The 72,089-nt window shown below is 37.6% G+C and overlaps 3 protein-coding genes across 5 annotated transcripts; 2 read left to right on the plus strand and 1 right to left on the minus strand.

Annotated features, from left to right (window-relative positions):
* The first annotated feature begins 1,306 nt into the window (after window positions 1-1,306).
* LOC145778950 (FRAS1-related extracellular matrix protein 1-like) lies at window positions 1,307-30,357 on the plus strand. Its single transcript, XM_082590538.1, has 44 exons — window positions 1,307-1,546; window positions 2,192-2,311; window positions 2,589-2,681; window positions 4,054-4,205; window positions 4,412-4,549; window positions 4,754-4,865; window positions 5,508-5,672; window positions 5,916-6,035; window positions 10,811-10,948; window positions 11,542-11,714; window positions 11,833-11,926; window positions 12,145-12,315; window positions 12,486-12,655; window positions 12,734-12,940; window positions 13,109-13,280; window positions 14,260-14,471; window positions 14,560-14,696; window positions 15,263-15,417; window positions 15,878-16,001; window positions 16,124-16,315; window positions 16,437-16,654; window positions 17,064-17,198; window positions 18,157-18,248; window positions 18,785-18,965; window positions 19,724-19,807; window positions 20,016-20,121; window positions 20,455-20,573; window positions 20,778-20,912; window positions 22,586-22,750; window positions 23,150-23,411; window positions 23,638-23,844; window positions 23,921-24,028; window positions 24,123-24,256; window positions 24,398-24,555; window positions 25,111-25,313; window positions 25,926-26,090; window positions 26,368-26,520; window positions 27,037-27,128; window positions 27,594-27,687; window positions 27,761-27,828; window positions 28,000-28,098; window positions 28,193-28,410; window positions 28,577-28,734; window positions 28,845-30,357. The coding sequence occupies exons 1-44, from the start codon at window positions 1,307-1,309 to the stop codon at window positions 29,039-29,041; spliced, it is 6,636 nt and encodes a 2,211-aa protein (XP_082446664.1). The 3' UTR covers window positions 29,042-30,357.
* Window positions 30,278-48,504, minus strand: LOC145778873 (F-BAR domain only protein 2-like). Of its 3 annotated transcripts, XM_082590464.1 has the most exons (24): window positions 48,321-48,504; window positions 46,681-46,772; window positions 45,689-45,763; window positions 45,264-45,405; window positions 44,995-45,147; window positions 44,623-44,727; window positions 42,999-43,097; window positions 42,599-42,695; window positions 41,893-42,121; window positions 41,524-41,551; window positions 40,845-40,889; window positions 39,907-40,011; window positions 39,503-39,586; window positions 38,979-38,997; window positions 37,727-38,404; window positions 37,134-37,170; window positions 34,468-34,670; window positions 33,461-33,590; window positions 33,122-33,277; window positions 32,271-32,397; window positions 31,939-32,033; window positions 31,113-31,214; window positions 30,486-30,706; window positions 30,278-30,415 (listed from the first exon to the last, which is right to left on the minus strand). In XM_082590464.1, exons 1-24 carry the CDS (start codon window positions 48,402-48,404, stop codon window positions 30,390-30,392), a joined length of 3,132 nt encoding a protein of 1,043 aa, XP_082446590.1. In that variant the 5' UTR covers window positions 48,405-48,504; the 3' UTR covers window positions 30,278-30,389. The 3 variants fall into 3 exon arrangements, with proteins under 3 accessions (XP_082446590.1, XP_082446592.1, XP_082446591.1); XM_082590466.1 differs by lacking the exon at window positions 37,727-38,404; XM_082590465.1 differs by lacking the exons at window positions 31,939-32,033; window positions 32,271-32,397.
* A 15,609-nt stretch (window positions 48,505-64,113) lies between these two features.
* On the plus strand, window positions 64,114-69,878 carry LOC145778951 (uncharacterized). Its single transcript, XM_082590539.1, has 7 exons — window positions 64,114-64,247; window positions 64,611-64,705; window positions 65,911-66,013; window positions 66,798-66,880; window positions 67,275-67,495; window positions 68,276-68,735; window positions 69,340-69,878. The coding sequence occupies exons 1-7, from the start codon at window positions 64,174-64,176 to the stop codon at window positions 69,876-69,878; spliced, it is 1,575 nt and encodes a 524-aa protein (XP_082446665.1). The 5' UTR covers window positions 64,114-64,173.
* The last annotated feature ends 2,211 nt before the right edge of the window (window positions 69,879-72,089 follow it).

Here is a 72,089-nt window from a genome sequence, read left to right on the forward strand (position 1 = left end):
ATAGGAAACATCAAGATTGTTGCTGTACTACAAAAAGCTTCATTGAAAACGTTCATACTATGCAGATCCAGCAAAAAGTCGAAAAACGCCACCAATGTGCTTACTGCTGTGTCTGGTGCAACTTGTTTTCTTTTCTTGATCAGCAGTCTGCGTCAGTCAATCGTAAAGTCATGAAAACCAGACAGATTCGGAAAATGATTCGACAAAGCCACTTTGTTTTTCTCTTGTCAAAGTCTGATGCACAAGTTGAGAATGTGTAAACTGAAGAAAGGAAATTACGGAATTTAAGCAGTTAAATTTGTCTTTTCATTTGCAAAGCATTGATTTCGAAGCAAACCAGACAACAAAGAATTGACATAGACGGAATTTACGATATTGTGATGGTCATTCAGTTAAGCAAAGGGACAGTAAATTCAACCAGACTAGTTCAGATAAAGGACTGTTCTCGCTATTTGACGAGTAACAAAGAAAATTGACAGAAAATCAGGTAGAAAATTTTGAAAATTGCAGTGTAGGTCTAGAGTTGAAAAATACCTTTAAAAATCGGAAAATGTTTTTACGTAGGGTGATATACAGAACGTGCGTTCAACAAAGCTGTACTTTAGCACACAACATTTCGTGGTAAGCAATTCAGCAAAGTTTCAGTACCGATCAGTGAGGCTATGACGTCACTTTACAAATTTACGCTAAACTATTCGGTTACGTCATACCTTGTTGGACATTATGAAAAAGATTTTGTGCTGAAATTCTATCTGTTTTAAAACAGTTGCCACGGGCCTATGAAGAGGGTACATACTCACAAACAGGAAAGTTAAGAAAGTAATTTGGGCCCGGTACAATGCTTATAAGGCCCCAAAACACTTTTTAAAACAATATAAAAATCACAATAGCATACCGTGCACCTCTAGTTCCTCAAGGGAAAAATAACTGTAAAGTATTCGAGAACAACAGCAGTTCTTGAAAAGCGCAGTCATCTCTGGAAAGGTTACTTATGGGCCCCTAAAATCATCCGGGCTCGGGACAAAACGTAACCTTTGGACCCCTATGCCTACTGGGTAGAAGTCTTGACTGCAGGTCACAGTCTTCGTTTAGTGTAGCCTACTGGATCGTAAGGCTTTAGTTTGACAAGTTCGTTTGTTAGCTTTTTAGTGATAATATTGTAGCCTAGCCTACTGGGTTGGCCTAGTTTGGATGTTCATGTTGCAGATTTGCTTCTAGCCTATAACTTAAACAAAGCGACATTCTAGTTACAGCAGAACTTAACGTACGGTAATTTGTTTTATGCAGGTAGAAAAATGCTGTAAATATGCTTTTTGATCACAAACACACGACGCATGCCTTTTTAATTATTTTGTTTTCTGCTTTTGCGTCGAGAGCTGATTCGCAGATAGTTCGGAACAATGATGAGGTTGAAGTGCGGAACGGAAGAACTGTTTACATGCGGAAAGAATTGCTATCTTTTATTGCTGAGCCCGGGCAAAGATGTAAAGTTGAGGTTGTTACAAACGAACCCATGTACCAAAGAGTCGGAATCTTTACACCTGAAGTATGGGTTGAATTGCGATCTTTATGTTTATATTATAGTATTTTTTTTGTCTCGAACGCGTTAATGACGAAAAATAAAATGATTGATTGATTGATTGAAGTATGAAATTCAACCAACAAGCTTGTGCTTGCAAGCAAATCACTTTGATTTCATGCCAATTGAAGCACAATCTGGAACATCCAATTGCGTGACTTGACGGTTTTTTCTTGGATCCAGCAGTGGGCTCAAATAATTAAATGACCGTAATGACTATTAACTTGTGACATATTTGACTAGAAAGGCAAAATCGGGCAGATAAAATGAAGTTGAATAACTCTGGATCGGTAACTGACCAAAACTCCCAAAGTCTTGTTTTTAGAAATTAATCACTAACCCAGTTGAAAACCTACAACCATCTAGGCTACTATTCTTCCAAGGAAAGGAAATACAGACTGACATAAGAAAAATTATTTCAATTGCTTATTGCTTTTGACGATATTTCGCGATAAGTTGATAACAAATGTAGGCCGCTGTCTTCTCAAGCAAGAAATTTGCTCTTTCTTTGTTATGATCCTGCTTGCGTGCAATTGGTTGATTAAGCTTAATAAGACCTAGATTGTGTTATTGTCGGCTGATTAACACTACCAGCTTTGCTCTTTATTGAAGATATTTGACTGCGATTATCTGCCAAAATCGGTGAGGTATGAACATAATGGATCGCCACTTTTGAGCAAGGATACTGTCAAGATGAAAGTATATCTATTACTTAATGACACAACTCTTCAAGTAAGACGGATTTTCAGTTTTTGCAACTACAATAAGACTACTTCTTTTCAAAAGTTATTCACAATAAAGGTGTATGCCGTATGCGCCACATCTACTTGTGCCACGAAAAAAAGGCAGTGAGCCACCAGCGAAGGCATTTTTTCAACCTTGAAATATATTTTTTGTCTTTCCGTTTGTAGTGCCGCATATCAAAGCTCTGCCTAAGCGACAGTGGCACAAATTCTTTACAAAATATCAATGATTTTTTGATGATATCTTGACAAACTATTTGTACTAGGAAACTACCTATCTTCGTGTCAGCATATTGGATTCTCGCTGTGACGTCATTCAAGTGAACCATCTTCCGATGAGAGTTCCCAGAATGACAAAAGTAAAGTGAATTTGCATGACGATATTGTCAAGATCAAACTGTTAAAATTTTCAGCTTTTGTTTCCGAAGTTGGGTTACATATTTCCGCTTAGGCCTACATTTTATTCGAAGTAGTTTTTCTGTTTAAGCCATGAGTTTACTTTGTATGATTTTATTACCAAAAGATGAGTTCTTTCTTCATCCGTTCAGTCGTTTACGACTCTCGGTCACTCTATATGTCATCTTTCTCCACATCTCTCGATCCCAAGCAGCCTCCTTCAATTCATGCACTCCCATTCCACTGTCATTTACGATTGTGTCAAGCCATCTTGTTTTTGGGTGCCCCCTTCCTCTTCCTCCGCTGACCAAACCAAGCATGATGTCTTTTTCCATTGATTTGCTTCTCATTATGTGATCAAAATATGAAAGTTTCTGCCTGACGATTCTAGCTTTTAGGGATATGTCCGGTTTAATTTGTTCGAGAATTTTCTCATTTGTTACTTTGGCTATCCAAGGAACACGCAGTAACCTTCTCCAACACCACAATTCAAATGCGTCAATCTTTCTTCTGTCTGTTTTGTTCATTGTCCATGTTTCGCATCCGTAAGTTGCAATTGGCAATATAATAGTTTTGATCAGCTTCTTTTTTGTTTCTAATTTTACATCCTTGCTCTTCCAAATGCTATGCATTCCAACGAATGCATTTCTTCCCAGCGCTATTCTTCTCCTCATCTCTGGTGAGTTATTAGAGTCCCAGCTTATTTTTGAGCCTAGAAATATGAATTCCTTCACTGTTTCAATTTCTTGATTATATCGATCTTGATATTTATGTTATCTGCTTTACCAGTTGTTATAATTTTTGTTTTTTTGATGTTGAGTTTCAATCCAGCCCTTTCACTTTCCTTTTTCACTTTGATGATTAAGTCTTCAAGATCTTGTGCGTTCTCGGCCAAAAGGGTAGTGTCATCTGCAGATTTCAAGTTGTTTATAATTCTGCCACCGATTTTCACTCCTATATTGGAATTATTCAACCCTGCTCTCTTCATGACCATTTCTGTGTACATATTAAATAGAGAAGGGGATAAAATGCACCCTTGGCGTGTTTCTTTTTCAATTTTAAACCAGGCTGTATTTCCGTATGCTGTTCGAACTGTAGCTTCTTGATTTTGATACAATGACCTCATGGGTTCCAGCAGGTGCATTGGCGTTCCCATGTCTCTCAGACAACTCTAAAGAATGTTATGTTGGATAACATCAAAAGCATTCGAATAATCAATAAAACACATGTACAGATCTTTTTTGTACTCCTTGATGGTTTGCATGATCCAAAAGATGAGTATCAAACGAAAAAAAATTTTTTTTAAGATAAACATCCTAATATGTGTTGTTTTAGATGTCTAACCCAATCACCCGAGATGTTGTTGACTTTGATTATGACAGACAGTTCGACAATCTCTGCCATGTTAAAATTTCTGAAGATGGTTTCCCAGCTTATGGTCGCTTGGTGGTAGTGGAGAGCAACAGAACTATGGAAAACGTTCATGAGTCAGTATTTTCACGACTGGTAGAAATAATCCACAGTTTAGTTTCTTTCGATTAGAATTTTTATTTTTTTAATTTATTCAAAAACCAAAACAATTCAATTTATTTGAGCGTCATACTAAAGGGCTTCTATTAATGAAGAGATTTAAAAAAAATATCATTAATAATTTACCTCAATGTTTTAAAGAATTTTGACCTGTCGTTTCTAGAGATGTACGATACAGACCATCAGGTGCTGTTTTTGTGAGCTGTGAAGAGTTTGTGTTAATGGGATTAATATACGAGCATCTTTCACCTCCAACCCCTAACGTCGATTACGTACCTCTTCATGTTGTGGTCACTGACAGGTAGTTCCAATACGTTGCGTCCTTGTTAAATTAGCTTAAAACTATCTAGCCTATGGTGTGCAATGTATAATCTTAAACTAAACGTAAATTAATTGAGTAAAGTGGTCTTTTTTATATCATCATCAATAAAGAATGCAATTCCAGTGGAATATGCTAAGTTGCGTGACAAAATCGTTTAAACTCAAATTGTTTGCATTGTTTCAGGCGTTCAGGCTCAACTTTATTGCAGGAAAGACATTGGCTGCCTGTCACTATCACTGACGCGTTTCCCAATCAGCCTCCAAAACCAAGTTTTTCCAATATGTATATTTTAGAAGTAAGTTGTACGATAGCTTCAACAAGTTTTCTTCTCCTAAAATGCACAAACACATTGTATTGATCGTGGGAATCTTTATCCTTCGACTGAGAAAGCTTCTTGCAAACCTAATCTTAGCAGTTTCGTAGTCTTGTAGAAAGTAGAGGCTTTGAAACACTGACGCAGGCCTAGTCATCGACGAATGACGTTTCCGCTTGTTGAAATGTTATTGTCTGTGAATTATTCCATCTGTTAGATATGGAGGGCTGTCCTTGACGTGCGTTGCTAAGCCGAGAGTCGAACCAGCACCGCTTGGTCTTGCTGTTTCTTCGTGTTAAAATCGGGTGCTTAGCCAACTGAGATAAAAGGATTTAAAATATTTGTATGATTCATAATCCACAAACGCCGTATATTTTTATCTGAAGGTATATCTTTATAATTAATGGAGAGAGCATGTATGTTTGCGAACGTTGCAACTACGGAGAAACGTATTCTTTTATTCGAGTGTATCACATGGTCACCGTATGAAGTGCACCATGCTATGCAGTAGTGCCAGTAGCCTATGCATTAATCCACTCGTTTCTAAATTCTTCAGTTATCAAGATTTTAGATCTTTTGTGATGGTAGTTAAACACAATGGTGCATCAAAAATAAATTTTGCAGGTAGACCAGTTTGTCACAACCAATTTATTGCCAATGACCATTTCGGCTGTTGATGGGGAAACCCGAAACGAAAACCTCGTCTTCAACGTCACCAAACCACCATTCCAGGGTTTCATTACCCACCTGAACGATGAAAGCAAACCCATTTTTTCGTTTACCCAGCAGGTTGTGATTTACGCTCTTTCTGAAAAAGTGGTTTGATGGAGTTATATCGTGGTTAAATTAGCGTCTAATCATGGTTAAATTAGAGTAACTTCAAGTGTAGTAAATTATTTTTATATTTTTGTCTTTTTAGCGACCAGTTTTGTTACCAATTGTTGTCTTGCGAGGCAAAACATTGTTGATTTTGTTATGTTCACTGCTCAATGCTTTTTACTGTTCGTTTGTAACTTATAACGTTTTCTTCAGGACTTAGAAAGCTTGCAAATCGCTTATCAACCTCCCAATGTGAGCTTCTCAGAACGCCAGACTTTCAATGTGGAGTTTGTTGTCTATGATGAATATTTTGCCGAAAGTACTCCACTTAAAGTAGGGCCTACGTGGTGTAACCTTGATAGGTTTCATTGGTTTTGTCTAAGTTAACTTGTTTATACATTTCTTTCCTCAAGCAGTATCATCACAAAAACAATAAATTTTTAATGTAGTTCAATTCATTCAAACTGCGTTTTGAGCAGAATCCTGGACTCTTTGACTTTGCAATGAGCTGCAAAAATTAACCAAACAGTTTTAATAAAATAAATGTAGCTTCCCAAATATGACTATGAATTAGGACATCTTCGATGAAAGCTATTGCAAACACTTAATTAGTTGTAATGTAGTTTTGAACTAACACCGTTGCAGTGCCGGTCTTAGGGTATTGCGGGCCCTGTGCGGAATATGTTTTGCGGGCCCCAAGGACAATGATCCAATTCAGTAACGTATTTAGAAACGGGAGGGGGGTGTTGACGACCGGCAGGCGAAGCTTGACGGCGTGCTCGCCGAAGGCGACACCCAGCGGCTGGGGGGCCTCCCCCAGAAAAATTTTGAAAAATCACTTTGAATTTGGTGCATTCTGAGAGCATGTTCAACAAAAATTTGGGTATGAATATTACTGTAAAATGGTGCTGTCCGGTGGCATAGCAAAAGGATAAGATCATGTTTTCTTGGGCATTTTTCGGAAATAAAGTTAAGTCTCTATGTTTTCTTGTTGCAAATTCCTGGCTGAGATATTTGAATGTTTGGTATTGGCAAAACTAGCTCTTTTAATGTAGTTTCGTTTAAAATTAGGCAAACTTTGTTTTAGAGACATAGGTTGATCGCTTTTTTGCCAGATTATTACAGTTTTATTATTGATTAATTTTGTCCTTGGTTGATCAAAAATGATCGTATTCCGGTAAGCCACTAACTTTTATGCTTTAAAGTTAACCCAAAGTTTAGAAAATGTAAATAGACGTCATACATCTCGATGAGTATCAGACAAAAAGCTTTAAGACAGTGAACTTACTTCATTTCTGATTTATTCAAGTTTTGTATAACGAACCACTGTAATCAGCTATATATAAAAGGTCAGTGCAATTTTTCACAGCTGTGGATATTGCAGTGTTTACATGGACTGTACGAGTTAACTGCAGACTACTATGGACACTAAACAGTTGTAGAGCATTATAGATCCTATATATACCATACTAATTTAGTGTTGATTAGAAAGCACAAAACACTGAAAGCATAATTTTCAATATCGTGACATCACACGCGTTCCAAGGGGAGGGGGGGGGGGTAAATCCCCACCCTCACTTGGCTACGCTACTGATCCAATTGGATTTAAGAAAATCGGTTTACTTTTACTTGGTTGCATAAATATGCATACAAAGCATGAATGAAAATACATCAAAAGCACAATGCTCAACTTTCAAGAAATGTGTGCATATTGTTTTATGGGAATATTTAAGCATGAAATATAACAATGCAAAAGAAACAAACCCAACCAAATGTACCTGTGCAGCAACCAGCAAGGACTCCTTATTATGCTTAAATTGGTCAGAATCCATCTGAACTCAGAAGTAGGTACCTAGATTGAAGTTGTTTGAAATGCTTGCAAAATGTCCAGCAGGTTTACTTCAGAAAAAGTTTTTGCTAAAACTGCTGGCTGCCAAACTCAAAGTAACCCTGCAACTGAAGATGGGCAATATTCTCTGTCAGAGTCAGTTTCTACACAGTGGCAGAGCAGCATTTGAATAAATTGTTTGCCTCATTCCTGCAAATGCAAGTTAAAACATAATCAAGCAGGCTAGAAATGGATTCGTACATGAAACTAAGCCACAACAGGCAAGGCAACAAGGGGAAATTTTGAAGACGAGTGAAGGTGTTATTATTGAAGACATCATGCATCAAGTACGTAAACCATGCAATCATGCATCTTAATACTTTGCGGTGAAATACCTCATGTTATACAAACATATTGAAAAATAAATACAGCTACTCAATCCAAGGAAAAAAGCACATTGAGATGTATATCTCAATCAGTTAAAAATGAAGTATATATATAAAATAATAAAAACCACTGCACTTGCTATTTGCATGCCACATCTAGTAGCTCAGAGTAAAGACATGTTGTAAAACAATTTTAAGGTTATGGTATAGCGCACATTAAGCATGCCATGTAGTTCATTAGGGCTATATAGTGAATGATGCAAAATACATGCAAAAATGCTAATGGCCAGGGCCGTTTGAGAAAATAGTTATCTGGGATTTCTTATCATCAACACCAAATTTAACTGAATAGACATTTTGTACGCACACTAGCTCTTCGAGCAAAGACTTGGCGTTTAGGTCATTTGGGTAAAAATTAGCCAGCACATCACATTTAGAGGAAATCGAGCATTTCTGCTATTGATCTAACATCATTGCAAGCAGCTGGAGTTTGAATAAGGCAAAGCTGACCTCAGAATTTAGTGGAATTAATCTGTTACCACCAGTAGTGACATCATTTAAGATGTTGTCAAAGAAGTAGATTCACTGGTGTCATTACTGCATTTACTGCAACTAGTAAGTTATATTTTAAAAACTTAGAAATTGAAGAATGCTTTGTATAATTGCTCAACAACTCTTTTTTTAAATCCTTTTTTTTCTTTGCTCCACATTTACAATGATTAGGTATAGCTAATGGATAAATCACTAATGGTACTCTATTATTGAGTTCAACAATCTTTGCTGGTACAAAAATTACATTGGTATTTATTTATTTATTATTTATTTGCGTCAAACAAAGTTGTCCATATCCAAAACAAAAGCAACGAAATAATACACAAACTGAAAATGCACAAAGATCACAGAGAGCCACCTTGGATGCCGTCGGTTTAAAAGCTCACTAAATGGGCTATCTACTGTTACAAATTTATATACAATGAGCGTTGGAAGAATTGAAAGTATTCAGAACGATAAAAACAATCAGATGACATCAGGTCTGATATAAAGCGATTGGAGGAGTGAATGCAACGGTTGATAAACGAAAACATGTTTTTTCTCAATAAAGCATCAAACGTTGTTATATTATACATTACTTGATATTCACGGGCACTGACATAACGAGGCAAGTTGTGCAATATTCTAAAAGAATCATTGTAAGCAACACGTAATCGTTTTATACTAGAAGATCTAAACTTGTTCCACAACTGGGATGCGTAAAAGGACATACAATAAGAGCGAAATACAATGTTTTTTTTACAGAGGGTGAGCATTTAGCGGAATGAGATTTTGCATTGTTTGCAGCACAGTACTGAGAGCGTACCTGCCTTGAAATATCATTTTCATCTGAGAGAGAACTCTCAATAAATACACCCAGATATTTTACAGAGTCTGTGAACACAATTTCAGATTTACCTAGATATAGCAGAGGAGCACGTGAAAGATAAAAGTTTTTTGGGGAAAATAACATACCAAATGACTTTTTAGAATTGAAAGTAATTTCATGTAGCCTACTGCACAAACTGCATCTAAATACAATAACAAGTAGACTATATTAAGATTTAAAAATTGTTTAGATTGGGTACTACAGAGTAATCAACTTGAAACAATTTGAAAAGATCCGGGCCCCTTAAATGTTATTTTTCAACCCATGGAATAACAATGACATTTTAGTACTGTACTGGAAGTAACATGTATCTAAACACAGTCGCCACAAGATTGAAAATTTTGGTTTCTGTTGTCACTGAGCAATGTTAAACATTTGGTAGCCTACAAGGCGTTTTGAAAAAATCTGGGCCCCTCAATATTAGATTTTAAAAATTACATGCATAGGGCATAATAATGATAGTTTAATATTGGAAGTCAGGCGCGGATTTATGGGGGGGCCCGGGCCCCCCCCGAAATTTTGTGAAAAATTGTATGTTTCCGCATCAAATGGTTTGATATGCTTCTAAACAGCTGATATTAGTCCCTCAGCATCACAATTGATGAAAATGGTTGTTTTAATGTCTATTTTCTAGCATATCGTATATGTCGTAGTATCATTGTTCATATTCTGTTTAGCTTAAATTTCTTTCTTTTTAATTGATTTTCAAATTTTCTGCCCCCCCCCCCCCCCCCCCGAAAAAAAACTCTTAGATTCGCGCCTGCTGGAAGTAACATGCATTTAAATTTTCACAAGAGTGAAGTTTCCTGAATTCATAGAATATTAAGTGATTTGATACATGGCGTTTTAAAAATCCGGGCCCTTTAAATGATTAGTTTTAAAATTACACATCATATACATGGCATAATAACAATGGTTTTGTATAGAAAGTAACATGACTGTATTCTATTTAAATGCAATTGCCACAAAACAAAATTCTGTTGTCACACTGCAATGTTAGGCTAACTATTTGGCACATGGTGAAATGTCGTGGGGGCCTAAAAGCATGTAAAGGTGGCCCGACGCGACAATCTCAGCACTTGCCTCACCCTAAAGCCGCAACTGACTTCAAGGATACCGGTACTTGCTTAGGAATTGAATTGAATTTTTTCCATTGGACATGACAAAAATTACTGCATTTTCTGAGTAAATTGCGGGCCCCCTAATTTGCGGGCCCTGTGCGATCGCACGGTTCGCACACCCCAAAGACCGGCACTGACCGTTGTCTACTCGGATTGAGAAAACTTGAAAATAGCCTGAACTTAACTTTGTTGCTTCAAATCAGCACGTGCCAGTAAAGTGTTACCGAACTGTAAAAAGAACAGCATAAAACAAATCGTGCAAATTTTTATGTATCATTCATTAAACTTATGTCCGATTTGCAAATAATTCAAATTTTATGAAGTGAAGTTGAATCAGTTTTATGTCATTTCAGTGCTTATTCTCCATACGAGTGTCATACACAAACGCACCAAGAGTATCGTGGAATGAAGGACTTACAATGCTTGAAGGCCAGTCCCGACCAATTGACAACGCATGCTTACAAGTCGTTGATAAAGATAACTTGGATCAGGTTTCGTGTTGGCTGTGAAATAGAAGAATTGTTTTCATGCTATGAGTCGACGTACTTTTCTTGAGATGAAGATCAGCGTTTGTTTACAATTCAGTTTTGGACTGTCGAATTTAAGTTTTTGTATCCAAGCTTACGCCTGGTGGTTGAAAATTTAGATTTAGTGGACCGGAAGGCAAGGAAGCCAATTTCCGTATCCAGTTTCAGGCATGTCTTTGAGTGTCAGCCACATGCTCTTGAGCGGTGTCGAGCCGGCGTCTTTTGGAGTGCTGGACTAGGGCTCTCACCACTTGGCTCTGTAGCAGAATATTTGAATAAAAAGTTGGTTTTTAATTACACTGCAGTTGGTGGTTGTTGAAGCTACATAAGTCCTGTGGTATGATGAATGGTATTAATACTACAAAAGAGTCCTCAATGCCAAGCGCAATGGTAAGCAAAGCTAATTCAAGTAGATTGAATCATTATTATCAAAGTAACTTTTACAGCTTGTTTCACCCTTTGCGGGATTATCAGAAAGTTCTGACGATCCCGCAAAGGAGGAAACAAGCTGTAATGGTTACTTTAATAATAGTGATTCAAATCTTGTATTGTTGTAGGTACGATTTACTTTGGCCGGAGGATTACGTCATGGGAGACTTTACGTCAACAACCGGCCTGGTTTTTCGTTTCGCTGGAACGAGATCGAAAATGGTCTTGTTTCATACCGCCATGACGACACTGATACCAGGAAGGATTTCGTTGTGTTTCGAGTAACTGATGGATTTCACAGGTGCACCAACCTTCATTTATCATTCTCTTTGAAAAGTTGTTAATTGCTGTTTTTGCATTTGCTGATGCTTCGTTTAGTCTTTTGCGCTGTTACTCGAGCTTCTCATTCTTTCTTCTAGTACTCGCTTTAAACTTCCCATCAGCATCATACCAAAGGACGATGCCCCACCTTTTCTTATCAACAACATCGCTTTTAAAGTACAGGAGGGGCAGGTGAATGCGTTGGCTGTAAAAAAAGTTACATGCGTCATTCTCAAAGCATAACCATAATCGCATGTATGCTAATATTTTACAAAAATGGTTGAGAAATTTAGAAGAGCACAGTATGGCAAACCAAAGTTACCAATCCTCACAGAGAAAATCATAAGCTGTCCTTTTTTTGGTTGAATCGATGCGACTTTGATGTGTGTAAAAAGCTGGTTTATTTGCAGACTATCTTAGTGCATCGTTTTATGCTGGAGGCTTCAGATGCTGATTCTAGTTCAGACTATATCCAATTCAACATCACTGTTCCTCCAAAAGCTGGAGAAGTCCAGAAACGGCGCAAGTGGGAAAGAGCAGGCTGGTCGATATCTAAGTTTCAACAATCAGACTTATACCAGGTGATGGTTTACGACCAACTCAAACCCATCCAGCAAATCAATCTATTGCTTTAATGTCTGCGGACGTTAAAGCAATAGAAAAAAGAACTGGTTTGCTGACTGGGAGCACTGCTATTCTGCTAAGACGGAGTATGAACATTTCTGTAACTGACGTACACTTTTTGCTCCAGGGATTGATCTACTACAAACATCTTGGTGGAGAGTTGTTTGAGGACTCATTTGAGTTTACACTTATGGACAGCACGCAACCTGTACCCAATGTCTCACCACCTCACAAAGTCGCAATAAAGATCACACCGATTGATGATTTGCCTCCACAACCAGCAACTGGAAACAAGCTGTAAGCGAGTGAATAATCAAAACAAGTCGCTGGCTTCCTGAAAATAAAAAGTAATTTTAACTTTGTCATTTTTCGTAGAGTTCTTGTTGTTAACGAAACTGATGTAACTTACGTCACCAATCGTGAAATGACGTACATCGACGCGGAAGATGAAGATGCTGACGTAACGTTCACCATTACCACAGAGGCGTACCGCGTGGATGGTTTTGGGTTCGATGCTGGGAGACTGGTGTTTACCGATGACATGGTCATGTTAATGAAAGACCCAACTGTTCCAACTCTCAGGTAAAATAAAGTCGGTAAAGTTTTCTGTGAATGGAAATTAAGTTGTTATGTTTAAGCTTGTTAATAAGTAGAGGTATCCTTTACACAAAAAAACATTTAGCTTATTTTTCTCTACAATGCGTGATCTATTTTTGATTTAATCTTTTGTTTTGATTATTTTCTTTCAAGGACTTTCACACAAAGAGCGGTTGATCACCACAAAGTAGCCTACATGCCTCCCATGGAAGATATCGGTCTTCATCCTGTGGATGTGCAATTTCTATTTTCCGTCACTGACGAGAGCGGCAAATCGCTCACAGGGCAAAGATTCACCATCACTGTGCTACCCGTAGATAATCTCGTATGTAGTGTTTTTTATCAAATGTTACTTTACAGTAGGCCTATAGTCTTTCCAAGTGTTCCATTTTCTTTGCAATGATTTTTCAATCGACAAGCAAGCTGCTCCGCCCTGGTTTCCCTTGTAGTTGGTAATAAGCATGGGCGCCGATCCCTATAGGACAGCGGGGACATGTCCCCACCATCTTTTTACATGTCCTCACCATCTTTTTACATTATTTTTATAACGTAAAAAGGAAATTATTAACCGAATGTCACGATTTTATTAGTCAGACGTTGTTTAAAATCTATTGAAAGGAGGGGACAACATTTTGTTTTATGCGAGGAAACCCCGACCGTAGTAGAAATGTTTTATTATGCGGGGAAATTGCTCATTTCACCAGCCAGCTCGTGTTCAGCTGAACGGTCATTTTCAACTTCGCGACTTGTCAAAACTTGGTTATGATCTACCATGACACAGGAACGGCTAAATCATGCAATGGTCTGCCATGTGCACAACAAAGTTTTGAATTCGCTCAACCTCCATGACTTCTCCAAGGACTTCGTTTTTAATTAGCCGGAGACTCGTTGCCAAGTGTTTGGACGTCTGTTGTCCAATGTTGACACTGACAATTAAATATATAGGCTATACATCGCATTAGATCCTAGCCTACCTACTGTAAGCTTATTTGTTTGTCAGAACAGACCCCCGATTTTTCTAGCTCGTTTTGCTCGACGCCCCTTTCTACCTTTGCTAATAAATGTCCCCACCAATTTTAGAGAGCGATCGGCGCCCATGGTAATAAGTGTAAATTAGCAAGAACTTTAGCTATTACACTATAAGCCATAAAGTTCCCTAATCGATGAATTGCTTTGGTTATCAGAATGTAGTTATTTTTGGCGAAATGAACTGGAGTAACTATTGCATTACTTTTTTTCTAATAAACTCATTTCAGTAGTTTATTAGTGATTGCAAGAATGGCAACAGTCGTTATTGTTTTCAGGCGCCAACAATACGAGCTACTGAGCTGAACCTAAACGAGGGAGGTTCGGCTCAGATTGTGAAAGATTCTATTGAAATCCACGACAACGATACAGAAATTTATGATCTGAAGATCATCCTCTCTCAATCTCCTCTCACTGGAAGCGTGAGGCGAGATAACATTCCTCTTCACGAAGGAGATGGTTTTACAACTAACGATATGGATTTGTTCAGGTTTGATGTATTTGGATACACAATACCATTGTCAGTCAGTGATTGATCGCATTAAATGTTGTTTGTTACATTACGTTTTTCTTGTCAGAATGACCTACGTGCATAACGGATCAGAGATGCACGAAGATAAATTCGAACTTACTGTGAGCGATGGAAAACAAAATTCCTCCATTGTGATGCAAGTGCACGCACAACCAGTTGATGACGAGCTTCCTACCATTTTAGGTACGAAGTTAACTTTGTAGTAAATATATGTTTGATTGATACACAGTAATGAGGTCGTAATTATTCGTTCACGAAAGTAACTCGTTTTCTTCGTAAAGTTAATGTGTGTTTGGGATAATTTTAACTGAATTTTACCGATAAAGCACTATTGGGATATTGTAGTAAACAATTTGTTGATATGTGATTGATTGATTGATTGAATCTTTATCCTCGGACTGGGAAAGCTTCTTGCAGAGCTTAATCCTGGCAGTTTGGCATACTTGTAGAGGCTTTGAATCACTGACGCAGGCCCGGTCACCGAGATTGACAGAGTGAAGTTTCCGATTGTTGAAGTCTTGTTGCCAGGGAACTATCCCATCCATTAGATGCCGCTGAATGGAGAGCAGTCCTTAACGTGCGTTGCTCAAGGGCACATCCCGAGAGTCGAACCAGCGCCGCTTGATCTTGAAGTTTCTTCGTTCCAGAAGTGACGCGCTAACCAATTGAGTTATCGGGGCGGTTACATATATATAAACAATAATGCACGGTACAAAGTAGGCCTACATCGAAAATATTATAATTTTAAGGAGGAAGTGAAGCTCTTCGTGTACCCGAGGGTGGATCGAGCGCTTTAACTTCATCGTTTGTTTCTGCCAGTGATGTAGATACAGATGATGACAGTCTTATTTTTGAAGTCTTAACACCTCCTCATCACGGATCAATAACAATGGATGGAGAGGTGGTGCGTTGATGAAACATCATATCTAAACTTTTGCGTAGTGTCCGTATTACTAAACTAATTTTATGAACAAGCTCCTAGACTCAACCGCTTACCAAATCTTCTAAAACCAGTTTAAGTACACCTGTCTTCAAAATTGAATCCTGTCACTGGTGTTTCACTACTTTTCTTACGTCCTATCCAGGATTGCGTTCGGCAGTTCAAGATTTAAATTAAGTTGACCGGAAGATATGGAAGCCAACCTTCGTATCCACCTTCAAGCATATGTTTAAGTGTTTTGCCAACCACACAGCCAGAGCCTGCATGCTTTTGAGTGGTATCGAACCGCTACCCTTTCAAGCGTCAGGCCAAGGCTGTTACCAAGGCACTCATCTATAGCCGTTTTTTTATTACAAAATGTGGTTGCATAGATCTTTAAATATGTTAATTAAAAAGCTAACTTTAGAACATTACTGTATTTCAGGAAGTGATAACGTTCCTACAAAGAGACATCAGAGATGGAAATGTTTATTATTCGCACGATGGAAGCGAGGTGGGCAAGACATCACTGGATGATCTGGCGACTATTATGGTTTCCGATAGGCGAGGTAGATCAGATCAATCTTGCTTCACTCGGTTTAAGCTGTGATAAGGTATCGCGGTGACCATTGGAAACTTTTTTGACGTGTCAAGTTTTTCAAAGCAATGGTGAAAATTCTATATCTTTCAGGTCAACCAATCGATACAGACAATGCCAACATGATGATGAAAGATTTATGTTTTACAATCCTCCCTGTAAATAATCAACCACCAAGACTGGCAATTGGCCACAGAGTATTTCGTTGCAATGAGGGAGATGTGGAAGATCTTACCCACAATTTCATAATGGCGGAGGATAAAGATACTCCCGTCAACGACTTAAGTAAATATTCAAGTTTTTCAAACAATTTTTAAAAATATGACCTTTTTAATAATGCAACTTCACTTTTTAATATGCGCTTTGCTATATTTAGAAAAAGTTCCTTTTCTGTTACTTTTTACAGTTTACGTGATTGAATCTTCCCCTACGTTCGGTTACGTGGAAGACGTCACTCCACGGCCAGGCTATGAGAAAATCATTGGAAAGCCAACGAACTCGTTCACTCATGAGCAACTCTTGTCTGGCTTCATTCGGTACAAACAATCTGAACACGAAGGGATAGAGCCAACGTCTGACGAATTCACCATAACCGTCACAGACGGAAAATACAAATCCGTTGTGGTAATGTAATCATCTAATCATATGTCTTGTCATGGCTTTTCTTCGTGTTTGAGGGCACTGGCTTTCGCATTGAAACGTCTTGCGAAAAAAGCGCACCTAAACGTGACAAGCCACCAGTTTTATCCAATGACAAGCCAAAACGTTTGCAGTTGGTGGCATGTTGTAGGCTTCATCCGCTTGCTCTGTCTTTGGGGACTGTTTGTTTGGTCTTGGTCACTATCATTTGACCAAACTGACATGGGTGGCATGTTGAGAGCAGTGTTCTCTGCCAGCCTAAATCGTCACAGAGGCACGGAAACTTCTTGATCACGTCAAGGACGGCATGTGCAGACTGACTCAACGTAAACGATTTTTTTTTAGCTGGGATAACTGCGTTAAAAGCTATTGTTTTGAGGTTCTTCTTTCTCAGGTTCCGTTTTTAATCTCAATAACTCCCACCAACGACGAAGAGCCGATTGTATTCGTGACTAACGTGACGTGTGAGGAAGGAAATGTCCAAACGTTAAATCTAGACATTGATGATCTTGATGTTCCGTACGATGAAGTATGTAGTCTACGGTTGAAATAACGCTTTAACATTTTATTGTCATAAACTTCACGCCAAACTCAGAAACTTTTTTGACCTGTTTAACATTAAATATTTTTAAATTGCAATAACATCAACAATGGTAAAAAAAGCATTGGGTCTACACCAAGTTTTTAAATTTTGTTGATACTGAAAAAAATTGTGCATGGAATATTTTTACTTTTACTCAGCGAGTTTCGTAGACATCAATTAATAAATCGCTCTAAATTAAATAAACTTGAAAATTAAAACCCGGACATTGAAATACTTGTCAACTCGAATGAAAATCAACCGAGTTCGCAGTTTCTATGAATATCAACAAAACGACTTGCTGAAATCAGGGATATCTAGAGAAGGAAGGGGATATGAAGGCTCGCAGCGATTGCCTTATTCTCATGACACTACCAGGGCGGTAGTTTGTAGTGCTTTAATCATGTGGTTCTTTTTAAAATCGTAGAAAGTTTTGTAGTGCAGCTGGTACAATGAGCTACAGAAGACAGTTAGCAAATGTTACCTAGAGTATATTTAAAGAATACTTGTTTACAAAGACAGTCGAAAAGTTACCAGTAAGCTATTTTTTATAACAAAGCCTTTGCAGGAGGCTAGATGTAAAGCAAGTATATGGGTAGTCGAATTAACAAGCAACTATGAGCATGCTGTGAATATCCAGGCCTGATTCTAATAGCGCAATGCAAGTTATCATAACAAGATTTATTAAACTACTATCGGTGCCAATTGTCATTTTACGATAAACACAGATTATTTACGATAAACAAAAGCCCACGTAATAAAAGCCTTCGTATCCCCTTCTTTAGATATCCCTGGCTGAAATAGGCTACCGAAATCTTGGGGCGATGTGTATAGCTCTTTTAGTTAGTACATTTTAATTGAAGTTTGAACCGTCCTGATTGCTTAAGGGTTTTACGCTCTTTGACAGGTGATGATTTCAGTGATTGAACCACCAAACTATGGCATGGTGATGGACGAGAAGAAGATGTTGTCCCGGTATCGTCGTTCTGCTGGCGGGAGGTAACCTTGACGCTTTTCCAGAGAGCAGAATCCGTCAATTTACATTGATTTGTCTGCATACGTTGAATCAATGTAAAATTGACAGATTTTGCTGTCTGGGTCATGAACATTTGTAGTTTCAAAACTTCAAGTCAACATCGACGATTTCTCGGATACGTCTTTGGCTCCAGCATTTGAACCAAATGCAGTTGCTACCCTTCTAAAAGCCTTGATTTAAAACAGTCTGTTTCACTTTTGGTGGAATCTGTTGAAAGTTGTCTTTTAAACTTTGAAGTTGATTTAACATACAGTAATTACTGATAAAATTCTGTTTGAGATGATTCTATCATGACATACAGGCATATTTTATTTACAGTAGTATTTATTTCTGTTTTTATTCCATTTTACTTGTTCCTACTGTATCTTATTCTATTTGAATAACACCAGCTGACAAACGTTTCAAGAAACCACGCTGTTGACGTACATACTTTTTGTGATTATTTAATATTTATGCAGTTACTGAATAGCTGACATTGGAATATTCGTTGTATGTCAAGGCACAGTTTCCACTCCACCAGTCACGTGATGCATCATATGAAACCGATGAACGAATTCTCACTACGTCACATGAAAGAGAACAGGGTGATTCCCGCGTACATGCACGATGGAAGCGAAAATATGGCTGACAATTTTTTACTGAAAATCACAGATGGCAAACACACCAGTCGAAAACTCTTGGTGAGGTTGGCATGAAAAATCATTTTTTTAAATAACGTAATTTTAGAAAAACCGTATGAAATAGCTAACCAACTGCTTAAATATTAAATTGAACTAGAACATTAAGTACCGGTAATGTAAGACTATAACAACAGGCCTTAATCTCAAAACCTAAAAATTAGTTCGTTTCGTGTACAGGCCACAAAAGCCACACACGTTTGCCAAAAGTTGGTTTTATATACACTGTGTTTCTGAAATTGTATTTGGAAACTGTTTATGATGACAGAACGACATTTGTTTTATTTCAGCAAATACCTTATTTTATTTTTCTGACCGAGTGTTGGAAGTTGGTAGTCGGTAACATACCAGTAAATCAGCTCTCTTTTACATTAATCCAACGTTTGCAGACGTTTAATCAAAACAAAAAAAAGACTGATTTACTGGCTGTTGCTTAAGTTAGCCTACTGGTTTACTAGTTTGCACGCACAGTTACTTTTAAAAAAACGCTTGGTTCTTCCATATGTAGCAACCATTGACTTTTCGACTCCTACGTTGAAAGATCTTGATTTATGCCACAGTACATGGCAGCTTCATGCGATGCTATGCCATTGTTGCAGATGTTCGTTGGTCATAGAGCGACGATCGTCTGATATCCAGAGACAAAAAATTAATAAAACCACAGTTTGGATGTTCGTTTCTCACGATCAAAAAATAGGTTTCGCGCTTTTGATATACTGCAGCACACTAAGATTATACTTAATGTTTGGTTTATGCAACAGGCGGTGAAGGTGATGCCAGTCAATGATGAACGGCCAGCTGTCGCAATCAACAAAGGAATAACGTTGGAGCTTGGTGGCACTCAAGTAAGTTGTGCTCATATGGTGGAAATTTGAAGAGGGAGCCACTTCTATAATGTTTTTCTGCGAGGCTGGTTTCTCTAACTGTAACTTTCTCAACGGAAAGTAGAAACAATTTCTAGGATGCACAACTGGCAACACTACATGTTGTAATTGTCAGCTCCCAGTAGGCTACATCGGTTATGTGAGGATCCTGCGTTTTGTTCTTTTCCAGGTGATCAGTAATGTCGCCTTGCAATCCACCGACTCGGACACACCGAACTCCGAAATTGTCTACGAGCTTCATTCTGCTCCGAAGCGTGGAAGCCTTCAGATTAAAAGTAACAAAACAGCAAAGCATTTTGATCATTTCTTTTAAATTGAAGTTGATGCAATCGATGTTTTTACCTTGATAAAAATGTGACGTAAAGCATGCCGGCTATTTTACTTTTTTTTGGGCGCAAAGTACAGTAGGTCACATCGACCTTTTCGCCTTGTCGCTTGTATAGGCATTGGTTGATTTCACCATGCCTAAGTAATAGGCTAACGTTTGAATACATCGGTTTGCGTATTTCAATTTGTCATGTGGTTAAGAGATTCCACAAGATGATAATACACAGATCAGAAACTTTTAATAATTGCAAATCATATAAGTAGATTGTGCAACATTTCAGTTGACGATGGAGCAGGTGATTGGGTGGACTTGCAATACGCGGACACCTTCACCGAGTGGGATGTGGAAATGAACAGACTACGATACAAGCATGCAAGTGTTTTAGGCTCGAAAGGAAAAGTGAGTTTACGATGAAGCTATGTTCTAGTCGTTCGATTTTGCTGTTTTGCAACGTAGCCTCGACCATAACAAAGACAGAAGGAAAATATGTTTCATTTTTATCCAATAAATTACAGTAATTATCGGTATTTTGTCCAAGATTTTATGGACAAACATTTCTATATAAAAGTATGAAGTTGATTTTGCTGTCTTTGTTTCGGACAGGATTCTTTCAGGTTTTCCGTAACAGATGGCGACCACACGTCCGGACGCCAGAATTTCATCATCAACATTGAACATACGAAGAAAAGTGCCGTTCACATCGTAACCCATCCATTGCACGTTAATGAAAGCGAACAGGTCAGCAAAGTTTTACTCATGAACTTGTTTATAGCAGTGGCGTACCGTGACCACTTTGACAGGGTGTTCACGTTCAGTGACGGCAAAGCAACAGCGGGGGGTCTGAGGGCCCTCCCCCAGAAAATTTTTAAAATTAACATTGACTTTGGTGCGTTCAGAGAGCATTTTCAGCACAAATTCTGAACATGAACAGAACTGACAAAAATAATGTTGTCGGAATGGAGAAGAATACAAAATAGATATTTATTTGACAGCGCATTGAATGAAAGACTTAATAATATCAAACATTAAGTTGCATTTCTAAAGTCACATACTTCAGTTCACTTTTTATTTCCGACCATCAAAACGAACAATATTACTTGCCATAACACAGCAGGAGTCTGAAAAAACGCGAAAGTTAAAGCGTGCTCGAGATGGAAATGATTTACTTCATGCAAGGATTAGGCACGGTCGCAACACCTTGAGAAATGTACAAGCGAATTAAAAACAAACAGGTGAAAGTTAAAACAATAGCAAAGCAACTCGATAATAAACAAGAAAAGAAAGTCGATTGCTATCTTGGTCGGCTGTACTTTTATCCGCCGTACTACTTAGTAAAAACGAAAATGTTTAACATCTCGACTACAGAAGGAAAATTCATCTATAGCATAATTCGATTCTTCTTGTTTGTGCAATAAATTTTTGAATTACATCGTCGTAGAAAGCTCGCTTTTGCTTCAGTTCTAGCAAAAGTTGTTTCCAACGCTGATCACCTCAAACTCTAATCCAACAAGCTAAAACTTGCTATTGCCTGGGATTCCCCCAATGACGCGCCAAGGTGTGCAGATCAGCGAGTGCACAGCCTGGCTGACCTAAAACCATTGCTGTTTTCGCTGCCTTGTGACGTCATTTTTCTTAATTGTTTATTTTAAATAGCACTCGCCAAGCTGTCAGTGCACACCCAGCTTAAAGGTAATGACCGAAAAATATTAAAGGCAATGACCTCAAACGTAGGAATATTAAAATTAGAAGGGGACAAGTTTTGCAATTGAAAAGAAAGCAATCAGCATGCAGCAAGATGTTAGAATATTATGAAAGTAAAGAACATCGACAACCGATGGAAATTTTATTTTTTTCTGGATTTCTTGGGGTGTGCAGTGCACACCTTGAACATCCTGAATATACGCCACTGGTTTGTAGTGATACTTCAGGTAAATTCGTTAGGCCTAATGGTGAGTTAGTGGCCACAAAGGAATAGAATTTGGCAGTGGGGTAATATATGCTACTGTCACGCAAAATTATGAGTAACCAAAACCTTTTCTAACTGGAGTTAGGGCCTTCTTCTTTTGGCTTTATTCCCCTGAACCTGAAGTTTCAATATTTATAATTGGAATGTCTGGTGTTGTTGAATGTTATTCGATCCTCCAGTTCCGGTACCATGAATGTTGATGTTATTTTGTAATTAAAGACGTTAATCTAGCATTATAGCATGTTATGTTTTTGAGTGGAAAAGAGTCTAGATCTGATAGATAAAAACTTGACTAAAATGTCTTGAATCAACGACAGACTAGCCGTCCCCTCTGACGATATGAATTCAAAAATCAAGCACTAGCCTACAAGTGAGACGTTTAAAATTCTTTTTGCAAGAAGTACTCACTGTGTGTGATAGTAAATTTTGGTGTACATTATTGCAGGCATTCCTTTCAACCAACGTATTGGTTGCTCGTGACGACTCGGGAAGTCCCCAGGACATTACCTACGATGTCATCAGGACTCCAGTATTTGGTCAACTTGAATACGTCGCCTTTCCCAACGTTTCTATTGAAATGTTCACCCAACTAGACTTGCTAGCAAGAAATGTATGTTGAAAACCAATAAGTAACATTTATAAATTAAAACGTTTCATTTCTAAAGGTTCGCTGAAGAGGACCGGTTTTGTTTCTTCAAAACACAACAAAGAGAATCGTTTGCTAAACCCAAAGAAAACAGGAAATTTAACATTTCTCAAAGAGGTGGTCATTTAAACTTGCATGACTTTCTTTATACCAACACGAAGTACGTCTAAACACACGAAGGGAAAAAGACAACTAGTCAACGCACTGAACGTGAGTTTGCGTAGGACCTTTACTTTGATGTGCTAAAAGACATGGACCCTTGGTTCCAGATCACATCACATGAAGAAGCACGGGTTGAGGAAATCTTATCAGACTGAGAAGCATTAATAAAATAAACGCCAACAAGAGGATATTGTTTTTCAGGTTTTATACGTTCACATCAGCAAGGAAGACACTCCAGTTGATACTTTTCGAGTCTTGGCCAGCAACGGATTAAAGTCCAGAGAAGCAGAAGTGACTGTGCTCATCACTTCAGTCGATTCGCAAATCCCGACTTTGACGATCGGTGCTGGCGATGTTGCATCGCTTTCTTCAAACGAACAGGCAGATTTGTCTTTGTTCAGTGGCACATCAGTTGCCGTCAGTAATAGGATTATAAATATACAGGATCAGGACACATCACAGAGTAAGGACAAACTACAAATGAGACACACTAACTGTATATCCCATTTAGAAACACTTTTGATTTAGACCTACTCAAAAGAAGTATTAATTTTTGCAGTATGTCTATTATTGCCTAAGCAACGAGTAGCATTTGTGTTTTAGTGAATATGGTTTTATGGTATATTTTATTATTGCACAACGCGAAGGACATACGCTTTGTGGTCTTAAAGCTTTTTTGTTCTGTGCAGAAAACTTGAAGCTTGTTGTGCTTGATCTTCCACGGCATGGCACCTTATCGTTGAAAGGGCGGCAGATCCATCAGTCGAACACTTTAGTATCGGCGGTGGATTTGCAGAATGGTGACTTTTTATATCAACACAGTGGTGACGAATCACACATTGATAGATTCACTTTCACTGTGACGGATGGAATCCACACCGGATACATGTATAGAGGTGAGTGTGGTTTTCGTTGAAGTGTCAATAATCGCGTCGGTTTTAAGCAACTTCTTGCTGACTGTTGTTCGTGCAGGTGAAGAAACAACAGAGCCAACTGTTTTCAATTTGAGAATCGAGAGGCTTGACGAGACGCCCCCTGTCGTGACAGTTAACCAACAATCCACATCAATTGAGCAGCTCGGTGAGTAGCCTATTTCATATTTAGTTTGCGTTTGTTTAAAGCCATCATATACAATTTTTGGTTCTGACTTTATAACGCCGACAATCTTTTGCAGGTAGGGGCCGAGCTCCGGATTATGGAGTTTATATTGACAATCATGTGCTGAAGGCGGTGGATGGTGAATCACGTGATCCAAGCGAGATCACATACTCAGTGACAGAGCCGCCTTCTTATGGAGTTATTAGAATGGTAGGTTTAGGAAAAGTGAGTAGTATTTGACATAGCACGTGTTAAAGTATTTGAAAGCTTCATTTATTTCCACAACAAGTTTTTTTTCCAAAGCACGTATGACTTGAAACAAAATACAAATATTATATACTCCTTCCTCAGACATCAAATGAGTTTCCAGACCCCGTGCAGCAGTTTACACAACTTGATCTGAACAAGCGAATTGTGGTTTATGTTGTGTCGAGCAAGCTTAAAGTGACAAATGATAGTTTCGTCTTTGATCTAGAAGACTCTTGGGGCAACTCTGTTCACGGAAACAGGTACGCGTTACGAAATAGTTACGTTATCAGGCCCGGATTTGGGGGGACAGAGGGTGTAGGTGCCCCGGGCCCCCCGACTTTGCCAAACTTATTGCCAGAATTTTACTCGCTTTTTTCTTCAAATGTTATATTTTGTTTAAAAAATGAAAAACCCAAAGACATCATCCATTTTACGTCAAAGAAAATAGAATATAAAATAATGTAGAAAATAGGTAAATATATAGAAAATAAAATTAAAATCCCAAGTTTCAATAGCACTGAAGATGAACAGTTTTTAAAAGGTTTGCTTTACATAAGTTAGTTTCTAACTTACATGTTGGGCTCTTTATTTTTTGATCAGACCTTTCAACCTTTTTTGTTACATTTTCATGGCTGAAAAGGATTCGACAATTTGCTTGTTTGGAAACTTTTGTTAATGAAACCCAAATTGGCTTTACTTATAATTTTGGCTCATATAGGCTATGCACTTTTATTGTTGAGTTTTTAAAATCTCAAAACTTAAGCGAGCACTAGTGAAGTCCACATGAATGGCTCTGTCTTTGCTGATGCGTTTAGGTTCAATATGGCGTGGTCACGAATTGAAATGATGAAGAAAAAATTGAAGGTTTGTGAAGACGTTGGTTCAATATCCCTGCAGATCCAACGATCTGGAAACTTGCTGACGTCATCATTTGTCGGGATAATGGTCACACCCATGTCAGCTAACATTGGCTCCGACTTTGAACCGAGCTCGGCATCTCAAGTGCAGTTCGACCCAAGTAATTTTTTTTACGAAATGCACGTCGGAAAATTAAACATTTTCTAATGTTTCACAGTTCAGCACGTTTTTTTTATAAATGTTGTGGCTGATTGTGATTTCCTAGTTAAGTTAGGTTGTTTATTAAGTTCGGCTCTCGGGGTGTGCTCTTGTGCAACGCATTTTAATGGTCTGCTCTCCATTGAGCCAGCGGCACCGAGCGGATTAAATAGCTTACAGTCGATAATTGTAACAATTACTAGACAATTGTAAACTTTACTTTGTCAATCTCGGTAACTGGGCCTGTGTCAGTGGTTCAAAGCCTCTAAAAGTATGCGAAGCTGCCAGGAATAATTTTGTAGAGGTCTTTTCAGCCTGAGAATAAAGATTCCAACTAATCAACCAAAGTAATAATACGATAACTCAGCGATCCTCCAACCAACTTTCACACGCTAAGCTAGGTTTTGTTTGAATCTTGTCATCCTACTTGGTGGCGCATCTTTTGAACAGGGGTAAGCTGTCTGAATGTTAGCATGTTGACTTAATATAATGCTTCTCCACTTAATCAATGTATCCACAAACTGGGTTGACTTGAACTTTTGGCTTTATATATTTTGACATTGTTTGTTTCAAGATGTGAACATGCGAATCTGGACGGCAACAATAGCAAATGATGGGTTGGAAGAGAGGAAAGAAAAATTTGCAGTGAAGTTGCACACTCCAGTCAATACGGTCCTTTCACCAAAGCAACGGTCGTCAATGGTGATCATATTTGATGCAAGACATAAAAGTTGCGGAGGTATTCGTGGTAACGTAGGCTAGCGATATAGGCTATCTGCAAAACACAGCTGTGTTTTTTCACCCAATGACGAAAATTTTAAAGGCTTTACCCATTACCCACGTTTCACGATTTATGTTGCTTCAGGAAAAGACTAGCATAGAACAGAAGTTGGCAAATTTGTGCTACGCACAACTTTTTGTATGTAGCTTAGGCCTACTACACTATTAGGCTAGGCTTGTGAAAAGCTGTTCCAAATAAGGTAGTTTCAACCTAAATTTTCTCATATTGAGTTCAGGAAAAAAACGTTTAAAAGCTGTGAAAAAGCAAAAGACGAAAGCAAGGAAACGAAACAAAAAAACAAAAGCAAAGAAACGAAACAAGAAAACGAAAGGAAAGAAACGAAACAAGAAAACGAAAACAAACGTTGTTCAGGACCAGCCTGCAGCAGGTAGGCCAAATTTTTGGTTTAAAAAGGATTGTTTTAATTTATTTTAAGATTGAAACTTTCTCAATAGACTGCTTCGTTTTCATGGAAAATCCTTTACATGGGTTTTGTTTCATTTTGAAATAAAGTTGAAGAGTGAAGAATTTTGATTTGTTTTGAAACTAAAACAATTGTTTTGCTGTCACTTCGAAACGAAAAGCAACGAAAATTAGAAACTGCAATTCAATTTAAAGTAGGCAGTGTAGGATTTATTACGTTTATTATTTGCAATAAATTTTACAGTGACTTTGTCAGAGCCATGTTCTTCGAAGGATTACCAATCATTCGGGTTTTACAAGTGTTCAAGCAAAAACTTCGTTTTGTTGCTAGTTTTCTTGGACCTTTCAAATCATTATCTATGTAAACAATTTATGTTTCATTCCGATCATCAAAAATCTTTTCACAGCCCAATCACTCTGAAGTTAAAATGTGATTAAATTGGTTTCATGTAGAATAGCCTACACACGTTGTTTTGTGCAGGTTTGAAGAAAGTAAGGTATGGAAAATTGGGCCATGGAACTACGGTATCTCCATCCACTTACTTCAGAAATAAAACTGTTAGAATTTGGACTGTGAGTAAAACGTATTTGCTATGTTTCTTTTAAACCGCTGCCTTTTGTGCATTAACTCAACAGTCGACTAACAAATGCAGGTAAATGCACGACACAGGCCAAAAACTAAATTGATTAATTAAATACTAGACTGGAATATATGCCAAATACTGCTGGGAGACTATAATAGCGGATCAACTAGAGTAGAATTTGCTTAATTTGTCACCTCAAAGGGATTAGAAAAAAAGTGACGAATTAGGCGAACTGCGAATTATGCAAACAGGTCAAAACTACTGCACACCATAACGAGACCGCCGAAAGTGTGACGAATAAGGCAAACTGACGAATTAGACGAGTTCTACTGTATAATTTGTGCCGCTGAGTAACACAACAGTGTTTAGTCCCTTCCACACAAGTAACTACTGTTCGTGTCACTGATCATGGTGCAAACGTTGTTGACTTGATTAATACAAAATGTATCCACAGTTTCATGGATTGCTTCCCATCTCAACGGGTGAAACAGAAGATCACGACCTTCGTTTACCAAGTAGCCCACCTCTGTGGTCCTCTAACTTACAAGGTAATCCCAATATTTGTTTGCAAAAGTAGCCCAACTTCTCAATTGGTTTCGAGACAAATGATTTTTTTTTCAGAGAGATTGCCTATAAAACATCCAGATCAAGAGGAACTTAATGATGAACCACAAGTAGTTCGAAATCTGGTGAGGAAGTTTGAAATTGTAGGTGTTACAGAAGGCCTCCAGGCTTAGGCTACTCTGAAGTGATGTAAAACTCTGTTAATTGCAGTTCGGCGCTTTCAGGGGGCATCAGAACCGTCATACAGTACTATATTTGTTTACCTCTACAAATGTTTGTACTTTTTTTTTAAACAGTACAAAGGGAAATTCAAGGTGAAAAACAGCAACACATCAGCAACGATCACTGTAAACGGAGGGAACGTTCAAACCCTAGCCAACAGCGCCACCCGCGTAGTAAGCTAAACTTAAAAGTATTTCATAACTTGAATGTAAAAACGTGCAACGACTTTCACCTTGTTTTGATTCATTTTTACCTTTCTCTTGAAAGATTCCTTTGGAACGGTCTCTGCCCAGTTCGATAACGCAGCAGTGTGTTCTGTCAAAAAGAGACGCTTTATACTTTGAAGCGATCACCAAAGTTCTATATCGCTGCAACGGAGCTCAATGGGAACCGTGGAAGCCAGGACGGAGACAAAGCAATCGTCAATCATCATATGACGTGTCTTCGCCTCGTTGCGAGGAAGGCTGGAAGCTTTACGAAGATAGGTAGGTTTTCCAACCAGCAAAAATAGGCTTTTTATCTCGTTGAAACAGTGCAAAAGGGCAACTTTTTATGCCCATGGTGTGCAGATAAGAATTTTTTCATTGATTCGGTGCTTATAACCCAAGTTGTTACATAGGATAGTCTTCAACACTTGGTATTGATTTGAAGGTGTTTCTTGATCGGTATTGCTGATGAGTCGCACATAAGCTGGAATTCGGGGCAACGTATTTGCAGAGAAAGTCATTCCGCCAACTTGGTTTCTGTGCACAACAGAAAGCAACTGAATTGGCTTTGGAAGACGACGAGAAAATCCAAATTTCTCATCGGTGAGTTTATCAACAACTGCCTGTGTTGTTTTGTATTCATTTATTCGCCATAACATTTCGCAAACCAACATGCCACATTGCACTGTTTGTTAGCAGCAACACTTTTACAGGTTTGAATCGCAAGCTCAGCCCTGCTTCGTGGGAATGGGTTAGTGGAGAACAAGTCACTTTCAACAACTGGAGGAAGGGATTTCCCAGGTCAGGAGGAGGAGAGTGCGTGATGGTGTCATCAAAGAAGAGATGGGTGGACATAGCGTGTAGTGAGAATAATGATGGCGTCAAATACGTCTGCGTAAAAGCAATCTAATTTCGCATCAGCTGATCATGTCGGTCACATGATGTCCATGTTTCGAGACTCAGATTGTTGTGTCTTCCAAGATGCTACTTTGAGCATTTATTTTTTTTACAACCTTGTTTTTTTTATGCGTTTTGCTACACATTAACGAATCGCACATTTCCTTATTATGTCTCACACAAGAAAAATTCTATTTCCTTATCGTGAACTCTATTAACTTTTATTAACAACTTAATGAATTTTTCAGCAATAAAAACGCCCAAACATTGTTATGCACATCATGTATCTACGCCGTCAATCAATGAACTTTGAACAATCGTGACGAAACTGCTGCAATGACAAGTTGCTTTTGGTCGTAAATGTAACAAGGTGCACCCTGTTAGCAAATCGTCACTTTTCTATATTGATTCAACGTAAAGACTGATTTGCTGTCTGGTAGTTGTCGACAAAACAATGTGGCAGTGTTAAAAATTCCTCACAGTTACGTTATAATAACATTTCACAATCGTAAGCCAGCCAAGAAATCAGTCTTTTGCACATTAATGTGACGTCTACCAACGTTTAACCAGTAAAAAGATGATGATTTGCTAAATAAGCAAGAATGGCATGCGGTCGTGAGAGAGGACGACCACCCAACGTGATGACATACATAATTTGCACCTGAACTTCTAAGAGACGTCAGCGAATGTAACCATTTCACAAACGTATTTGAATCTAATGGTGTTAGCAAACTGCCACCATTTTCTTGCCCATACAAATCTATTTACAACTTTGCGTAGGTTTGATGTACGCAAATGGCTTCAACTAGACGTTAATCTCAGTCGGTAACAGCTAAAATGGAGACCTACCGAGCAGAACACTTGCAACGTGCAAGCATGCAACGTTAAATGCTGTGAAACAATTTGCAAACATAAGACACCGATGTGGAATGAAAGCACAGTTTACATTCAGATTTCACAAAAATATACTCACAACTGTAATATAAAAATACAAAGCAACAATCACAACTATTCTCATAAATATTATAACACCTGGCAGGCTACAATGCAGCAGACACAATTGTCGGTGAAGTTTTAAATAAGCATGGATTTTGAATATCATTATTTCCTCACCTAGTGATCTTTCAACAACGCTTTGTTATTGTATTAACTTAATGTGTGATCGCTTGAATACGACGGCCATTGAATGGTTTTCTTATATTCAACCTTTAACTCGCCTAAAAGTTCAAGCAATTAAAACGAAAGAATGTGTGTGTGGTTCTTGTAGGACTCCGCGAAATATCGCAAAGTCATTGTCAAACCTTGATCCAACCAGCCAGTTGTTTATTCCCACGATCCTTATCCCTTCCGGGTTACAACAGTCAGGTTACATCCAGCAAATATTTCCCTGAAGAAAAAAAGGCTTAAAATTCTGAAGGCAAAAATGATAAACTTTAAAAAATCGTAAGCCTCTGTACCTGCAGCGTATCTTTTCATGACCAAGGAGAGCCTGTACCCCAAGCCGGTGAGCTCAAAGTCAACCCCACTCAAAGTCGAACCTTCTGATACAAACAACACAGCCAGTGACGCAGACTTGCTGGGACCTGAGGCCAGGGTCAGTCTGCTCTTCAGAGTTCCAACCGGAGCACTGCTGGATATATTGTCTTGCTTCCATATCAAGCGATCCTGCCCGGCCAACCTAAGAAAGCACATGTCACTGTCAGTTCAGCGAATGGGAATACCCGCTAATATTTACAAAAATTGAAGTTGTGTCGACTGTGCAATTAAAAAAGCGATAGACAACGCTGTATCGACGTGTATGAGCCTCATCAGTGTCCCGCTTATCGTCACCGTAGCTTTTAAAGCGTGCTAGTTGTGAAAGCTGAGTAACACAACAGGCTAAATAACCAATTGCGTGTTTGAAAGATAAAATATTTCAACATCGCAGTGTGACTCGAAGCTGTATTGGGCACAGCTCAAACCTGGCGATGAAACAGTAGTGCAACTCGTTATGAACAACCCAAGTTCAAGAATACAAACGGTTGTTAATCTTCAGAGCTTATAATATGCGAGATAACTCATTGATCTGGAAAGTAATAACTAACCAGGTGGCAGCGGGAATCGAGGTGACGTTGGTGACTTCCCCGTCTACTGGGACAATGATTTGAACCTTCTTTAATGGACTGGACGTTGCTGCGCTATTGTATCTGTTAAATAAACGGTAAATGGTTTGTATGCTTATTCTTTTGCACAACTTCTGATGTTTATTTCATACAACGACATTTTCATGAAACTGATATTTTATTTACTACCTATCTTCACAGAACCAAGTGCATTTTTAAGGCAAATGGGGCACTATATGAAAACAATTACAGTTATAGGTACTTGTGTCACAGTAACACCAAACTAACGAGCACGAAAGATTTTTGCCGAATAAAAAATTTACTGAAAATGACCGAAGAATTAATAGATACGCCAAATATCAGGGAGGATATAGACAAAAAGAGCAAGTGGATAAGATGGTACAAGCATGCACTAAGGAGGAAGAAAGATTTTTTTTCTAAAAGACGGTGGCTTTGAAGATGAATGGAAAGGAGAAACGGGGATGTTCAAACAGAACATGGAAAGAACAGGTGAAGGATTAAGGCAGACAACAGTAAACTGAAGAAGGAAGACGCAACGGACAAAATAAGATGGAGAAAAGGAGTAAAGACAATTGTTGAAGGAAAGAATCGCCCACCCCTACTAAGGGAGATCATCATTGCGGTGGGATCAGTTTCAAAATATCTTCATCAGCCAAAAGTTGAAAATGCACGCAAAGGCTTTGAAGCTATTATTTTCTACCACGGAAATTTGTAATCACACATTACGTAGGCTACGTAATTTGCGTTTGTTTATATGTAAGTGATATCGACATAAATTAATACGCACTTGTATTGTACTGTGACGCCAGTTGCGTCTACTTCACGCTTCCATTGACTTGTTAAATGAAGCGGAACCATCGAATGACCAGACGTTGTAGACAACTGGAGGAGAATGGAAACAAAAACTTGTAATAAAATTCAGATTTTACGATTGTTGGAAATGGCGAATCATCGCACTGGTAGCAGTTTCGTATGGCATTTCCACAGTTGAAGTTAGTTGTCTTTTAACCAGTATTGAAATACAGAGAAGACTCAACCAAGCAGTTTCGCATACTTGTTTCCACAAGATTTAAATTATTGACACAGGCACGGTCATTGACGCTAACAGCGGGAACACACCTGGTAAGATAGAACTTGAATGATGTAATGAGGAGAATTTGGATGCTCCTCCTCCATTTTCTTTAAACGTGATGAAAGTGACGTCATATCAAAGGAATACAAACATTCTGAAGCATGAGATGATTCGCTGGGTGCAAGAAAACAAGTAGATAAATTTTTACATCGCTGCAACGTCCCCAGATGCTTGCATCTGATGCAAAAAGACAACTTTCGATACCGGAAAATGTTTGAGGACAGATCAATATAGAATAAACTGCAAATGACTATGATCGAAAGTTTTGCTGAAATTTCATAACGCTAAGTGAAGTTCTGTTAACCCAGAAGTTTCCAAGCAGAGGTGCATCTCAAAAATAGAAACGCGTAGCACACTAAAATTTTTCTACCAACATTTCAAAAAAATGTGTTCAAATCAAGTGCTACAGATTCAACTTTTGAAAATGTTTCGCGTCAAAATTATATTTAAATATATTTTACAATTACATTCTGCGATAACAATTTTTGTCGTATTAATTTGATTTTAAATAAGTACGGATTAACTTTTTTTATAAATGCAACAATGAGGTAGCATGGTACTCTCCTTCAGCGGTTGTCTATTCTATATAACGATTGGTTTCATGTTTTTCATATTAACTGAATAATATCCGATAGTCACTTTATGAAAATCTTACAAGTTTGTATGCGGCCAAAAAATACAACTTTCGTTGTTGAGGCCCTTGTGCCATGTTAGTTTATGAGATGAGTGTGATCATGGTGCGACGTGCGTTGGGAAGCACTGTCTTGGCCTCTTGTCTCTTTCGTGCTCGCGTATTCTGAGCGCACACGGCGGTCAACTGTAGCTCCATAACACTTACGTGTGAAGAAGATTTTTGTTGGGAGCGATATCTTGAAGTTTTGAGATTCCTTTTAAGCGGAATCGGAGAACGGCTGGATTTGGATTGGAACAGAATGATCGTGCGATCCCAGCAGGGAGCGAGAACTGCACGTCACCGGTGAGCTTCATAAGGCAACTGCAAAAAGTGAGCAACCGTCACTTTAGAACAAAAAAATGAATATCAACAACAAGATTATTTGTTTGTTTTTTTTGTTTGTCGTATCCAGGCTTACACCTGTAATTGTAACAAGATTATGATTCGACACCTCAAACACATAAAAGGCAGCTACCCGTACGTATTTATATTATGTTACTGTACCTGTTACTAGCAGGGCCTTTAAAGTAAGCATTTACAGTTTCGGTGAATGCCACAGCGAAGGGTATTGGATCGCCATGTGCTAACGTGAACGAGGTTGGTCCTCTTGATGACGAAGCCACCAGAGTCGCGTCTGTGGAAGAACATAAACAATGTGTGGAAGATTATAAACAATCGCATCATCTTCGAAATAAAAGGATTTTTATGTTTCTGGATGTTATTCTGGTTTGCACAAAATCTGATAAAACAAGTTAGTGCACGGTTTTACGTCTTTTGTTCCCCGTATTGCAAGGGTTAAACGTCAGCAAATTTTGATCCGGCTTGATGGCGGCTTTTCGCATAATCCTACTATTATTATGCAGGCTCGTTTGAAGTCAGGACTTTAGTTTAGCCAGAGCAGATTTTTTCCCAGAAACTTTTACTTTAAAACCCGAAGATCCCGTTGAATCTTGAATTGTAGATTCAAGGTTTAACTCACTGTCTAGTAATGATAAAAGTTTCGGCTCTCTATATCACGCCAAGTAAGGATGGCGCCGAGGATACGCAACACGTATCGCGCCTTCCTGATCCAAACCAAGGCGCGATACATGTTTTAAGCTACATGCTCTGCTGCTACATCTCGTAGAGTGGAAGCGTGGTTTGTGACAACTTCAGTATCATGGCTACTTCAGCGTGGTTTTACATCTTCTTCTGAACCCCAAAGCGACCACCCGGCTAAAACAACGGCTTCTGCAGTGCCGTTGGTGGTCAGGTTAATGGAGTTGCAAGATATTTAGCTGAAACCGAACATCGACATTCTTCGACGTTGTTTCAACGCAACGACACAGTCAGCAATTGACATTACTCAAACGCAGACAGCAAATCAATCGTTTTTGGATTGATTTAACGTATACAGACGTTGAATCAATGCAAAAAAAAACCGACTGATTTGCTGTTTAGAAACTTAGCATATGGCTGTAGTAGGTGACAAAGCACATTCCTTAACTAAGCACGCCACAAAACAGACATACTTGCCGCATCTAACACATCCGTGGCAGATTTCCTTAATGGCAAACTCGGTGACCATTCAGCTTCAGCAGGGCTGGATTTGTTTGCAAAAAAATCAGTCAGATCGTTCGTACTCGGGGGTGTGGAAGGTGCTTTCCGCTTGGGAGTTGATGAGTCAGCAGTTTTGTCAAAATGATTCAATGTTTCATTAGACGTGGACAGCTCACTGCGAACATGAAGTGAACGAGCATGGTGAAAGCTTGTTACTTTATATCAGTGGTTCTTAACGGGGAGGCACGCCCCCTAAAGGGGCGTCAACTACTTTTCACGGGGAGGGGGTGAGTTCTATTAACGATATTTAGTATATTTGTAGTGTGCAGTGGTTTCATTGCCCTGCATTATTTATCGCAGTTCACACTTCCTTGGGAACTACGAATCACTGGTAGGGTTATATGCAGACGGAGCTTTTGTTGCGCTTTCTCTGCAGTTTCGCTTCGTTACGTAGGCCAGGGCTTCCCAAACTTTTTTGCTCGCTACCCCTTTTAATCTCCTAAAATTTTTCGCGACCCCTTACTATTAAAATGACAAACAATGCGAAATATACATTTGTGATATTTATTGAAAAGCTTAGATCAAACGAAAACCAAAGACAATTTACCGGCACTCAGTTCAGTTTTTTTTTTCGTTTTTGTTTTTTTTTTCTGACCATCACAACGAAGCCTATAGGTACTTGGTAGCTTCTGGAAACAAAACAAAAAAGCAAACACATTTATTCAGTGTGATGGGTGTGACTGCTTTCTGCCACAAAGCAAGTCCACTCGTCGCTCAGTGTTAGTTAAAGCAGGTCTCAAGGCGGTTTCAATGTTGCTTAGGCTGGAATGGTACTTGAAGTGAGAACATCTCAGACAAATTATTTTGAAATTTTTGTTTTCAGATGTTCAATTTTTTTATGAACGCATCAATTTTAGATTTCGATGCAAAATATTGATGTTTTCTCTTGAGAGGAACATATTAAATTCGTTTAGTTTTTCAAGCAAATCTGACACTTGGCATAATTCCAGAAGCTAGATGCAAAAATGGTGGAGCAAGACTGAATTTTTTTCTGTTGGAAAAATCACGATTTCAGTTTTCAATATTGATTGGCTAGCCATTTTAAAGCTTTGACTTTTGAAAGCCACCTCACTTCACGATGCAGTAAAAGAGTTTTTAACTCCGATTCAATTTCACCTCTTACATTTTCAAAAATACGGGCAGCCTATTGAGTGCGCGATAACGTTAATAACTGTCGCAGCATCTCGCACAGAAGTGTTAATATGCAGTATGTTGTGCAAATTGGTATACTTTCTGCGACCCCTGAAGTTTATTACGCGACCCCTTGGGGGGTCGCGACCCCCAGTTTGGGAAGCCCTGATGTAGGCTATGAGAAAAAGAATAAAACCCGTTTAGTGCTACTATTTATTGCATTATTTATCAAGAAGCTTTAGCATCTAAATTCTAAAACTTTTCCTCCAGGAAACCAATAAAAGGTGTCTTGAACTTAGTTATCAAAGTGCTCAACTTCACCAAAGCTGGTGGTTTATAAAGTAAGAGCTCATTGTCGTCGTCTTTTCAATCGTCTGTGTAAAGTGAAACACGCAACCTGATCGTAATACTTGGGTTTTCCACACGAATGGTTGCTCCAGGAAACATGCTAATTGAAACTTTAATATACAAACTCAACCTCTGAAAGAGTGGAGTTGAACAAGGAAATTCAATGACCTTCAGTCACTTGGATGCTGCATTCGGAAATGACAAGTTTGAGCGAACAAATCAAATAACAACTCATCAAATGTCTTGTAAGCAACAATCATGAAATAGTTTTCAGATACAGTTGAAACCTGAATATCCATCAAAAATCATTTTGAAGAACCACAAAGAAAGGGTTTTTGTCTTAAAGTACAAGCCCTAAGCCAGGTAACACTTCGAAGAACTGGTAGGCTACACGATGGGGATTATCTTTTTATTTACTCACTGGTCTCATTCTCAACTCAGGATATTCAAATACTAACAGTGCTCGGATCTAAATAGCTTTATGAAACTTAATTTTCTACTGCAGGTTTTGTGGAGACCAAGGGCAGGCTGAGAATTGAAGACTTAAGCTACGGTGCGCAATTTCTGGAGATAAACCGTTAAACCTCGCATTAAAAATGTAGTTGCTGAGTAGCAATTTCAAGTGGGCCTATCTTACTAACATTTAGGCTACGTGATCAATAAATACATAAAAACAAAATTTCATTTGTTATTACACTTGTTCAAAATTGAAGGGGTTGGGCGCAAAGCTTGTAATCCTTACTAAAGAGAGACGTATCAAGAAAAAGGTTAAAGAACTGGTGTAGATTATAGTCAGCCACAAATTTATTTGTTTCCATAATAATTCCGAAACACATTTTTTTTAATTTCAGCACTACCGGTAGGCTGCTTCTATTTTATGTGTCTATACTGTAATGCTACAACTGGAAAATCGTTTTATTTTCATTGAAGTTAAGGTTTGACATTAATAAATCCTGTGAAGCCGGGTCGGTGCTGAGCAAATGTATTTTTAAAACCATCAAAACCTAAGGCCCTTTCAGCGTGATATTGCTAACTTAAACAATATGCAGTAGATGGCAAAACAAACACACGTGGCACTAAAAACGTAACATGAAATTACCTCGTTTCTGAATCAGAAATTGCCTTGTCATCAACAGCTGAAAAATGAAATGAGGATAAGTGAAAAAGTAACCTGACTTGCTGTGTAGACGCATGACAATACATCAGTACATGGAAACTCTAAGCGCTGCTCTAACATCACCAAATCTAGAATCAACGTAACAAAACCATGTTTGCTGCAACTACTTTACACGTGGTTTGACAAGTAATGTTTTTTACCAAACATAATTTTCATGACTACCGTGAAAAATAAAAAGACAAAACATGAAAACAACCATGCGAAAATTAATTGAAAACAAAACAATACATTCGACATTGGTTCGACTAAACTTTGGAAAATCTCAGTTGGGTCTCTCAGATTGATACTCCCACACTCTTACCTAGCAAATCAGTGTTTTTTTACATTCATTTAACGTACAAAAAGATTGGTTTGCTAGCTGAGTTGACGTGCACAAAAGAACGAGGGAGTTGTAAAACCCCTCAATATCAAAAATAACTTTGCAAAAAATAACAATATAATCACTGCAAGCTATCAACAACTGAACCAAGATCCAACAAAAAAAAAACTTAAGAGCTGTTTCAATAAAAACCTACACTTTCTTCGACCAGTGGGTTTCATAATAGGCTCAACATGAGAAGCAATTACAGGAGATGATGCTCTATTTCGCATCACTGGTCTACTTGGTGAGGGATCGGCTGGACAATGGCCATTGTGTTGACTGATTTGCTTTCCAATGAAACGAGGAGGTACTTCAGGATGAGTAGAAAATTGTTGCCAGCTTGGGAAATTTTGGAGTTTGAAGTTTTGGTCAAATCCGGGTGGTTCCGGCCTCAAACTGCCGACAGATTTACTTTTTACAGATAGAGGCGGACTATCGAATGTCTGCCACTGCTTATCATTGTGTCCCTTTTCTTCTTCAACTTGGTAATGCACAAATGAAGTTGAAAACTGTTGATCAGGAATCAATTTTTTACGGCTATTCAAAGGTTTGTGAGGGTCTTGGCAAAAGTGACGCAATGGAACAGAACTCGTTGCGTTCATCTGTTCAGTTGATTCTTCTGTCACCTGAGGTGGCGTCAGTCGGCGTTTAAGAAACGCCAGCTTTTGGAAAGATTCTGACGACGCAGCGTTGGAGAAGTCATGAGCGGGATTATCTGACGTCATGGCAGACGATGGCGACCAGTTGCGAAAGGCTACTGTGTCGCTATGAGAACCAGCTCGTTTTGTGGCTACAACGGAAGATACTGAAGTGTGACGCTCTGACCTATGACCTGACAGAAAAACCACACAGCTGCGAGGGTAATAATTACAGTTCTGAAATTTCACATATTGCGACTACCAAGCTTCTTGAAATAACTGAGATTAAACAATTTCTTTCACACTTCCAACACAAGGAAGTGCGGTTTGTATTTTACATGATTGATTTAAACATTCAGTTTCATGGTCATTTAAAAACAACCGAATTTTATGTATACTATTGTTTCTTTAAAAATAAACATACTAACAAAAGCGATCATTCATGCATATTTTCCTTAGGAACGCTGTAGTCAATCTGAACGTTTTAAACCGAACCACCGCAATTTAGCTACAATGTTTGCTGTACAAGCAATGATGAAAAACAATGGTGGTAATTTAAAATCTTCTACAAAACCACCCACAATTTACAACATCACACAATACTCAACATAATCAAATTATTCAATGAAGTCACGACAATGTTGAAAGTTTATTTTCGTGTTGTAAAAAAGTTACCAACATATCACAACAACCCAGACAATAAAAATTTGTCATTTTTACATTGATTCAACGTCTGCAGACTAATAAAATAAAATAGCTAAAGCTCACGTGAAAGTTTTTTCCCGGCCTGTAACAATCGTCAACGGCTACAAATTAATTACTTAAAATATGGCGTGTTAAAAATTGACAGAATGGGAGCAAAATGTGCATTAGTGGTTTGTACAGGAGAAACTTTTTTTTGTCATCATTAAGAAGGTAAGATGCCTCGGAGCTATGTTCTTGTCAAGTCATCCAGTCGAGAGGGATTGACAGGAAAAAGTTATTTATTCCATTGGGATGGGAGTAGACAGAAGCTGAAAGATGTATGATGGCTGTCTGTTCCACCTCACCACACTGACATGCAACAGAGGCCCTCATGTCACAATGTGTCATGCAATCATCCAAACGACTGATATTCCAATTCTTAAATCGCCACACAGTCTTGTGTTTGATGGTAAGCGCGAGAGAGATACTGACCCTTGTGCAACATTCATACAGCGGACGATTTATCCAAAGGACGTTCAACAACTGGGACAAATTAACACTTTTCAGAACACCTATGAGTTTTTTAAACACAATGTAAACAAACCTACCATCGGTATGGGAGTGCTCAATATCAGGTTGCGAGTGATGGCGTTTAGTGTGTCCAAGTTACTGGCAGCGGAATTATTGTTTTCCTGAAACAATGACTTTGTGTGATACGACTAACGCGAACAGGTATTCCGATTGACGGAAATAGGGTTGATCACGACAAAAAAAACAACTAAACTTAAAGGTAATCCTGATGCCGTTTAATATTAACTGACTACGTTACAAATACTGACCCAAGCGTACAGGAAAGTTTTGTCTAAGTCATGAACTAAAATGATTTAAGTCATGAACTGAAACTGATTCAAGCCATGAACGGAAACTTGTTCAAATCATAAACTGCTTATGAGCAACATCTCCATACATCTCAAACCGTGCAACACGTAAACACCAGAAGCTACCAACCTACCTTTTCTTTCGGATTGATTTTGACGTGAATTTTTCGCTGAGCGACATCTTCATGATCGGAATCTGATTCTCCACTGGAATGATAGGTCCAGCTGCTCTTCCGTTCCTATGAAAATACTTAACTTGTGTGCAATCGAACCCCAGTTTACGAAAAAGACGGATTTTTCACATTTGGTATCGGACGCAGAAGCAATATAAAAAGACGGATTTTTCTCGCTGATTACCCAAGAGAAAATTATTACACACCAACTTGATGCTGCATTAATTTCACTCAAAGGTGACGTGACACAGACGTCATAAGAAAAATTCATATTCATATAAACATGTATTTTTATCTAAGCCAATAAAAAGAAAATAATCTGCTTAAGTCATATTTCAAACAAACTTTAAATCTGTAACTTCACTTTCGATACATGATTATTATTATGGAAATGGAAAAATCCTAAAGCTCTTAGTTGGCTGACTTTCATATGAAACAAGGAAATATGTAGCTTACTCACATTATGTAGCACACAATGTGATATTTATTGTTATTCATGTTCTTCTATTTCACTTTCATCAGTAAAATCAACAAAGCGAACATGCATCTAAGCTTATTCGAATTATTTTTTATCTTATGACTGTGAAGATAGTCAGGGCATCAAGATATAAAACGCTTGGCCGTAGACTAAACGCAGATTTGGGGCGAACTATTTTGTAAAGGAAGCGATGGTTTTGCTTCAATTGATGTTGGTAAAATGTCCAACAATCCTGTTGATAATCTCAGAAAGCTGAGTACGTAACAGAAAGAGGGGAAACTCTCGTTTTCCGGTTCTCCAATAACTATTAACTAAGCAATACAAACCTACAGTCCTGCTGGTAAATGCACTTCAGCAGGCGTCTATGATACTGCATTGACACAAGCAAAGGTTTAAATGCAAAATATAAACGAGTTCTCACCGATGAAGTTACTGCTCTTAGTGTGAACCCTTCCTCGTCAACTGTCTACAAAAACACGAAAAAAGTTTTTTTTTTTAAACTGGGCGTTTCATTCACCAGTACAATCATTCACTGCGTAAAACATTAAATAATCCTGTTCAAGTCCACAAATTATTTCCGGTGTAAAGTGTAAGTTGCTATACTGTGAACAAATAACGTAAGCAACAATACGAGTTTATTTGCTTCCTTTCCGCAGCATGCACTTCGTTTGAACAATATTTTAATGAAAGGAAGAACATCTTTTGGTGCCAGTATACTATGTGATCTACACGCGAAAATGATCTACAGCAGGCAAAATATTCGGTCATAGTGCTCCATTCTGATAACTGTAGCCTACTACAGTGCTAGTAATATGTACGGTACTATTAATACTAGATCCTATTTATATTGCAGCACAACATTTTATAGATCACATCACAAATGCAGATCACAAGCACACTTGAAACACAGGCAGCAAAACCCGCTGTTTTTACATGGAACGTTGAACGTCTGAAGACGTTGAATCAATGTAAAAACAACGGATTTTGCTGGCTGGAGAAACTTGTGTTCGTTGCACAGAATACTTGTCGTAATGACACAAAAGCATCTCTCAAATTAAAACGTACAAACCCAACCGCTCTTCTACCAACAATCTACTCACTACATCGTTGTCTTTTTCCGGTAAATAACTGAAACAAAAATCGAGCTGTTAGATGAAAGAAATCCAGGCGTATGTGAAGAAATAGTTTGCATGAACAACAAGCACGATATATCGCAGCATTGAAGGGTGCTACAAAAGATTTCGAAAAGAATTTCAAGAAGTTCAGCATTGCTGAGTACTGAGTAGTCAACTAACCTTGCGCTGTCAGTTATAATAATTCATAAATTCTATCAAATGAAATGTTTCTAAGCTTAGATATACACAGAAAACTAGTCCATCAGACCGTCTATCTCTATATGATTTAACGTCTCTTGTTCCTCATATTGCGAAGGTTGAACAACGAAATTATATAGCACATGGTCACCGTACGTTAAATCTCTTGTCTTTGGTCGCACTGTGTTGTCAGGAGGGTCGCTTTTCAAGGACGGCTGTTTGGTGAAAGGCTTTTTTTTTCGAAATGAGAGACTGATGAGTCGTGCGGGTTTATTGATCACGTGACTATGTGATGCCACGTCATGATTGGTCGTGCCGTTGGTGTGGTTAGGTTCATTTGGTGTCAGAACCGCATTGGCATCGCATTCCTCGAATACAATGGGTGCTGCAATGTAAAGTGTACGTGATGATCTTGTGAGGTTGCATGGATGAAAATTTTAAGTCATGTCTTCATCTCAGCTAGCAAACAAACCCATTTTTTCGTCGAATCAATGTGCTTTGCTGCCTAGGATTCTTCTGCGATCAGGGCCGGATTTAGCTGAAGGGGGGCCCGGGGCACTTTTAGATCGGGGGGCCCCCCTGCAAAAAAAATTTTCGCGTCTACGGCGCGAAAAACTGCCTCTGCGTCTACAGTAGCATCAATCCAGAACTGCACAGCATTTTGCAGAAACTTCAAAGGCTGAAAGGAAGAAAAAAATAACACATAACACAACATTTTTTCCTCGTAGGGGGGCCCTTCAAAAGTCGGGGGGCCCGGGGCACCTGCCCCCTCTGCCCCCCCCCTAAATCCGGGCCTGTCTGCGATGAATGGTAAATAAGCACAAGACAACTTCCGGACTCGTAAAGTTATTTTGTTACTCACCTGGCTTCTCAGTGCCAGTGCCTTTGTTTTCGCTGTAGCGCTTAATAAGAGACTCTATTGTGTTTTCAATGACCTGGTCCCGCACTTCCTGGTGCACCTGAGAAAGCGATTAAAATAGAAAAGCGTGTAATGACGATTCAAATTCCAGCATGCTTTGCCTCATCAGAAACCCACGTAATCGAAACCTGATCATGTTTCGTTCAGCATGACCTTGGGCTTGGGCCAACACTAAATGGCCAAAATTAAAAAAAAAACCAAAAAAAAAATAGCACAAAATAATGTCGATCTATGAAAGACGGAAATTCATACTCCACAAGTCATTTTCACAAGAAATTTCAGTGAGAAAATCGAACTGCACTCTTCGAAAGACGGCGATTAAGTAATGAATTTAGTCACTCACTTGGGACAACATTCGGTTGGCATTCACGTGAGCAAGTATGTAAGAATCGAAAACAGACTTCAGATGCTTCAAATGGGAAACTTCGATATCTTGAAATCTCTGCATGTGAATATATGAGTTGTCACCTGTGCCTGTTGAAAACTAAAAAATAATGCTAACACACAGAACACAACTTTGTAAAATCCCAAGTAGGCCATTGAGCGGTTGATTTGAAAATTTCTTAAAATCCCTTCAAGGGCGGGGAAACCCAAATTAACTTTTTGCGAGTTTTTTGTTTCAGCGTGATGTCATTGTGTACAACATGCGTTTTAGCAAAAAAAAATCCAAATTTTGTTGCCCTTGTCTCGCTAAGGCCGCTTTTGTTTGATACCCGTTTGCGAGGTCTCGCGCGCACCAAGCTGTGACGCTGTTCGCTGTGACGTCACAAGGTACATATAGTTGTGGCCAAACTTTTAAAACCAGACTTGATTTATGACCATTTTTGCATTACTTCAAAATAATGCATCAGATATTGTTTCAGTTGCATCATCTTTATGCATCATCTTATATCATCTTTATGCATCATTTTTACATTGATTCAACGTCTGCAGACTTCAGACGTTGAATCAGTGCAAAAATGACGGATTTTGCTGTCTAGGCGTATACGTATTTATCATAGAGGTCACAGAGCTTATACGACGTTCGAAAGGACGTCGGTTCGATACCCATCCAATGCATGTGGCAGTGTCGTTGCAAGATATTTCATGACATGTTTGGACGTAGACATAAAATTTGCTTTCTTGCTTTTTCGTCTTAATCTAAATCTTCCTCACTGTAAGGATTAGCCTGCATTCGACAAACGCGTACGTGCGCACTGCCACATTTTCTTCGTGACGACATATACTGTCAGCTAGATTAACACTGAATGTGGACATTCAATGGGCAGTAATCCATACAGCAAAATCTGTCATTTTTACATTGATTCAACGACTGCAAACGTTGCATCAATGTAAAAATAACGGGCTTTGCATTTTGGGAAATTACAACTCACACAATACCTATGTCCAAAACAATGCCAACTTCGAAGGAAGCGCGTACAAGAAAAAATTGAGAGCATCAAGAGGTCAGCTAGCAAAATCTGCATTTTTGCATTGATTCAACGTCCGCAGTCGTTGAATCAATAAGATAAGCTCGTATTTTGCTAGTTGCGAGTTAGCCTGCACTATACATAGAACACAGTCACCTAAGCAAAAGAACAACTTTCTGAAATAGTTGCTCTTCAATATCAAAGCCCAAATTGTTTCCGTCAAAAATCTGATTTGCGTATGTTGATCTTTGACATAGCAACTATGGCACTAAGAAAAAAAATTAAATCACTGATTTAGGTTTTAGTTGCAAACAAGCGAATTACACAGAATAGGTGCTGGGCAACTTTAAATAAACAAACTTATGAAAACCCTGCTTGCAACCTTCCTAGACGTTAAAACGATATAAAAACGGAAACTTTTTCTTACCTCAAAATAAAATATAAAGATCTACCGTAATGTCGACCTACGCTGCGGAAATGAAAATCAATCCCGTCATTGGCATCAAGTAGACGCAAATTTACGTGCATTTCTAAACATTGACAAATGATAATTCTCACCATTGCACTGGTGACCATCTTCTTTTCATAATCACTCCTTAGACCAGCGTACTTTTTCAGCAACTGCCTGTAATCTTCCGATGCTTTCTTGGATTTAGCTTCCACCTGATCAATATACCACCGTTATGCAGAAAACCTAAGTTGATGTGAAGTTATGAATTTTACTTTGAAGACTGCACGATAGTGCACATTGCACATCCAATACTAAGGCTAAAGTATACTTTAGTGCGGTGTGAATAGCTTATGCTGAATGATTATGCATTTTAAACGATATATTTCTTTTTAATTACAAAATAGAAAGAAAAACACATAACAATAAATGAACAAAAATCAACGATTTTAGGAAACAGCTAATCTAGTTACATCGTATACCTTTTCTATATCTTTTGGAAGAGCGCCAGCTCTTTTGAGTCGTTCTGCTTCCACACTTAGCTGATGATATTTTTCTTTACTTTTTCGAACCGCAGTAGTCGTATTTTGGAAATGTTGTACAGCATTTGCTGTTCCACTGAGCTCGTCTTTCACCTGTATAGTCACAAGCGACAATCATAGACTAGATAATTTGTCAAATTTTGTGATTTAAAACTACTTTCTTTGACCTACAATTACAAAACATTGACAGAAAGAAGCAATAAGCAAACCTGTTTGTGTTTTCCTTTCTGTTCGTCGATATATTTTGCAAGACCTTTGATAATTTCATTAAGCTTGTGTGTCACTTCCATGTGACAGCTTGAGACCTTTTCAGCCATCATTTTGAAAACATCGAACATTGGGGAAAAGGTCCTAATAAAACATGGAAAAATATTGTTCGTTTTGTACCCAATTTTAACAACAATCCTTATGGTAGCACAAAAATTTTTGTTATGCGATTGTTTTGAAACAACAATTCTGTAAAGTTTACCAGAAAATCTACAAGTCTAGGTTAAAAGTTTTAGCTATAATATGTGCTACTTAATATTGTCAATACTTGGTATGTCCCTCTGCAAAACCACAACTCCAAAGTGTAAATAATAATTTTTTGGTTAAAAAACAACATCTTCAATAAGTAAAAAATGACTAGGTGTACCCAAACGAGCTCGAGCTGGTAACTTGCTTGGCTAGCTTGGTCAAATTCTTGGCATAGGACTCTTCAAAGTTTGCACTGAAATACATCAATACATAAATAAATAAATATGCTAATCAAATTACTTTGGCCAGATATCTTCAAACAAAATATACAGATATATTTATGCAAATGAACAAAGCAAAACCGCATAAAATACCAAACGAAAACGCATCCATTGTAAAAAACATCTTGAGTACAAGCTCTTCATCCTGGTAGGTCAATAAAACTTGGATATGATAAAAGCTTTTAACTTTATTCAACAACATAACTTCAAGCTTTTCTGAAGTGAAAATTCATGAAATTAATGACTCTGCAACAATCGCTTTCAGTGGTAAAGAATGTGCATGCCTCATCACAAATTTGTCAAGATTCATGAAATTATGCCTATGTATGAAATGTTTAATTGGTTATTATCTTCAGCTGAAATCTAGAACTCCGGTCTACTTTTGTTGAAATGGTGCATTTAAGTTCAGTTTTTTGCATGATGCAAGCACTGAAACATTTGGCCACGAGAGTGAATAAGTACTTAGATTATGCAGATGCACATGCTAATAAAGTTTAAGAATTGTTACTTGTGCATAGCAATACACTTTTGTCAGAGTCTTTTGAGAATTTCCGAGTTTAGAACAAAAATTTGTAAATTCTTGCTGATCAAATGTTGCAACTTAGAGCTCAACATATAATTGTATGCTAGCGGAGCCGATTATGCTAAACATATTAGTCAAATGCTGTATATTTATCTGTTTTGACAGATAACCTAACTTAGTGCAGTGTAATTACAATTTCTAGATGCTTGACAAGGCTTTATATGTTGCTGAAAACGTTTGTATTTTTGGTTTTCTTTTTTGTATCACGTAAGTTGTATTGCTTAATTTCATTTGGATAAGGTTCAACAAAATAACCTCTATACCAACATTGTTATTGTCTACACATCTTAGAAAATGTTGTTTTACTTCTCTCGAATAAACTCCTGAACAGCCTTTGCAGAGATTTGACCATCTTTCATGTTGTGATACAGAACATCAAAGCCCAGGTTTTTTTCACCCTACAACAAAAAACAAAAGAAACTAAAGACACCATACTTTTATACAATCAATTTTACTTATACAAATACTACTACTAAAAAACCAGCATTAGCTTTAAAATTCCCAATGAAGCCTTGAATATTTATTGAAATCCATTACAGGTTACTCTTTGCATGAATCTAAGCATGTATTTGTACATGCATGAGATAACGCCATAAATAATGTCCTTCACTCTGTTGTCAAGTTGCTTAATCAGACCAACTACATGCATTATTTGTAATATCTTTAATATTATTGTGTAATGTGTATGTCTTGTTGTTGTCTTTTGAATTGGTATATAAGTAGGCTATGGGATAGAAATCTCATCATGCATTATCAAGTGCAATGAAATTGCACTATAATCTCCATCCAACCTCCAAAAACATTAATCTCTACCTGCCACAGAAGAATTGTCAAGCTCAACCCAAAATAACCTAGTTAAGATAGGTTAAAACAAAAATCATAAGTAATGCACAGAGATAGGCAAAAACACCAGTTTTGATGATCTTGAGATCAAGATCATCAAGAATATGTAATCTTGAAGATCAAGATCAGATCACCAATACAACATGATCTTGAAGATCAAGATCACTTTTTGTATATAGTACTTGAAAAAAGGAAGTTTTTGATCACAAATTTAACTATTCAAGCAACCCAGTTAAAAGTACTTGGTATTGCTAACTGATGTTTTTAACTGCTCATTTGCGGCCTAAGAATTGTAATAAGTTAGTGACTGTTACTATTAGGCCTATCAATCGTTGTCGTAGTTTGCAAAGTTTTCTGAAGTCACAAAATTCGAAACTGCGAAACACATTTGAACTGTATTGTTTTTTATCAAATTTTGTCTGGTTTTTATGAAAAGCTTTTATTTGTGTTGCTAAGTATTTTCAACTTTCAATAGATTGTATCAATGTTCATTGCATCATTTACCCAACTGGCAACTTTGATACTGTTGTCTGCTATCAAAAACGTTTAGAGGTCTGTTGTCAGATAAACCGCTCCAAACAAAAATACAAAAGCTATTCAAAAAAGAGGCAGCATTCACATTTGATATATATATATGTTTATACTCAGATCTTAAACAATTATTGGTCTGGTTGATTTGCAGCAATAAACCACTTTACAAGACCAAATTCAGCTATAGAGTATATACATTATTTTAGTACCGCCATCCTAAACTTTTTAAAACATCTAAAGTTGAGTAAAAAAAACAAAACATTTTTTTTAGAATTCACAAAACAGAATTGCAAACAAAGTTGAATCATTGTTTATCATACGTTAACATAATTTATAAAGTATAAGTTGACCGATATATTATGACCAACACTGTAAGAGCTCTTTAAATTTTAAAATGGCAACACTACCAAATTCTTGATTTTATTGTTTTCTTGATTTTATTGTTTTTCAAGATCAAGATCATGCAAAAAAAAGATCTTAAATCAAGATTACCAAAATAAAAGTGATCTTCAAGATTGCAATCTAAGCCCATCTCTGTGTAAGGGTATAAAAATACTCTACAACCTACTTACCCAAAAATGTTCTGCAAAATATTTATTTTTTACATCAGATATAGTAATCGAGGTGAAGGCATTGACTGATTCAGTTGCTTCCATTTTGGAATCAATGTTGTGCACAATATGTTTGAGCAAGATTTATTCAAGCCAATTTAACAACAGCATTTTCAATACCTTGGTCAAGGTTATGAGAACCTAACAGTACTTCTTGAATACAATATGTGATAAAAATTTTGATAAAAAGTTTATTTGACTAGGCTATAGACCTAACATTGTATTAATTTAGTCCTTAAAAATAACTTGAATATACCATATTAGTTATTACATCAAGAAATTTGATTGTTCATTAACAAACACAATTAAACTGAACTAAACAAAAATATATACAAAACAGTAAAACACAATTAACTCGCACAACAAAAGGGGTAGGAAAGACCAAAAGGTCACCAAAGTCAGCTGCCACACAAATACATATTTAAACAAACAACACCAAAAAATTAAGAACACTAATTAAACACTCAAGCATTATGTATATCTGTATTATATGTATCTAACATGATACATAACAGTGAGATAACAAAACAAGGCAACATAAAACCTAAAGACTATACAAAAAGATAGACTAAGTAAGTAAGTAAGCCTACTATAAATGATTTAGGAGTTATTATTTTTTAGGTCTTATGTTTACTGTTAAGCAAAAATGAGTGGCACTGAAGCATGCAAAATTTAAGCTGTAATTTTAGTATTGTAACTAAAAGTAGAATCTAATAGCTGTCTCTATTTAAATTTTCTTTCATAAGGTTGTTTTTGTTATGCAAATAAAGCTAAACTTATATTCTATTAAAAAATTTAAATCTTACAATTCTTCAAATTCCTGGCTGGTTTTCAGTAAAATCTTTTCAATACTAAGAAAATATGTTGCATTCATGAAAACACTAACTAACATGCATGGATTGCAGGCCACATATGGCCTGTGAATCTGCATCTGCAATTGGACCATGCTAACAAGTAACAACATATTTTTTGAATGCAAGTGCAGAATCTATTTTCTCAAATGAAACATTACCGAACCGTACTTTTGAAATTAATTTTTATGCTAGCTTAGCTAACTTGCTCTAAAAAAAAACAAGAGGATAAACGTTGACCTAATAGTCCATCATATAAACAAACTGCAAAAAATTTGCAACAAATTCATAAAAATGATCACTAAGCATGAACCACAATACAATGTCGACAGTTTTTTCACAATTGATAACCTTTATACCATCGAAACTGGCAAATTCATGTTTAAACTAAAACATAATCAACTGCCTAAAAACTTTAACTCACTATTTCAACTTAATAGCAACTTGCATCACATATCAACTAGAAGTAGCAATCGATTTTTTCTCCCCTATTACTCGAAAAAGTTAACCCAACAATCCATCCAATTTAGTGGAGTTAAAGTCTGGAACGATCTCCCTAAACACATTACTGAAATCGAAACCTTTTCATTATTCAGCAGCAAGCTGAAAACCCATCTGCAAACAAAAACTCAAACCGATTAGCATACGTCCATTGTGTAACAGATACCACTTTTGTACATTTAATCTTTCAAGTACTACTGTTTGACACCTAGTATCTGAGCTTATTACAACTGTCAATGTCGTACATCCCGTAACATCTGCCATCACCACCTTAAACTGTTCAGTTTCAATAGGCTGCTATTAGATGCTAATATGTTACCAATGCAATACGCCTTTAATTAGCCAAACTACGTATAATATACTTGTTCACAGAACCTTATAACTCTCTGTTACTTTGTTGTGTAGATTTATTTGGCAAGAGTACTTCAACAATGAAGCTGTAGGCCTATCACTTTCCAGAAGTTTGGTTGGAAATTCATTTCAAGAAACTCCATCCCGCTCCGATACCGAAGTCACCCGCATGCCATCTAGACCATTTTCATAATTATCATCTTCACTACATTTTTCATCATTCATGATCATCAGTGTAATATCATGCTCAAATAATAAGTTAATTAATCTAAATTCCTGTACCCATCAGTTATCAATTCCTATTCAATATCACACCACTGTCGTTGCTGCGAACACTCCATTTTACTTAAAACGATGTACTGTACATAGTATTTTGTATATGTAATATGTTTAATATGTAAATAATATGTAATATGTTTAATATGTAATAATATGCCGTATGTTTATTGTTTATTCTTGAATGCTCGTGTTGTTGATTTTTCTTTTTTATATTGGTTGTAAGGTTCAGTCGTCCCCGCATGGTTTCACCAACTGGCACACCTCCAGTTGCTTTAGGTATGTGGAGCCAACTGGTTCTTCCAACTAATTCATCTACTTTAAACTGTTAGGTTTGGTGGCCGTGCTTAATTTACTTTCGTGTACGTAACCTTTAAATTTGCATCGCATGCACGTTTTAAACTTTTGTAGTTTTGCCACCTTTTCCTTTTGTTGGTTTTGTTCCCGTTCACTATTTGTAACTTTATCATTGCTGTTGTTTTCCGACAAAGAAAAATAAATTGAATTGAATTGAATTGAAATCACCCAACTCTTTCAAAATTTATAAAAGAACTTGTCAAACTTTAAACATAATTATTATCGTATTGCTTTTATTTTAGTGTAGAAAATAAATTCTTAAAACGGTTTTGCAGTAACTATGGAGATTTGCTTGCTTGTAAATTACGTCAAAACACAAGAAGCCTTCGTAGTTGGTACAAACAGCTGCCACCTCGGCTGCTTGGACTGCATTATTATACCACATTACCACTACCAGACAGTTCTAAGCTTATTCTGCAATATTTGAATGCAAGACTCTCAAGATAAAAAGTTTGAGAAACTTGTCACTTTTTGAATTGCTTTTGTGTATCCTAAAATTTAAATCGCCCTTGTTATACTTGCAAGTGTTGATTGTAGGCCTACTTTTACAACAGACGAAATAAAAGTTTTCCTTTTCTAGGTTTGGTGGCTGTGCATTTTTAAGATATTGTTTTCCAAACACTGTTTTATCAATACATATTCTTAATCTTTTGGTTCTATCATCTTTTTCTTATGTTAATGCCAAATTTGTGTCTTTATTTTATCGTTCTTTGCATGTTTGCGCCAGCAATGAAAAATAAAACTGAATATTCCTTCCCTTCCACAAGTTTGCAAGCACGCAAAAATTGTTTGTTTGTGTGATTACTGATGCGTAAAGATTGTCATGAATCAATGCACTTCAAGGATTTAGGAAAAGGAAATAAATATTAATGACTGAAAATTCTTATTTAATCAATCAACAATCAGTGCCGGTCTTAGGGTATTTCGGGCCCTGTGCGGAATATGCTTTGCGGGCCCCAAACCCAATGACAATGTTCCAATTCAGTAGCGTAGCTTGGTATTTTGAAAGGGGAGGGGGGTGGTTTGACAGTCGGTGGGCGAAGTCTGACGGCGTGATCGCCAAAGGCGACACCCAGCAACGGGGGGTCTGGGGGGGCTCCCCTAGAAAATTTTGAAAAATTACTTTGAATTTGGGGCATTCTGAGAGCATGTTCAACAAAAATTTGGGTATAAATATTAGGCCTACTGTAAAATGGTGCTGTCCAGTGGCATAGCAAAAGGATAAGGTCATGCTTTTTTTGACATTTTTCGGAAATAAAGCTATGTCTCTATGCTGAGTATAGATGCAACCTATTTCGTCCCCTGAAAAATTCGTAGGCTACCCCGATTTCGTACCCTGAAGTCATGTAATAAAAAAAAATTTCGACCTATTTCGTTCCCTGAAAAGATCGAGAAATTTTGAAATGTTTGCGGCAACTCCGATCAGCAACTTCGGCTCTGTTGTTTTTTTTTTCTCGATCTTTTCAGGGTACGAAATAGGTTGCACCCGTTTAGTCTCTATGTTTTTATGTTGCTAATTCCTTATTTGTTGAACTCACTTGTTGAATTTTTCCATTGGAAATGACAAAATTACTGCAATTTCTGAGTAAATTGCGGGCCCCCTAATTTGCGGGCCCTGTGCGATCGCACGGTTTGCACATCCCAAAGACCGGCACTGCAACAATCAATGGTTTATTTACCAGAAATTGGAACAGTACGTGGTCGAAGTATGCAAGTTGTATAGCTTATGAAGTTATGCACTGCAAAAGTGACACAAGTTCCCATACTGACAGAGAGCAACGAAATGACCATACGGTCTATTGGTAAATTGCCACCCTGCAGAAATGATAAGTTTGTCACTTCAAACATAAAAAAATATACAGTAAAGAGATTGTTCCGGATTGAGACTGGTTGAAAGCTTTTGTCTGGTTGTTTAGCATATTTTTAAAGGGTATAAAAGTTTAAACCACTGACAGAGGTCCAGTTATCAAGGATGTCAGGGTAACGTATCCGCTGCAACCTTAATATCGAAGTTTTTTGGCAGGTTGAGTGAAAGTTGGTGGCAAAGAAATTTGACGCAAAATTGCCGAAAACTGAAGGGGAAGGTGGGACAAAACAAACACGCTAACTTCAAAGTTCAATCAAGTTACTTAACAGCAACTGCCCAGAGTATAAAACCTAATGTGTTTTTGTTTATTTATAAAATAATTTTTATTCTGGCTGTTTGTTTTGCTCCAGGCATGAGGCAAAACCAGGGATACCATTGCTTAGAAATCTTGGGCAAAACGGACATAGTAGGCTATATGAATGACCGCTTTCCCCCGAAGTTTATTTTGTTAATTGATTATCAAGATTCAGCGATTTTTTGTAAACTTGTTAGAATGAGTAGGCTAGCCTATTTATGAATAGAAACATTTAGGTTTGGTAGGCTAACTAGTAAACAGTGTTGTACGCGTCATTGAAATAAATTGACGGCGTCAGCGTCAGCGCGAATTGCCTAAAAACTTTACGGCGTAAAGTACTGCGTAAGCTCTTAAAGAAATTGACGGCGTCAGCGCTAATTTCTAGCGCTATTTTTTGCCAGCGTCTCATAAAACGGAAATATTTCAACCAAGTTTAGGCTAACAATAGCTAAAAATAAAGAGCAGATATTATGTTTTGAGACTGTATTGTAATTAGCTGCTTAGCCTATTAGTTATTTCCTTACAGAAAAAGCAAGCATTTCAAAACGTTTGTCTGACAATTTGCTGCGTTTGGGACGCATAGCCTAGGCTATTGTCCTTTCCAAGTGAAAACATGCGTTCCACAGCAGCGCTGGTTGGTATTGGTGTGTTGTATTTCAAAAATAAATTGAAAACGTTTAGCCTACTCGGAAAGGTATCACTGTTCCTAACGTGCTGTGATAGTTTAGCATGTATAAATCTTTTAACCAGGTTCACTGCACCAACATCGCTCTTTTCAGAGGCATAAAGCTCTTGAAATAAAGTTTCTTCAACGTTCCGCGAAGCCGATCATGGATTTTTCGCTTTCTGTCTCTGATCTCTCGTTCTCAATACATGGGTGATTACTAGGGCCCACAAAAGTCAATAAAGTCAAAAATTTTTAAGGACCTCGTCTATCAACGAATCCAAGACTAAAGTTATTTTTAGCACCTAAGGGACTGTTTCTAAGAAGTTTATAGGTCAAAATAAAGTCAAAATTGACAATAAAGTCAAAATTTTTAATAAAGTCAAAATTTGTCAAATTATGGCTTTTGACAAACTTTTTGTGTTTCTTGAAAGTAATTTTTGTCAAAATCCTCGTGGAAGCATTGTAAATCAGGAACTGCGACACAATTAAACCATATTAACCCATAAAAGCAGGAAATATGTCACAATGCTGACGGATCAGCAGTACCTTTTATCGCAAATTGCCCATTGTTACGTATTTAAATATTTTTTATAAAAAGCTCCATCTTCACAAACGTAGTCTTTTCGAAAATCAACAGTTTGGATTTTAGGAATAGCCAAGCTAAATCGTCTTCAGCAAAATTTAGACAGATTGTGGAGATTTTCCTATCGCCGAAAAACACGACGCACTTTTTATAATCCATAAAAACCTTGACTTTTCGACAAAATATTACGTTTGGGTCTGAAATCGACAAAATATTATGTTTGGATAACTAGTATCAATTCAAGGAAGAAATGTGACCTTTACAAATAAGCAATTTCGTTAGGTCAAAATAAAGTCAAAATTTGATAAAAATAAAGTCAAAAAATTTTTTTTTTAGGTCAAAATAAAAATGGCCCTAGACTGATCACCATTTTGCGAACTTCTTCCGCGTGTATTCCAGGGAGCCATTCCAACCAACGCAAAAGCCGGTAATTCGGATGAGTCGCGCTGGCCAGAATACATTGTGAAACCATATGTGAAACTCTAATTGTGAAACGAGATTTTTCATTTTTTTTCCATGAAAATAAAAAATGACGCATAGCGCTTGACGCTTAAAATCGGCAAAATAGTTGACGGCGCTATCACTTCCGTCAACAAAAAATAAATTGACGGCGCTAGCTTCAGCGTCAACAAAAAGTTGACGCCGTCAAATTGACGGCGTCAACGTACAACACTGCTAGTAAAGTTATGGTAAATAATGCTTTCACCCTGATAAATTTCTCGCTCGCTTTGCTCGCTCAACAATACTTTGTTTGCTTCATCAGCTATGTTGAGCAATGAACATCTTCTTTAACAGATTAATCATATTTGATCAGCTGTGGCCTCCCATAGGCTATGAACTCCCTCCAACTTTTTCTGTTTTTTTTTTCTTCTAGTATAGGCTACTGGCACAGGGATAGGCTATCTAAAGAAGGGGATACGAAGGCTCAGAGCGATTGCTGATTCTAATGACACTAGAAGAGCGGTAGTTGGTACCGCATTAAACATGCTGTTCTTTTTAAATTTGCAGAAAGTTTTGTGGTGCAGCTGGTACACTCAGCTACACAAGACAGTTAGCACGTGTTATGTAGAACATATATAAAGAATACTTGCTTTGTTTGAAAAGACAGTTGAAAGGTTACCATTTAGGTGTTTTTTTGATAAAACCTTTGCAGTTGGCTAGGTGTAAAGCAAGTATACGGGTAGTTGAATCAACAACTGATCATGAGCATTCATTAAATATCCATACCTGGTGGTAATAGTGCAATGCAGGTTGTCATGACAAAGTTTGTTAAATTACTATATATGCCAAATGTCAGTGACGATCGGTGAGGGAAAGCAAGGAAAGCAGTGCTTACCTTAGCAAAAACTATGCAAAATATAATGACTGAATTCTAGGTTTAACTTATTATTTTTATCACGTCTATTTTAACTTGAAAATTACTGTATTCGTGACTAGAATTACTCGTAACGCTTGTGAGTTGTCTAAGTCCTCACCAAACCGCATGTCTTGCCTATAAATGCCAATTGACGCAAACGCTTCTGTCAGAAACAATCACTGAGGCTCTAGGTAAGCAACTATCAAACTTGCTGTCCCAGATTCAAAAATGTCAAAAAACGCCTTCGTTTTAACCAATCCTCACCCGTTTTGCAAAACGTCACCAGCTGCTTAGCCAATCAGATGTGTTATGATTATGGTAGGTTAGTTGTGCTTTCCCAGTGACGTCAATGCGTAAATTCGCTAGAGCGACTAGACTAACTCGTCAGAATGGTATCTCGTCACGGTACACGCACAGCATCATAATGCCAATAAGCTTGTTGCAGTTTTTTGATGTCTCCTCGCCATGTACTTTAGCCTACTGTACTAGCTTTCATAGTCATGCCTTTGCCTTTTTTACAGCGTTGATATAACGTTACTTCGCCAATGAACGTTCAGCTGCGGATGCAATATTTAGTTTGTTAAACTTCTATACGCAGGAGGCAAACTTATCCAGCTTTTTGTACAAATTGCTTGCGGTTGTAATGTTTAGGCCTAAGTGTTAGTTTTTGTATTGTAGGCTTAACTGAATATCTGAGAATGAACATTCATGACGAATTAAACATTTAGACAACTATTATTCCATGTCTAACACAGGATTTTGGTCCTGCAACGTTAAAATTAAGATTGTTCATGACTTCTAAACATTAAATGGATGTATGATCACGACATAGGCGAAGCACAATTTGACAGATTTTTATTTTTGATTTGTTTTGGAAATGCTCTCAGAGCGCACCAAATTGGAAGTGTTTTTCAAAAATTTCTGGGGGAGGCCCCCCAGACCCCCGCTGGAAGTGTTGCCTTCAGCAACACGCCTTCGGGCTTCGCCCGACGGTTACGCCCTTCGTGCCTACTACCTTGCTGCAGCATATTTCCAAGTTGCTTTCCCAACGGTTTAAGCCACCGAACGTCACTGCAATGTCATTTTCCCATAAACAGAGATTATTTAAGATAAATAGAAGCCCTTCTATTGTCAGACGTAATAAAAGTCTTCGTATCCCCTTCTCTAGATATCCCTGTACTGGCATAGGCCTACCTTTTTTCTGGTAATTTGCTTGATATTGTCAAAATATTTCATTTTTTGTCGTCCCTCAGTGAACAAACATAAAGTGGATTAAGGAAGTGAAAAAGCACTCTGCGTCCTACAAAAAAAAAAAACTAATAAAATACGGTAATGTAACATTAGGAAGTAGCTTAAAACCCACTGCTCACTCAAATAGCCCAGTTAATCAACAATTTAATTGATAAATTTCAGTGTTATAATGCAGATATGCTATAAAGCAGTGGTTCTCAACTTTTTTGTCTTGGCGGACCTGTTTAGATGCCTCGAAGCGGTCGCGGACCCCTAAAAATATCTAAAAAAATTATCTAAAATTTTAGTAGGCCTATATCGCGTCTCTTAATGGAATTAAACGCCTCATACGTTTGGAAGCGACACACAAAAGCATCTGCTGAACTCACGATGCACTTATAGACCGGAAGCCTACGACAGAAGATTTCACCCCATAAGGTACAAAAGGTTTGACCCCTTGAAGTTACTGGGGTCAACCATGTCACTCATAAAAAGTATGGAAGATTTACCCACCGGGTGGGTCTGGACCCTAGAGCCCCCTAAAAAGCCCGAAAAAGGGGGGTTATTTCACCCCATAAGGTAGGCTACATGGACCAAACTTGGTCAAAACGAAGTTCTATGTCAGGACATCACAAAAATATCAAATCTAACCATATTTTCGGGTGGAAAGATGATGTAAGACCCCCCAAAAGTGACCCCCCAGGGGGGTTAATTTCACCCCATAAAGTACATGTACCAAAGTTGGTCAAAACGAAGTCTTATGTCAGAACATCACAAAAATATCAAATCTAACAATATTTTCGGGTGGAAAGGTGATGTAAGATGCCTTCAAAGTGACCCTCCTTAATGTGATCCCCTCGGAAGGTTTATTTCACCCCATAAAGTACATGGACCAAACTTGGTCAAAACGAAGTTCTATGTCAGGACATCACAAAAATATCAAATCTAACCATATTTTCGGGTGGAAAGGTGATGTAAGACCCCCAAAAGTGACCTCCCAGGGGGTTAATTTCACCCCATAAGGTACATGTACCAAAGTTGGTCAAAACGAAGTCTTATGTCAGGACATCACAAAAATATCAAATCTAACAATATTTTCGGGTGGAAAGGTGATGTAAGACCCCCCCCCCCAAAGTAACCCCACAGGGCCAGGCCATCAGAGTTTGTTTTACCCCATAGGGCACCTGTACCAATATTAGTCAAAACGAAGTCCTACATTGCCCACAGTTGCCATATGGCATAGTGAGATTTTGATTTTCTGCTGCCTTAATTTGTTGAGGTAAGTTTTTTCAAAGCGATTAAATTGGGACAGGTACAGCAGCATCAGATCATACCGAAAAGTTTCTTCTTACGGTGGTTGAGATTAGACAAGAAAAAAGGCAAAAAGTTCATTAATGAGTGTGTTAATGATCCAAGCCGGTTTGAAAAGAGAATACAGCGTCAAAATCTGCAAACATGTGCATCAGTAGCTAGTAAACGAAAAGTTTATAGAGCAGACGGTAAAGTGGTAGCAGCCTGTATGGTTCGAGATCTATTTGGAAGTATTCTGTACCACTCACTTCAACAAAAATAGATAGCCTATGGCAGAAGTACTGAAATACCCACTGACGCCTATTCCATTGTCTCTCAACCATGTGGACAGAACAATGCAACAGACTCCTAAAGCTGCAATGATGAATTATTTAGAGTCACTAGTTTCAACAACCCCTCCTGAAACAATAAATGCAACCATTATTGATGCTTCCTTTTTTCTGCATTTGCAGATGAACACTGCTTTTCCAGCTTCCTTTGGCGCAATAGCTCGCTTTCTTCTACAGAGGGTTCTACTATCCGATGGCTATAGCCTACTATTCCTTTTGTCGCCGACAAATGGCTATCTCCTTCGATTAAAGATTGCAAAAGAGATTCAAGAGCTTCATTATAGGCAGCATATCATATCACTGGGCCAGCTCAGAAACGTCCAAGTAACTGGATTTAAGCTCTCAAAAACAACAGTTTTAAAGAGTCTTTAATTAAGTTTCTTGTTAGCAGCTGGGAAGATGACAACTTTGCTCATTTGTTGCAACACAAAACGCTTATTGCTAATGCTGGTGATACGTGCTACTGTTATAAAGTAATAGATGGTAAAGTTGTAAAAAATGTAGAAGCTACACTGTGGTAATGACCATGAAGAAGCGGACAGTAGAATGTTTTACCACTTAGTAAATGTACCAGCCCCAAGCAATGTGGTTATCCGCACGTCTGACACCGACTGTATTGTAATTGGCCTAGGTTGCTATGAAACTTTTGATCCTTCATTAAAGATATGGATAGAAGCTGGGTTGCAAAGCAATAACACGCAACGCTACATCAGCATCAACCAGCTGCATACCGCACTGGGAGCGACGATTTGCAAGTGTTTATCTGCATATCATGCCTTTACAAGTTCTGATTACACCTCGTCATTCAGCAGGAAAGGGAAAGTGCGGCCGCTGAAATTACTCCAAGGAAACCACAAAGCGCAGGCAGCTTTTAGCCAACTCGGACAAGACAAAGAAATTAGTGAAGACACTATCATCGCAATAGAGAACTTTGTGTGTAACATGTACAAAAACAAGAAAATTAATTATGTCAACGAAGTCCGTTTACAAAATTAATGTTTTTAGACAGCTACAAATCCAAAAAAAAAATGAAAGGATATCATGCATACAGAAGCTAGATAGTAGTACTCTACCACCTTGTTCGCGATTACTTCTCCAGAAGATAAGGCGCACTCATCTCATCGCAAGACGATGGTTGTCTTCAAGTAGAAGTGAACAAGCAGCAACATCGCCACTAGAGTATGGCTGGAAAGAAGAAGGAGGTCGTTATAAAGTGGTGTGGTTTGAAGGTGAAGCTTCACCTACATCTTTAGATGTCTGCGTGGAATCTGATCCCACCCAGAAATGTCAAGAAGAAGGTAAACAGCATTGGATGTCGCTTGGGTTATCCTTTATAAATATAAAACTTTTTCCTGGTCTATCCGTCATTCACTTTCTGGACTGTAAACATTAGCCAATAACTGGCTGTAAAGTTTCGTTTTAGGAACCTGTAACCAACAGTTTCTGCAATCTTGAGAAAAATGCCTGAGTGCACTGCGGGGACTTAGAGAGCGTTCTCTAAGTCCCCGGTGCACTGAATCATTAATAAATGTTGAAAAATAACACTTTTTCCAGTTAATAGTAAGTTGCAATGTTGCATTATTCGAAGAAAAATAGACGTCTGTAAAAGACAATAAAATTACTATTGTATGTTACGCATATCTGTAGTGCATAATAGCAAATGTTTCGTACAGTCTTTATGTCTTTTCTCTGTATATAACAGGAGAATTGTATGAATCTGAAGAAGAAGACGAAGAAAGTGAAAGAGACAGCAGTGACAATAAAGAATAAAGAAACGACCGTTTACATTTACACAAACAATCTCTGTTTATGAATGAACAGTTACAATAACTGATTGCAGACAAGAAGCAAATGGCATTAAAGACAAAAATTTACTACATTGGGTTTATTGGGTTATTTATTGTAGCAGCTGCCTGATTTAACGTTCCGAAATGATTCATTTCGAAACATTTTGATTTGGATAGTTTAGTTGTACGATTAAGTCAACAGTTAGTGGTCGCATCAAGATCTTGGATCAATTTTCTGGCTATATGCTTTTTATGTACTTTCTGTCTTTGGTGTTACAAAGCCATGTATTGTCATGTCCTGTTGCCTTTTTTCGATTGACTGAATATGACTTATTCAAAAACTTTTTGTAAAATATAGTTTCATTTCATGCATCATGGAACAGCTTGTGAATGTAAAGTATTTCACCAAAACCTATATAAAAATATTGTTAGATTTAATCCATTCGTACTGTTCTGGCATAGCACTTCCGTTACACCAAGATTGGTTCCAGTAAGGGATGAATTAAATTAAACCAGGAGGAGATTCACTTTTGGGTAGGTCTTTTATCACCTTCCCAACTGAAAGTATTGTTAAATTTGATATTTTCTGGCGTCCTATAAGACTGCGTTTTGACCACGTTTGGTCCATGTACTTTATGAGGTGAAATAAACCCTCTGGGGGGTCACTATGATGACATCTTACATCACCTTTCCACCCGAAAATATTGTTAGATTTGATATTTTTGTTATGCCCTGACAAGACTTCGTTTTGACCAACTTTGGTCCATGTACTTTATGGAGTGAAATTAACCCCCTGGGGGGTCACTTTGGGGGGGTCTTACATCACCTTTCCACCCGAAAATATTGTTAGATTTGATATTTTTGTGATGTCCTGACATAAGACTTCGTTTTGACCAAGTTTGGTGCATGCACTTTATGGGGTGAAATAAACCTTCCGAGGGGGTCACATTAAGGAGGGTCACTTTGAAGGCATCTTACATCACCTTTCCACCCGAAAATATTGTTAGATTTGATATTTTTGTGATGTTCTGACATAAGACTTCGTTTTGACCAAGTTTGGTCCTTGTACCTTATGGGGTGAAATTAACCCCTTTGGAGGTCACTTTGGGGGTGGTCTTACATCATCTTTCCACCCGAAAATATGGTTAGATTTGATATTTTTGTGATGTCCTGACATAGAACTTCGTTTTGACCAAGTTTGGTCCATGTACCCTATGGGGTAAAATAACTCCCTTTTTTCGGGCTTTTTAGGGGGCTCTAGGGTCCAGACCCACCCGGTGGGTAAATCTCCCATACTTTTTGTGAGTGACATGGTTGACCCCAGTAACTTCAAGGGGTCAAACCTTTTGTACCTTATGGGGTGAAGTCTTCTGTCGTAGGCTCCCAGACTATTATGGCACAAAGGATCAAAAATCAGTAGGCTAATCTATAGCCTATCATGCTGATTTAATAATTTCAATAAATTTTATCAAAAATTAATAGAATTTTTGCGACCGTTACAAAGAATTTCTCTCATTTTTCATTTGTAATCACTATTTTGTTGTAATCATAGTCATGGCAAAACTGAGTGCTGATAGACATACAAAAGTTAGTCTGTTAAGCATTGATCTACAATATTCTGTCTCAAAAGAATTAAGTTGAACATAGCCAACTTAGCCTTATTAAACGATTTAACTCATTTATATGATTTTTTTAGTCAAGAAACCTATTCTCTGTGCAATGTTCTATGAAATTTCAAACGTCGCACCTTTGCATCGCGTCGTACAGTTTGCCAATCACGATAATACACAAATAAAGCACCAATTTTAAAATTTTGTAATTTAGCCTACCAATTATGCTGCAAACTCAGAATCTTTCATAAACCCCCTGATATCAAAGTTTCAGCGAAGCGATTTTAAAAGGTCTGTGAACGTTGCTTTTTTGAACATTGAGTTGGCATTGTCCATTTAGGCTATCTTATAAATTTTGCTTTGTTAAACTCTGGTCTTTTCCCAACTTTTTGCTGATCTGTTACTGCATTGTCAGCATATTTATAGCCTACTACTTTTTTATAAAAAATCTTAGAGTTGTTTACTCTTTGCTGAAGTGATGAATGTTAACTTTTTCCTTGCATTGAAAGAGTTTGTGCCATAACCTAACGCTTTGTTTGCCTTAGTTTTAAGAGCCATTACAAAACATAGAGGCATACTAGGGATTTCAGGGGGAACCAAAGATGGTGCTCACACGCCCTATAATTTTTCCTGGCAATGTGCTTCATAGACTTGATCAGAGCGCTTTTGTTGAGCGCTTGCACAGCGCTCAGCTCGGCATCTATTGAGGATAGGCTACGTGTCGGGATACGAGGCTGGGTCTCAGTAAAGAAAATAACATGTTTGAAGGTGGACACAGAGGTGACTTTCTTTTTGTCATCTAAATGAGCATTTTCTACTCTTAGGCATTGCTTAGATGCGACATAAGATATAACATGGTTGCAATATGTAATAGCCTAACATGGTTGAGTTGGCAAAATATAGTTTATTTACATCAAAACATAACAAATTTGCACGCATAAATTGGCTTATTTTTCTGTAAGCTAGCTTTAGCTTTGGGTTTGCTTAGCTCAAAACTTCTCCGGCAGGTTCAATAAATTTTTGGTTGAATTGGCAGCGATCGTTTACGCCTGGAAGCAAGAGACAAACATATTTTTTATATGGGAGCTTGACTTTCTACGGCAGTCCGATGATCTCCACTTGTTAGATTTTTCGTGTAGGCTGAAGACGATTTTGTCTTTTCATAAGACCATAATTGTAGAACAACACCAATTCAATAACTGATAATAAACTACTAATTGAGTTGAAATATTGCTAAACTTTATTAATACCTACTATAGTGGGGAATTTAGGCCTAGAGAAAAAAAATTATTTGCTGATTTTTATCACGTTGCAATTTTTTACCTCTTCTAAAATTGTTATTCATGTAAGTAGCTGGGTCTATTTGTTAATAATAGACATCCAAAGCCATAAGAAGAGAACTACGTAACGGAAGCCTGCTCATGATGACGATGCGTGGGTGACCATGCCTGTATATGTGCCAGCAAAATGTTAGCTAGCTATGAATAACTCAAGGAATCTTGAATGAACCAACGAAAGGCTTTTACGGACAGCAGACTGAGCAAGAATAGTGATAGTGTGACTTTTTTTTGTAAAATGTTTATCAAATTTAATCAACAACCATTCCGTCATTGCATGATTTATCTGGGAGTTACTCACACTTTTTAAGAAGAAACAATAATGCGTGATAGTGCTCTGACAACAAGTTACTTTTCTAGTATTCAAGATGTGAGTCATAGCAGCTTAATTCATCACTTGTGATGCTATAGTCTGTTTCACTGAGGCATTTTTGGAGTAGCCCGTCTTAACAATGGTAATCAATTTTGCTCGTCTAGTCTAAAGCATAAGAAATCTATTTCAAATATGATTTGGCATTTTGTTAATGCGTTAAGTATGAACAAGCCTAGCTGCTTAGCAGAGAATAGTTTGCTTCCTGAAGCGATTGAGTTATGTGTCGTTTCTAGATAGGAGATGATACAGTTAGCAAACAAATATTTTTTAACGGCCATATAACAGCCAAAAACAGAAGTTACCTCCTTTCGAAGTTTAGTTAATTTAATTGCATAGTAGGACAGAAAATAATGTGAAAATACTTCGGCCATAACCGAAAAACGAGTGAGATCTCATAAACAAACGGTATTTCTCACAGTACTTTTTTTAGAAATTTTTCTTTTAAATAGATGATGTGAAATATTAATTGGTAATTAATTTATCATTGCCCTCAACTTTAACTAGCACTCTAGCAGGTAGTTAGGAGTAGACCGGACACTACGCAGGTTACATAAAACAATAACCCGGTAGTTTTTTTTACAAGCAGCTTGTTCAAATAATGTAAATCCATTAATAATTTTACAGATCCAGAACCTGCAGAAGATGAGTCTTATACTTCGTCACTAACAACAATGATCATTAAATAGCAATTCTGTGACTAAAAGTAACTTAAGTTGAGCAAAAAACCCAAACATGTACAAGTTGACATACGAAACAGATGAAGACGTTTTTGGCCCTGAAAAGCAGGAAACAACTGATAGAGCCAAGTAAGTCCCGGTTGCGTGGCAGTGTTGGTCAGGGCGACTGTGCGACACTAGAAAAAACGTCGATTCGACATCTTTCAAAACATGCCTCTGTTTTTTTGTCGTATCCAGGCTTAAGCTTGGTGGTTGAAGCTTTAGTTAACGGCAAAGCAGGAAAGCCAGTCTTTCTTCCACTTTCAAACATGCCCTTAAATGTCCACCCGAAAACACAAACGCACGTTCTTAGGCTTAAATCATTCCGCTATAAGTAGGGAAAACGTACTACTAATAACCTATACAGTAAAGAATAAAAGGTAGAGTCCTATCCTAAAGATAGTACAAGTATTTGAAATTTAGGCCTTTGATCTAATTTATTTTGTTTTTCAGGTCCAGTTCAAAGGATAACTCAATCTTTGACAAATTTGACCCTTCTAATTCTCAGAACAACTTGACAACTTACCCAAATTATGAAGCACCTGATTGTAAGTGGTCCGTGATTCTACACGATAATTTGAAAAACACGCCTTTGGTTATTTCAAAAAATATGCTGACTTAATAGAAATAAACAATAGGGAAGCAGGGATTCGCAATTCGTATTCCTTCAGCAATCTCAGGGATACCTGAGCAATCTAGTGACGTAATATAACGTTTAAAAGAGGAAAAGCGACCAAGATTATTTAAAAACGTTTGAGCTCAAGATTTTCAAAAACCGTAAATACACAGTAGTAAAATTGTGAATTATCCAACCACAATTTTTTAACTCTGTGGTAACGTGCAGAATTGAGTCATTTCAAACGTTTGAAAGCATCTGAATGGCATTGCTTTATGTTAAAATGGAGTAGGAAGGCTCCGCAGTCGCAATATCAAAATTTCGAACTAAAACATATCGGCTAGGTGGGATAAATTGAAATTACGTAAAAATAAAAAATGCATAAATCTAGCTTTGTTATTGGCGGTTAAAACAACGTTTGTTTAGCGTTTGATCATAGAAATTAAAACTGTTTAGTTGTTGTACGTTGTGATCACTCGCGAAACCATGCACTATTAGAAGAATGAAGTTACCGAAATCAAATTTCTTCTCTATAGCATCACTGCACTTGAAAACCACAAGTTCGAAGCAATTGGCATTTGTCTGCAGTGTTCTATTCTTAAAATGAAAAAAATATTATGAAGTCATGTAATTTTCACTGTGTGGAGCTACATCTGCTTCAACGGTTGCTGATTTTTTATCTTCACTTCTTGATTTAAAGTCTGCTCGTGTCTTTTGCGGATTCTTTAAAACTTTTTATAACTAACCGTTGTCGGCAATACAACCAAATGTATTTCGATTTCTAACCTTAGATATGTAAAGTTTCCGAAGAACAGCAATGTATTTTGTAAGCTATAACAAAGCAACCTACAATCATAAAAAGTAGGATCATTCAAAACGAAGCCCTTCTTGACTCTTGTGTGAGGTGGTAACAGTCACGTTATTGCATCTGGGCGCGCCAGCCATTGCTAGACGACGTTGCTATCAAGCGCTGTAAGATTAGCATTTCTACTTTGAGGTCCCGTATTGGGGCAATAAAGTACAAATGCTCTGATACAAAACAAAATTAAGACAAAAAATTTGTGTCGAAGATTATAATAATAGTCCTACAATGTTTTTGTTAATCAATGGAGTTAAAAATTACTTTGTTAAATTCAGTGGAAGAAAAGGAAAGAAGTCCAACAATGGCATCAACAGTGGATGCTGTTTACGCGGTTGTGAACAAAGATAAGAAAAAAGCTGCAACTAAACCTGAAGCGAAGTAAGAAGTCATTAAAACTTTTTGAACTAACACACAATAGTGATGTTTAACTTATAAACGTGCTGAACCACTTTTAGAAGGTTAGATAGGAGATTTGGAGGGCCGGATTCTGCAACTAAATTACTGAATTCTGAATAAAAAATTTCAACTACACAACAGAAATTTATGAATCGAAATCTATTTGAAATCCAGCTCTCGAAATGAAGATTTATTGATTGTGGGAATCTTTATCCTCGGACTAAAATCTTTTTGAAAGCTTAAACCCCGCAGTTTCGCATACTAGCAGAGGCTATGAACCATTAACGCAGGTTCAGTCACCCAGACTGCTGTAGTGAACTTTCCGCTTCTTAAACTGTTGTTATGTGTAAATTATTCGATCCACTAGGCTGCGGTTGTTTAAATTTTTAGTTTTAATAGTAAGAAAGCCTTGAAGAAGCCTGTAAGAAAGCGTAGCAACGTATTTGTCACCTTTTTGCATTGTCGTTCCAAAGGTTGATTTTTATAAGCATGGCTGTAGAGTCGGGCGAAAAATATATGACTTCGACTCTTCGGTTCAAAACTGAACGTCTCCAACACCGACTCCGACTTTGGACACTCCAAAATCCGTCCAATAACTTCACGACTCCAACTCCACAGCCCTGCTTATAAGTGTCAAGGTGGATGTTGCACGAGCTGCGTAGGCTACAGCAGCAATAAAATCTGCTATATCCTTGAACTGTTTTCGATTCAAAATGAATAAAGTTTGCCTAGGCCCATTCGATTATAACATATTTTGTTTGTTCAGTACCAGCAGAAAATTTTACTCGTTGTTCTCGAACTCGACAGACAGCATTCAAAACCAAGAAAAAAGTAGCTCCCTTGCAAAAGGTAGGACAATTTATTCTTTGTTAGCCCAACGTAAGTTTATGGAATGGAAAGCGAATTACTACTAAAACCAACGACAGAACAAAATGAAAGGAGTTTATATGGGAAGTCACAAATGATTAAGCATAATTATTCTGTTGAAGAAGAAAAGTTATGAAAATTAATAACTGTAATCCAATTACTCTAAACCAATACTTGCTATTCCTAAATGTTTGAACTTCAAACAGCTTTTCTTTTTGAAAAATACCACAGTCTGTATAGTCTATTTTTATACCGACATATTTGCGTAAAATACTTATTTATAGAACTAAAGTAAAGTCCCTACAAGGAATCTGTGATATTCAAAGATTAGTCTAGTATTAGCTTAAAAATGATCACCAGAATGATGCTTTTGCAGGTTGCAAGTTTTGTGTTTTGATTCTGTATTTGGCAATATTGACTGCTGCTGTGATCATTTTATTTGTGAGTGGATATCAACTTCGAAAGGAGAATTATATTTTGAAGCATCGCTTGAGTGCCTTTGAAAAGTCTGTTAACTTTAATGCGGAAGAACAAAAAACCCCTGTTTTGCCTGGAAAAGTAAATGAACAAAGCTCTCTTAACTGGCGACGGAAAGGAGTAAGTTGTATTAAAACATATTGAGATAGTTTAAGCCAGTGACGTAGCTAGAAAAAAAGTTTATAGGAACAAAGTCAACTTTTTGGGGGCAAACTGCATTCAACCTGAATTACAATACCGGTAGTATTGAAACGTTGTAACAGTATTAATAGACATTTTTTGGGGAAAGCAAAATGATTTGTTTTTTTGATTGGGGCAATTGCCTCCAAGCCTCCCCGTGGGTAGGCTAATTTCCTGGTTTAAGCAGAAGTTTAAGACCGAGTGAGTACTACTGCAAAAAAAACAACTTTTCTAGCTGAATGGGATCTATTTTCAATCAGAAATTAATAAGAATCGTTTAAAACAAATCAGACTTTAAGCTTGACAGCTTATAGATTTATTTACTCAATGACAAGTCTTGCCTAACATCGGTAAAGGTTAGGACATGGCCATAGATTTAACCAAGAAGAAAATGAAGCACCAGCTGTAAGAAAATAAGAGTGTTATTTACGGAAACGAGATAATATAATGAACGACTATAACATTTTAGAAAGAGAATATAAGCAGCAAGGAAAAAACACACTATGTCGGCCTATTTCCTCACAGCTTATGCTTCTTTTTTGGTTAAATCTATGGTAATGTCCTAACCTTTACCCTAATATCAGCAATTACGTTTAAATACTTTGTTTAGTTTAACTAAAACTAAATGTCTACGCGCCAATACGCACGTTATGCTATAAAAACGTCTCAGTGGGAGATTGATGCAACGCGCAAGTTTTCAAGTATCTTAATGTTTTGTAGGTTTTTACAGCACAATTGTCGATCGGCGAATCCAACAAAAATATACAACCGCCTCCTTCTGGAGAAGCCTCTTTCATTTCATCCACATATCCAAAAGATAATGAAGATGAAGGACCTCCATCTCATGCACAACACTTAAGCCAACATCCCAGCAACGGGGCGTCTTGCTGCAATTCAGCGAGAAAATCTATCTCCATCATGAGGCTGAAGGAGCTCCATCAATCTCATTCGCTCGAAACCAGCATCCGAAGATTGAATCACATCTTTTCTAGAACCAGCAGTCGCCTTACTGAGTTAGAAAACAATTTAATGAAGCTTTCAAAAACGATGACCAGTGAGATGGAAGCGGAGAAAAACACCGAACTTCAACTGCTAGACATTAACAACAAGATTGAAACTCTTTCTGGAGGAATGGAAAACATTTTAGAAGAATCTGGTGACGATAGTTCCATAGAGAGAAGTAAGCTGGATGCATTTTACGCAAGGCTACGTAGCACAACATTGTAGATAACGTATTGCATGGCGTGCTATCTGTGTTAACACCCTCAAAACTCTTCTCAGTGAATTGTACAAATGATGGATTATAAAATATATGATAAAGTCGTAACAAACTATTAGCAGAAGTAGGTTACGCTTTCTTAAAGTTTAGTACTGTATTTAAGGGGACACTCCTATTGGAATATCAATTTTAGCAACGCTATTAATAAATTGGTTAATAAATTCTGACAAGAAACAAATGAGTAGGCCTAGTTGTAAATTGAGTATGGGCTAGCTAGTTGAAAACATCAAAAAAGGACTTTCGAAGAAAACAGCAATTGAAACACAATTTTGATGAAAAAAAATTGTTTCCAGAAGAAGCCTCTGTTACACAAATCGGAAACAATTTTATTGTCGGTAACATGGCGCTAAATTTTGTATTCAACTTTAAAAGCAGAAAATGAAACGTTATTATTTATCTTCAACAGTGAAGTAAAGCATTTAATGATTAGGCTACTTTATTTATCTCAAGGTTTGTCGCCACTCATATGTTGATATAAGTTATGATTTTAACATTCCATTTACAGCTGTGGCATTCCACGCCCACCGTGTTACTGGAGACGTGAAAATTGACAACCAGGAAATACCAACCGATAAGTTCTTTGAATTCGAGGCACTTTCACCAGACCAGCCATTTACTTTGTCTTACAACTACGAGCTGATCAACCGACGACAAGATATGGATCCAAAAACCGGTGTTTTCACTGCTCCCTTCAACGGAATTTATGTTTTCGACATATCTTTTTGTACAACAAGCAGTGAACAAGCAAATTTAGTTCTAACGAGCAATGAAATACCGTTGCATACTTTCCGCGTTCCCATACTTTCGCCTCAATCCAACACTTTTGCTTTGAATCCAGAATTTCCGCCATTTTCCATACCACCAACTGGCATAAACAGCAGCTACACAAACACACTATACAACAGATACTCAGTTGTATCCGAACTTCAAGCTGGCCAGAAAGTCAAGCTTCAATTAGTTTCTGGAACAATTGTTGAAATGACGAGCAGAAATGGAAAGGAGGAACAGTCATGCACAAAATTTTCGGGGTTTAAAGTGAGATGAACTGATACAATTTGTTGAAGATTGCTGAAGCAGTTGTAAAAGTCTAACTGCATTCGACTACACATGAAGATAACATCGTCTTACGATGTTAATGCGCAATAGTTATTGAAATTTTATTTGGCATTCTTGGGCTCCCTGTTCTTATCGACTGTGGCCTTATTGACTGCAGCCATTTTGTTTTGTGCAAACCGACATGAAAACGCTTGGGTGATGCAAGAAGGAAAATACGTTTTTTGACCGTTTTTTATTTTCAAGTGTCTCCACTTTTTGTGCGGGGAGAGTTATGGGGCTGGTTGAATTGGGGGCTGGTTGAAACTCTCTTTTTTGCTAAAACTAAAACAGCCTAACCGAATCTCAAGGTGTTTTAAAGTTGATTGTTAGTCACACTGTTTGATACTCAAAGACAATTAATTATGTTTCAACTTTCTTCATATTTGAAAGCGCTTCCATATTTCGGGCCTATAGCCTAAGTCAGGGGTGTGCAACCTTTATTACAGGAGGGCCAGATATGAATAACTGGGTGAAACCGCGGGCCGCACGTTTATTTAATATATGATTTTAGTAGTTGCAGGCACAAAAGAGTATTTTTTTGTTATTCATATTATTCTTATATTAGGGGTTATCTCCTTCCAGAAATAATAAGTTAGGACGCATACATTTCTGAAGAAAAACTGCTATTCAAATTTATTGTCACACCGTCTTTAAACGAGCTCAGTGAGAAGTTTGCAGCTGGCTTCTTTTCCCGACGGCTTTTTCCAAATTTACTTTAATGGATACTATACTTTACTTTAATGATCGCAATTCGAAGTCCATTTTCCAAGTGTTCTTCTGTCAGAACCGATCAATAGGGAGATTTCATGACGCCCGTTTTAGAAAAAAATGTTCGCACAAATACGTTGAGCCAAAAAGTGCCATTTTTGAAGCCATGGATTTTTCAAATGTGGAAAGTTATCTTAGTTGAAATGCTTTCGGTAAAAATCGCCAAGATTCATTTCTAAATACTTTGCTTTCAAATCCGTTTTCTCTTGAAGATCAATCAGTTCAAGTTATATCTTCTGGTGCTTTGTTAATGTCTGTGTTGAATGGCGAAGCGAATATACCAAACAAATGTTCATGAGATTTGAAGTCCTTGAAACGAGCCAAAAATTCATACAACAATTTTTCAAGTTGGTCAGCAAATTCAGTTTTCTTCTCAGGATGCATTCCATAGTCTCTTAAAGTTGGAAAGTGGAAAAGATTTCCTGTCTGTACGTGACCTTTCCAAAGTCGTACTTTGTTCATAATGCCTTTTATGTGACCATACATTTTTACGTTCCAAATAATTAAATACAATGGATTAGCGGTGGCCGGTGGGAGACTTCTAAAATGGTTAACAGAAGGTGCGAAATCTACAATAATCCACTCCACAATGAATTGTTCACACGTACCAGACTAAACTAAATTATAAACACGTTTCGCGGGCCGCACACAATTCAAAATTGGCACATCTTCGCGGGCCAGATAATTTTTCTTCGCGGGCCACATTTGGCCCGCGGGCCGCACGTTGCACACCCCTGGCCTAAGTGACAATTTTGCTTTTCGCATTTTTCATTTGGCGCTCTCTAAACTGCTTTAATGCGAGAAGCTGAGTGCTTCTGTCGCAGCACAAGAATGACCTGATTGTTTGATTTAAACCTCTGCCACGTGTGGTAATTTCGTCCAACAGATATTTTTACTGTTCGGTTGCGTCGTTTCACCTTGTTTGGACCACCTGATTCAACCATTCCCATTTCAAACTAACTCAGTAGTGACAGCTGTGGGCCTACACAGTGACTTAATTGTCTATCAGAGCGATAAAAATGCTGTAATTTACTGAATATTTTCTTCAGCCATTAAGTTCTGCCGTATTATTTATGAAAAAGATCGCTTGTCATGAAATATGGCAGTAAATTTGGGTTTGTTTTGGATGGCAGCTGACTTTAATGACCTTTTGGTCTATCGCTGCCATTCTTGTTATGCGACTTATTTGTGTTTGTTGTGTTTTGTATAATTTTGTTTTTTCATCAGCAATACAAATACACTGAATTGAACCTCAAAAATTACAATTCACCAAAATAGCCTATTGTTACCCAAAACCATTAATTTATCTGAGGGTAGTGCATGAGTTAAGTTCTTTGTGTATTGTTGATTAAAATTGTAATTACTTTTCAAACTGCAATTTCTACAAGGCTA

This window comes from Aplidium turbinatum, chromosome 10 (assembly GCF_918807975.1).
Source record: "Aplidium turbinatum chromosome 10, kaAplTurb1.1, whole genome shotgun sequence".
NCBI lineage: Eukaryota > Metazoa > Chordata > Ascidiacea > Aplousobranchia > Polyclinidae > Aplidium > Aplidium turbinatum.

Excerpts from the sequence above, each read along its gene's own strand:
- LOC145778951 (XM_082590539.1), top strand. The coding sequence starts at position 64,174 with ATGTACAAGTTGACATACGAAACAGATGAAGACGTTTTTGGCCCTGAA. Across the intron at positions 64,706-65,910 it reads AAATTATGAAGCACCTGATT|TGGAAGAAAAGGAAAGAAGT; the intron begins GTAAGTGGTCCG and ends TGTTAAATTCAG. Across the intron at positions 68,736-69,339 it reads CGATAGTTCCATAGAGAGAA|CTGTGGCATTCCACGCCCAC; the intron begins GTAAGCTGGATG and ends TTCCATTTACAG.
- LOC145778950 (XM_082590538.1), top strand. The coding sequence starts at position 1,307 with ATGCTTTTTGATCACAAACACACGACGCATGCCTTTTTAATTATTTTG. Across the intron at positions 23,412-23,637 it reads GGATCAGGACACATCACAGA|AAAACTTGAAGCTTGTTGTG; the intron begins GTAAGGACAAAC and ends TGTTCTGTGCAG. Across the intron at positions 23,845-23,920 it reads CACCGGATACATGTATAGAG|GTGAAGAAACAACAGAGCCA; the intron begins GTGAGTGTGGTT and ends TTGTTCGTGCAG.
- LOC145778873 (XM_082590464.1), bottom strand. The coding sequence starts at position 48,404 with ATGGAAGCAACTGAATCAGTCAATGCCTTCACCTCGATTACTATATCT. Across the intron at positions 42,122-42,598 it reads CACTGGCACTGAGAAGCCAG|CACCCATTGTATTCGAGGAA; the intron begins GTGAGTAACAAA and ends TTTACATTGCAG. Across the intron at positions 41,552-41,892 it reads CCAAAGACAAGAGATTTAAC|TTATTTACCGGAAAAAGACA; the intron begins GTACGGTGACCA and ends TTTTTGTTTCAG.